Source organism: Glycine max, chromosome 11 (assembly GCF_000004515.6).
Source record: "Glycine max cultivar Williams 82 chromosome 11, Glycine_max_v4.0, whole genome shotgun sequence".
In the NCBI taxonomy this organism is placed as follows: Eukaryota; Viridiplantae; Streptophyta; class Magnoliopsida; order Fabales; family Fabaceae; genus Glycine; species Glycine max.
The window spans coordinates 19629146-19701234 of NC_038247.2; the positions used below are offsets into that span (position 1 = coordinate 19629146).

Sequence of the window (72089 nt, forward strand, 5' to 3'; positions counted from 1 at the left end):
ACTATCCTTAGGTTCAACAACCGTTCCAACCTTTAAAGTATTGCTTGGCAAACATCCTATGACATTGACAACAACGAAAAAGGGTTATACATATTGCATGTTCAAATAAAATGAATAACAAAGTAAGTTGAATATATATGTTACCAGTGCATGTCGAGGCTGGTCTACATTAGAATGTGCATCTACAGGTGTTTCCTCCATAACTGTTGCCGCCACTGGGTACTGAGGAATATCTGGTTCAACATATCTATCATCGTGCACGACAAATGGATGTCTGGGTGGATCCCCAGGCTGTGTCGATGTCATGAAGGGATGAGAAATCACGTAGAACTAGTCAATGTAGTCTGTTGTACACTGTCCAGACACAACACAAATCAGACCTACTAGTGCAAGGTACTCATAAAAATGCATCCATGTGTGGTCAATATCTTATAAGCAAAATCTTGACGCAAGAGAGTGTGAAGGAATGGCCTAAACATACCCATACTGCCGCACAACCTTCTCTGGTTAGTGTATGACAAGAATTGAACCCCAACGGATATGTTTGGAAAACAAAGAAATCAACTCGAAATCTCTAATTGCACAGTGGTTACCATAAGGCATCCAACAAACAACATCAAATGTTAATCTATCTAGATGCTTCCGATACATTGACACTAGTAATGCCTTCCCAGACTTCCAGCTACAGGCACATGGTTTCCTCTCATGATAATCTTTAATAGCAATAGCCTCAGCAACAAAAGGAAAATACTCATAAATCCAACACTACACATATTTTGAAAAAAAAAATAAAATCAACACAATAGTCAACATCAAAAGATTAACAAAAAAAATTATGGAAGCAATGCGTTCCAAGTTTATTTTGATGATGACAAAGACTCAAGTCAAGAATCAAGAGTCAAGCAAGTATCAAGAATCAAAGAGTTGTTCAATCAAGATTCAAGATTAAAGTGAAGATTCAAGAGAAGACTCCAAATATACAAGAACTTCAAGAAAAGCATCAAGATAAGTATAAAAAGATTTTTTCAAAAGAAAAGATTGAATAGCACAATTTGTCCAAAAGAATTTTTCAAAGAAAAATCTTTTACCAATAGTTTTACTCTCTGGTAATCGATTACCTGAAGGCAGTAATTGATTACCAGTAGCCAACATTCTTTTCAAACTGATTTACAAAGCAGTAATCGATTACCATGAGCATGTAATCGATTACCAATGTTTTTGAACGTTGAGATTTCAAATTTCAAGAGTCACAACTTGTGATAAAACATTTTCAAAACTTGTGTAATCGATTACATAATATATGTAATCGATTACCACTGTTTCTAAATGTTTGGATTTCAAATTTAAACATGAAGAGTCACATCTGTTGATGTGTAATCGATTACACTATAATGGTAATCGATTACCGGTGACTTATTTTGAAAATTAAATTACCAAAAGTCACAATTCTTAAAGTGACTAGTTTCTGAAGATTTTTTAAAGAGTCACAACTTTTAAAGTGACTAGTTTTCAAAAAGAGTCACAAATTTTAATTTGACTAGTTTTCAAAAGAGTCACAACTTATAAAGTGACTAGTTTTAAACAAATTGTCAAGAGTCACAAACTTTAACTTGAGTCATCAAATAACTATAAATATGTGACCATGGCACGAATTTTAGAAGTGAGAACTTTCAAATTCCTTTCATTCAAAAAGAGATTTCTTTCATTCATTCAAAGTATTCTTCTAAGAGTTTTTGTTAAATACTTTTTTTATTCAAGAAAAGTTCATTGGCAAAAAACTTGTGCCATTCTTCTTCTTCTTTTCTTCTCCCTCTTGCTAAAAGAATTCAAAGAACTAACCGTCTAAGAATTCTTTTGATTCCCCAAACAAAGAATTCAAAGAACTAACCATTTGAGAATTCTTTGCCCAAACACTAAATTCAAAGAACTAATCATCTGAGAATTCTGTGTAAGAAGCGAGTAACTTCTTGGTTGTAATAGTCAACACAAGGGAGGGTACATCCTTTGTGGTTTGCTTCAAGTAGATGATACATCTACTTGGTTGTTCAAAAAGAACAAGGGAGGGTACACCCTTTGTGACTTTTTTCTTGTAAAGGATTTTACAAGGTTATTGGAAATCTCAAGAACCATGGGTTGCTTAGGGACTGGACGTAGGCACGGTTTGTGGCCGAACCAGTATAAATCTTGTGTTTGCTTTCTTCTTCCCTATACTCTTTACTTTTCCGCTGTGCACTTTTTATTTCCGTTTTACTTTTGTCTAAGTTATTGTTTCTGTTCTTTACTTTCTCATAACTTAGTAGTAAAGCCTAATTGAATCTAGTAATATTAAGAAGGATAATTTTTAATTAGTCAAGACACATTAATAATTAATTCAACCCCCCCCTTCTTAATTATTCTGAGGCCATTTGATCCAACAAGTGGTATGAGAGCAAGTTTCTTGTAGAAAGCTTAACAACTTCAAGATAAATGGTCTCTTTAAATTCTCTATTTTCCAAAAGTAATTTCAGGTATAGATCAAATCTGAAATCATTTCAAGATTATGATGAAGACCAAGCCAACTTATGTCTCATGACAAAATCTCATGAGAAGAATGAGGAAGAATTTGTAAAGAAGAAGTGGTACATCGACAGTGGATGTTCTAAGCATATGACGGGAGATATATCCAAGTTTACAACCATTTCCCCCAAGAAAAGTGGACATGTTACATATGGTGACAACAACAAAGGCAAAATTATTGGAGTCGGTAAAATAGGTACGAGTTCTTCTACTCCCATTGAAAATGTGTTACTTGTAAAAGGTTTAAAGCATAGCCTATTAAGTGTTAGTCAATTATGTGATAGAGGATATAAAGTATCTTTTGATTCTGAAAAATGTGTTATCAAGCATGAGCATGACAAAGATATTGAGCATATAGGTTTCAGAGAAAATAATGTTTACATGATTGATTTGAAACAAAAATCTGAAAATGATAAATGCTTTCTAAGTAAAGATAGTGATCCTTGGTTATGACATAAGAGATTTGCTCACATTAACATGGATCATCTAAATAGATTAATCTCAAAAGACCTAGTTGTTGATTTACCAAAATTAAAGTTTGAAAAAGATAAATTATGTGATGCATGCCGAAAAGGTAAACAAACAAGAGCATCTTTTAAATCTAAAAATATTGTCTCTACCACTCAACCATTACAATTACTGCATATGGATTTGTTTGGACCCTCTAGGGTCATGAGTTTTGGTGGTAATTACAATGCATTAGTAATTGTTGATGATTATTCTAGGTATACTTGGACTTTATTTCTTACTCACAAAAATGATGCATTTCATGCATTTATGAGACTTGCCAAAGTCATCCAAAACAAGAAAAGTCTCAAAATCTTTTCCATTAGAAGTGATCATGGAGGTGAATTTGAAAACAAGGATTTTGAAATGTTTTGTAATGAACATGGCATAGAACACAATTTTTCTGCACCTAGGACACCCCAACAAAACGGTGTAGTAGAAAGGAAAAATAGATCTTTAGAAGAAATAGCTAGAACTCTCTTAAATGACACTCCACTCCCAAAATATTTTTGGGCTGAAGCTGTCAACACCGCATGTTATATTATGAATAGAGCCTTAATAAGACTCATTCTTAAGAAAACCCCATATGAACTGTTTAACAATAGAAAACCAAACATTGCTCATTTACATGTTTTTGGATGTAAATGTTTTATCCTAAACAATGGTAAAGAAAGCCTAGGTAAATTTGATGCTAAAGAGGATGAGGGCATCTTTCTTGGTTATTCCATACATAGCAAAGCCTTTAGGATATACAACAAAAGAACCATGACAATTGAGGAATCAATACATGTTTCTTTTGATGAAACTAATATTATCTCTCCGAGAAAGGAGTTTCTTGATGATATTGCAGATTCTTTGGAAGATATGCACAATCAAGAAAGGAATCTAAAAAGGAAGAGAAATGAAGAAAACAAGGATGTTCAAGATGATATAGCCCAAGAAAATGATGATCTTCCCAAAGAATGGAAAACCTCAAGAAATCATCCTCTTGACAATATCATTGGAGATATCTCAAAAGGGGTAACAACTAGACACTCTCTCAAAGATTTATGCAATAACATGGCATTTGTTTCTATGATAGAACCGAAAAACTTTAAAGAAGCCATAATAGATGATCAATGGATAGTTGCTATGCAAGAAGAGTTAAATCAATTTGAGAGAAATAGTGTTTGGGAACTAGTTGAGAAACCACATAACTACCCTATTATAGGAACAAAATGGGTATTTAGAAATAAACTAGATGAAAATGGTATAGTAGTTAGAAATAAAGCTAGACTAGTTGCAAAAGGATACAACCAAGAAGAAGGGATAGACTATGAAGAAACCTTTGCACCCATAGCTAGATTAGAAGCCATTAGGATGCTTTTAGCTTATGCATCTATTATGAACTTTAAACTATATCAAATGGATGTCAAGAGTGCCTTCTTAAATGGTCTAATCCAAGAGGAGGCATATGTAGAACAACCTCCCGGGTTTGAAGACTCACAAAAATTAGACCATGTCTATAGATTAAAGAAAGCACTTTATGGGTTCAAACAAGCACCTAGGGCTTGGTATGAAAGATTAAGTAAATTCCTATTAGTAAAAAATTTCACTCGAGGGAAGGTAGATACCACCTTATCCATAAAGAAGAAGGATAATGATATCTTATTGGTACAAATTTATGTTGATGATATAATCTTTGGATCTACTAATGAATCTATGTGCAAGGAGTTTTCTATTGACATGTAAAGTGAGTTTGAGATGTCCATAATGGGTGAGTTAAATTACTTTCTTGGACTACAAATCAAACAAACAAATGATGGGATCTTTGTCAACCAAGCAAAATATTGCAAGGAACTCATCAAGAGATTTGGAATGAAAAACTCAAAACACATGGCTACTCCTATGAGCACTAGTTGCTACCTTGACAAAGATGAGTCTGGTCAACCCGTTAATGAAAAACAATATAGAGGTATGATTGAATCTCTACTTTACTTATCTGCAAGTAGGCCAGATATTATGTTTAGTGTGTGCATGTGTGTAAGATTCCAATCAAATCCAAAGTTTTCACATCTAACTGAAGTAAAAAGAATCATAAGATATCTCTTAGGAATAGTTAACTTAGGATTATGGTACCCTAAAAATTCTTTATGCAATTTAATAGGACACTCAGATTCAGATTTTTCCGGATCTAAAATAGATAGGAAGAGCACTAGTGGCACATGTCAATTTATAGGGTCTGCTCTTGTCTCTTGGCACAACAAGAAACAAAATAATGTAGCATTATCCACAGCCGAAGCAGAGTACATCTTTGCTGGTAGTTGTTGTGCACAGATCTTGTGGATGAAACAACAACTATCTGATTAAGGGATTGTATTAGACCATATATCCATAAAATGTGACAACACAAGCACCATAAATCTATCTAAGAACCCAGTCCTCCACTCTAGAACCAAGCACATAGAAATTAGGCATCATTTTCTTAGAGATCATGTCCTAAAAGGTGACTGTGTTCTAGAATTTGTAGATACCAAAAACCAATTCGTAGACATCTTCACAAAACCACTACCCAAAGATTCTTTCTACACCATTAGAAGAGAATTAGGACTTGTAGATGCTAGTGACTTAGACAAATGATTTGTTTTATGTTATGATGTCTTATGACTTATTTGATACATATGCTTTTATTATGATTTTTGGATGATTTATTATCTTGTTTTATTTTTATAAGTTTCTCTTTTTTCTTGTATGAATACATTTCTTGTATGTTTATCCATTTGTGTATGATTTTATGTTACAATGCACTTTGGCCTTTTTGATGTTGCTTAAGCATGAATTCAAAAAGAAAGGGGGAGAAAGAGATGAGTGAACGATAGAACAAATCTTGCATGTATTCTCTTGATTTCAAGTTTATCATCAAAGGGGGGGGGGGATTGTGGAAGCAAAGCTTTCCAAGTTTATTTTGATGATGCCAAAGACTCAAGTCAAGAATCAAGAGTCAAACAAGTTTCAAGAATCAAAGAGTCATTCAATCAAGATTTAAGTGAAGATTCGAGAGAAGACTCAAGATATGCAAGAACTTCAAGAAAAACATCAAGATAAGTATAAAAAGATTTTTTTTTTCAAAAGAAAAGATTGAATAGCACAATTTGTCCACAAGAATTTTTCAAAGAAAAATCTTTTACCAGAGTTTTTACTATCTGGTAATCGATTACCAGAAGGTAGTAATCGATTACTAGAAGCCCAAACAGTTTTATAATTGTTTTGCAAAGTAGTAATCGATTACCATGGGCATGTAATCGATTACCAATGTTTTTAAACGTTGGATTTCAAATTTCAAGAGTCACAACTTGTGATAAAACATTTTCAAACTTATGTAATCGATTACACAACATTTGTAATTGATTACCAGTGTTTCTAAACATTTTGATTTTTAGATTTAAACATCAAGAGTCACATCTGTTATGTGTAATCGATTACACTATGATGGTAATCGATTACCAGTGACTGATTTTGAAAAATAAATTACCAAAAGTCACAATTTTTAAAGTGACTAGTTTCTGAAGGTTTTTTTTTCAAGAGTCACAACTTTTAAAGTGACTAGTTTTGAAGAAATTGTCAAGAGTCACAACTTTTAACTTGGTTTTTCAAGAGCCATCAAATGGCTATAAATATGTGACCATGGCACGAGTTAAAAAAACAGATTCCTTTCATTCAAAAAGAGATTTTTTTCTGATTCACTTCTCATCATCTTTCTAAGAGTTTTTGTTCAATACTTTCATTGTCAAGAAAAGTTCATTGATCAAAAACTTGTGTTATTCTTTTTTTTCATTCCTTCTCCCTCTTGCCAAAAGAATTCAAAGAACTAACCGTCTCAGAATTCTTTTGATTCATTCATTCTCCCTCTTGCCAAAAGAATTCAAAGAACTAACCTTCTGAGAATTCTTTTTATTCCCCAAACAAAGAATTCAAAGAACTAACTGTCTGAGAATTCTTTGCCCAAACACTGAATTCAAATAACTAACCGTCTGAGAATTCTGTGTAAGAAGCAAGTAGCTTCTTGGTTGTAATAGTGAACACAAGGGAGGGTACATCTACTTGGTTGTTCAAAGAGAACAAGGGAGGGTACATCCTTTGTGACTCTTTGCTTGTAAAGGATTTTACAAGATTATTGGAAATCTCAAGAACCGTGGGTTGCTTGGGGACTGGATGCAGGCACGGTTCATTGCCGAACCAGTATAAATCTTGTGTTTGCTTTTTTCTTCCCTACACTCTTTACTTTTCCGCTATGAACTTTTTATTTCCGCTTTACTTTTGTCTAAGTTATTGTTTCTATTCTTTACTTTCTCATAACTTAGTAGTAAAACCTAATTGAATCTAGTAACATTAAGAATGATGAATTTTTAATTAGTCAAGACACATTAATAATTAATTCAACCCCCCCCCCTTCTTAATTATTTCGAGGCCACTTGATCCAACAGAGCGGTCCGCAAGCTCCGACCAGGGACGGTGCTGGTCGAGGGCGTGGCGGAGGGAGGTGGAGAGGTTGATGAAGGCGCGAAATGACAGTTTTTTCGCTGGAGCCTCGATGGCGCCGCCGCCTACACCGGTGGTTCCTACGATGGTTTGGGGGTTGGAGATGGGGAGGACAGGAGGCGCGGTGGAGGAGATGATGGTTTTAGAGAGAGATATATAATATGAGAAGCTAGATTTTGAAGGGAAGCTAGAGATGGAGTACAGTATTTTTAAAATCAAAGTCAAAGACGGCCAAAATAAAAAAAAAAAAAAACGTCTTTGTATTACTTATACAACTACGACAGTCAACGTGAAACCCATTGTTGTATTCCTTAAAGTTATTATTGAAGGTGGGTTGTTAAACAAACGTCGTTGTCTACTTTTGTGAAAATTACTACAATGCCACCGCATAACTTTCTACAACGTTTTTTTCTTAACCGTCGTTAAAAGGTTTTATTGTAGTAGTGAAGGATTTTGAAAAGAATGAAAGGGGAAGGTGTAGGCAAAATGAAGAATCGCAAAGTTTTTGAAGCAGGTAAAAAAAGAATGTTCACTGTATGCGGATATATATCGTTGGCATAATGGACAACCTTTCCCTTCCATTGGCTGTCTTCAGGGTGCTATTAATATTGTTTCTATTGAAGAACACAATTTTCTTCCATCGACTATCTTTACTGTGCTATTAATATTGCTGGAGTTGAAGAATACAATTTTCTTCCATTGGTTTTCCTTGACGCACTATTAATATGGTCAGAGTATAACCCAAAACGTAGAGACTCATTTATGAACATTGAAGATGTAAAATTATTGTTGTGTTGTTGGAGAATTTTCTCCATTTGAGTGTAGTTTTAAGGACGAAGACTTAACTTGCTTTAATATTATTAAGATTAAGATTAGCGTGCTTCCTATAATTTTGTTTATACATAGTTTGCAATTTATATATAATTTCTTTTTCTTTCGTTATCCAATACACATCATATGTTTTTTGTTAAGTAGCTCCTTGTACTGATATTTTCACCTGAATTAGCAGTAGTATTGATGTCATTATATTTAATTTGCCTTCTTTCTTTGGATTAGAATTTTATTTGGGAAACTTTGAACTCTAAACTCATAAATATGCTTTTCAAAATGGGCTAATCAAACCCTGTTTATTTCTATTTTGGACCCAAATGACAAGCATGACTTATATGATATGGGCCTCTTTGGTCTCATTTATCTGTCCTATCTTATAAAAATAAGAATAAGAATTAAAAATATATTTAAGATAAAAGTTATAATTTGAACCTAGATATAAAAATATGAATATATATATTCTATTATGATGCAAAAAAAAAATATAATTGAATGCCATTCACTTTTTCTATTCAAAAGACATGAAATTGAATATTAAAATGAGATAAAGTTGAAAAAATTCATGGAATAAAGTCAATAAAACTATAACATTTTTGTCCTACAATAATGTCACAAAATTGTAGTCTAAAACAAAAAAATATATATATTTTTCTCCAGTTTTTAAAACAAAAAAATCTTACTAAAATATTAAAAATCAATTATAAATAAAAAAGTCAGCAAACAACCTTTTTGTTTTTTTTTGTTACAACATATACATGTTTTTTGTTAGAAGGTGACCTTTGATTTACCATTGCATCAAATGATACGCAGGAGCAATGACATTAAAGGAATGGATTTGTTCCATAAAGGGGTTAAATTCTCTGTAGTGACATTAGCATTGCATTTTTTATTAATAGAATTTAAAAATAATATCATTACATTTGACATTGTCAAGTTTTTTCATTCCCATTAGATAAAACAGTAATAGTAACATATTCCAAAGAGCTAAGAAGTCAACTATAACCGAAATTGGTATAAAAGGGCCGGGCACATTTATTCTGGTTTATATTAAAAATATAATATATCTAAATTTCATTTATTTTAGTTATTAAGAAGGCATTAAACGGAAACTAAAAATGTGGTGAAGTTACAAAAGTACGGTCAACGAAGACTATAACACACCAACAACTAATTTAAATATTCTTTTCATTTATGTTAAAGTAGAAAAGTAACTGATTTTTCTAAATATTTTTTCTAAACAAATTAACATTAAGGCAGTCAACTAGATAAAATAAACAATTCTTTCATTTATATTTACAATTAATGCATTAGTCAATATGGAGGTATATAAAAGTGAACGTATCAAGATAGTTTCATCATGCATTTGTTACATAATAAACATTCTTTGGCGATCATGTTGTATGATAGGATGGACTCTACAAGGAAGTCTTCTCTCACATTGGTATTCTTATTGGCTTTTTTCATCATTGCTTCAGGTTAAAAATCCTAATTTATTTACAATCTATATTTCACCTTTCAATTCAATGAGCCTTCAATACATCACATTGTGATTTTTCATTCAAATCAATTTACTTCCGTATACCTTTTATTTCACTCAAATCAATTTTTCACTTACATATGTCCCATGTATTGTTTGTGGATGTAGATATGGGTATGAAATCTGAAGCGCAAATATCTCCACTTGCACGCTGTTCCAAAGACTCAGATTGTAAACGTTATTGTCCAACTTGTTATCAATGTAATTGTGTGCGACGTGTTTGTTTGTGCGAAAACTCACCACCTTTAGCCAATAATATTCATAGTCAAGCTCCCCCATATTGAGTATGGTGATATTGTGATGTAATCACATATGAATGAGAATAATTATGGATTAATATGTAGCATCCAAAACCTTATGAATGATAAAGGAAAACTTCACTAATATTTCTTGATTGATACTTACTATTTATGCTATAAAAAAAATACGTACTATTTATTTTGGTTAAATTAAATAGTGACAAAAGTTGATTAGCACAGTATAAAACAAAAAGGAATGATTACTAGAAAAGTTACAATTACGTGTAGATTTTCATGTGGATTACGATTTACAAATAATATATTAATTTATACAAGGATGATTAGCTTCTTACAGATTTTGAAATTTGAAGCAAATTTTCTTTATTAACCACGATAATTTTTACTGCAATATAGTTAGTAGAAAATTGGTGTTTTACGAAAATATCTCATGGATTTAATTAGATTATGAAATATCAAAAAATTATAAATGAGTTATTATATATAATATAATATAATATGTATTATATATCTAAATAATGCTTAATTCTCTCTCTCTATATATAGGTCTAATGAATATACAACTGTAATTTCTTATTTTCATTAGTGGAGTGTGATTATAGACTTTTGGCAATTGAGTTTTTAAATATCTTTAATATAATTTCATACGTAAAATTTTCACTATTTTGAAGATATAGTGCTTCTACATGTGTTTATTAAATTGAAAGTGGTTGATAATATACCAATAAGAAAGAATTCTGAAGACTTGGTTTATGTAAATTGAATAGACTAAACTCGTCGACTCATTGCTACATTACACAATAATGCTAAAGTTGCTTACTTTTATTTCCAATATATTTCTGCATAATAAAAATTTCTTTTAAGGCATCTTTCATATTAAAAAAAACTTAATAAGTCTATTGTCTTATGTGTTTGGAAATACGATGTGTATATGAAAAACTATGTCCACCACATGCAACATGAAGCAATATCCACATATTTTAATCAATGGATGCGGAGAGAGAACAATGATATAAGTTTCAAATTTTGTTCCAAACATGTATTTAATTAATTAATTAAATAGGAATGATGTGATTTAATAAATGCTAAATAAGACTCGAGTTATTTTTTATAGACATATACACACGAAATAATTCATACGACAATGTATAATACACCATCTTTTTTTGTCTATCTCTCTCCATCATTATGACATGCAATAAATGGTATTCAAAAGAAAAATAACACAAAATATTTTACAAATTATTGTCTGAATTGTTGTACAAATAATATTTCTCATTCTTTTTTAGTGAGGCCATATATCTTGAAACTAATGGTAAGTATCATGAGAAAAGATGGCAAGTTGTTTAGTTATTCTATGATCATGTTTTCTATCTCTTTTATTTTCAATGCAATATTGCATGTTGTTTAGTTATTCTATGACTATGGTTAGCTAAATCCCTTAGAACTCGGATTGTGATATAGTTGTACTCATATATTCTACTTTCTCTTTTTAATAATGTTTTTTTGATGTTATTCATTTAATTGTATTTTGCTATAGCTTTCACTTCTATATTGGAATTGATCACTCTCATTATTAGTTAAGGGTGTTAGTGATCATCTTCTTGTAATTAAGTGACCCATAGAATGATAGGATTCATAAAGCTTGCACGATCAAATGAGTAGCATGAATCCCGTTTTTACAAACTTCTTCATTGTTCATCCTTAACCCTCAATTAAATCCCAAATGACCAATGCAAGATTAATTTAGGGGGAAGGATATCCTCAAACCTTGACCATAGGATGATAATTAAAATAAGAAGTATTAGAAAATTAATTGGTAACCGAGAGTTCTTAATTAAAATAGGAATTAGGGAAAAAACGGTACATGTGAAATTATAGTCCAAGTCACTTTTATTCATACATATCTCTTCTTTGAAAATGTTACAGGTCTTTAGTTTTATTTTCTAAACTCAAACACAAACGATCTCCAACTCAAGATAAAAACTCAAAATTATTTAGCTTATGTGATTTAGTTTATTTGGGAACATAACTAGTCTCTAGGGTATAATATCCAGACTTTCACGTCCATTGTTGCTACTGTGTAGGATACATTTATCCTTAGCGAGTACATATTTTACGCATCAAGTTTTTGGTGCCACCGAGGACTAGTTGCGGAGTTCCCGGATAATTTAATTTGGGTGAATTAAATATTTTTTTGTTCATATTAATTTTTTATTATTATTTTTATTTTTGTCATTGTACTTTACTTTTTTCTATTTTTATCAGTTAAAATTCGGAATTTTTGTTGCAGTTTTATTTTATTTTCCTTTTCTGCCACTTGTGTTTAAATCTTTCTTTGTTAGACAATTTATGCTAACTCGATCTCAGAAGGGTGAAATTGTTGAGTGTGACCTCGAGATAAAAAAAGCCTTTCGCAGGAACAATGTTGAAACAACGAGAAGAAAAAATGGCCGCTGGTGGAGAACAGGAGCGAACCTTGTAGAATCACCTCACCCCTTGTATGGAAATCACTATAGCCATACAACTCCCCAATTTGGAGACCAAAGCTGTGAGTTGAGGCATGGGCTGATCAACATGATTGAGAGGATACAATTCCATAGTCTACTGTTAGAAGATCCTATGGTCCATTTGAGGAAATTCCTAAGATTCACAAACACGATGAGGAGCCTTGCCAATGTTTCTGACAACATTAGATTGGCTACCTTCGCATTCTCATTAGGGGGAAAGGCTGGAGATTGGCTCGGTGATTTTCCAGGCATAAGCATTATCACTTCGGACCAGTGCTCATTAGCATTCTTGACAAGGTTCTTCCCAGTGGAAAAGTCTGAGTAGTTAATATGAGAGATTGGAAACTTTGCCCAGTTTGAGCAGGAATCACTCTTTGATGCATAAGAACATTTCAAGGAGTTGCATAGAAATTGCCCACGTCATGACTACTCACCACAGAGGTTGATTCACATTTTTTATGGGGGACTATCACAAGACAATAGATCATGCCTAGATGCTCAAGCAGGGGGGAACCTCATGCACAAAATGACAGATGTAGCAGTAGAGATCATTGAGGTTGTGACCTCTAATGCTAATAATGATGTAAGTGATAGAAGAATTCTCAAGAGATCATATGAAGTTCATCAGGTGGAAGCCAATTCATCTAGCTCATTTCTTGAACAAAAGATGGACGTGTTAGCCAAACAAATAAAGACTATAATGAATGATACCCACTCTTCCACCTTCTATTTTGTTGGACAAGTGGCCTGAGTTATCTTAAGAAGGAGGGTCGAATTAAGATACAACAATTATTTCCAATTAATATTTAACTCTCTTTTTGAATTAACAATGCACCCTTAATATGAGTTACTCAAAAGAAAATTCAAAATAAACTTCTTTAAAGAAAAATATAAATAGCAATAAATAAAATAAGTTTAAGGGAAGAGAGAATGCAAACTCAGATTTTATACTGGTTCGGTCATGCCCTGTGCCTACGTCCAGTCCCTAAGCAACCCGCTTGAGATTTCTGCTATCTTGTAAAAAGCTTTTTACAAAACTCTGAACCACACAGGGACACCTTTCCCTTGTGTTCAAATAACCTTATAACTTAACAGACCCTCGGTCTCTTAAATAGATCTCTTTGAATAAGAAGAAAAATAATTTTCTCTTTAAGAGAAGGATATTACAATGGAAGCTTGCTCAAGATTCCTTATTGAATTTGCAAGTTTTTTGACCAAGGAATATTTTGAAAGTTATAAGACAATTTGGTTTTGAGAGGATAAGACAATGTTGTTCAGAAAAACTCTAAGGAATTTCGTGTCCCAAGTCACCTATTTATAGGCCTTTGATGGTCATTCAAAAGCTTTCTGAACAGTTGTGACTCTTGGGAGTTATTTTTGAAAATTCCTTACTGGTAATCGATTACATAACTGTTGTAATCGATTACACAGTTAGTTTTTGAAGAGTTGTGACTCTTCAAACTTGAAATTTGAATTTTTATGTCTGGTAATCGATTACACAAATGGTGTAATCGATTACAGGCTTTTAAAATTTAAATTTAAATTTCTAAAAGTTGTTACAAATAGTTTAAACTTCTGGTAATCGATTACAGGCTTTTAAATTCAAATTTGAAATTCGCAAATTGTTTCAGAAATCAATTTAGCCACTGGTAATCGATTACATCCTCTGGTAATCAATTACCAGAGACAAAATATCATATTTTTGAAATCTTAGAAAGCTTTTGTAAAATATCCTTTAGCCAAACCTGTGCAACATCAATTAAGGAATTCTTTCTAAGATCTTAGGAACTAAGTACATCATTCTTCTTGAATTTCTGGATTCTTGACTTGAATTGTGCTAATCTTTGGCATCATCAAAACTTCATATCATATATGCTTCTACATATTTATGAAGAGTGTGGGGAGATAAGACATTTGTTTGGAGATTGACCATACTCTTAAGCCTTAGAGGAAGTCAATTATGTAGGGGGAAGAGTATTGTATGTGACCACTACTTTAATACCTACAACCAAGGGTGGAGAGATCATCCAAACTTCTATTAGAAAGAGCAGAGAGATCCGAGGCAAGGACAAGGTCAGAACCAAAATGTGTACAAGCCCCCTCACCTGTAAAATCAAAATCAGAACATTTACATAGGCCCTCAGTATCATGATCAGAGGCCTAAGCAGGAAGAGAATAGACCAACCTTCCAAGACTTAGTGATGGAGTATATAACTAAGAGTGGTGAAAGGTTCAAATCCTTAGAATCCACCATGTCAAACCTTGTCACTCTAATGTATCAAAGAACTCCTGGCACACTTCCTTCCCAAACTGAAGCTAATCCTAAGAATGAGGAGGTGAATGTTATGAGCACCAGGAGTGGAAAATCTAAGGCAGAACCAAAGAAGAAAGAGAAGACCACTCTAACACTAGGAAAATGGCTTTCATCGAGGAAAGTTATGAAACAAAAGAAAGGGTGAGAAAGAGGTACTGACACCTTCTTAGGTAAGTGTTCCTTTTCCTATAAAGCTAAAAGATGAGCAGAAGGATAGACAATTTTCTACGTTTGTTGAAATGTTTAAGAAATTGCATGTTAACATTCATTTTGCTAAGGCAATTGCAAAAATGCCAAAGTATGCCAAGTTTTTAAAGGAGATTATTTCAAATAAAAAGAAATTGGATGACTTTGCAATAGTTAGTCTCAATGAGGAATGTTTTGTTGTTGCTCTAAAGAAACTACCTCCTAAACTTAAAGACCCAGGGATTTTTCAATCCCTTGTGTCATTGGAAAGTTATCCTTTGATTAAGCATTGTGTGGCTTAAGCTAGCATTAATTTGATGGCTTTATCTATTTATAAGAAATTGGGATTGCAAGAACCTCAACCTACTTGCATTTCTATTCAGCTTGCAGATAGGACTCTTACATACCCACGAGGGATGGTGGAAGACTTACTAGTCAAGGTTGACAAATTCATTTTCCCTACAAACTTTATGATTCTAGATATAGAGGAAGATAAAGACATACCAATTATTTTGAGATGACCCTTCCTCAACACAAGAGGAGCATTGCTTGATGTCAAGAAAGGGAAATTGACTTGGCGACTAGGTGATGAGGAGGAAGTATTTAAGGTATTTGGTAATGCAAAGAGTTCTTTCTCTCTGCAATCCTATAATTTTATGCAAGTCACTAACAAGATAAAATTCGTTATCGCTATGTCTCACCCAAGTAAGGGGAATAAAGACCTTCCCAGGAAAAAATTCATTTCAAAAGCCCCTGGATACGATAAGAAAAAGGGAGATGACATCAACATTCATGTGTGTGTGTGTGTGTATGTATGTATTTGGGTAAAAATTGGGATTTTCTTCAGGAGAGAACATTAACGTGCATGATTGTGAATTATTCTTAAGAGTTGCCATCAGATATGTGAGTTTTGAGCCTTATTTATCTTGATGTGTGTGTGATTTAATCCTTTCTGTAAAATTATTCTATTCTATGTTCTGACATACATATCCTTGGATGAATTCTGAATTTTTCTGAAAAGATGAGACATCAATAGGCTTTCTTGAGACCAGTGATTTTCTTTTGATTTATTTTCCCTTAGTTGACCATTTTTGAGCCTAAATGATTAATTCCTTTGGTCCCTTGCACTGTGGTTATGTGAAATATTAATGTGAGGAAAAAGATGGGGAATGAATGTATTTTGTAGGTTGTGCTAGTAAGTAAATCCCAACTCCTTCTCTCAAGTTAAATAAAATATAAAAAGGGGATTGAAAAATAAAAATAAAGAAGAATTGAATTTTTTTGAGAAAATGTTCACAAATAGAAAAGGAAAAGAGAGCAATCCCCAAAGAAAATATGAGAGAGAAGGAAAAAAGGATAAAAAAATTTAAAATAAAAGGAAGGTGGCAAAATAGGTGAAAGTTCCCCCTATTATTGAGTATTTTTATATGAATGAATGGAAACCTTTAATTAGCCTTTTTATTTTAGTATCTACCTTACATTACATGTTTGGCCTCATTACAACCCATTATGTCTCACTTGTTTTGAATTTTTGGGATTTATTTGAGTTGAATTGATTGATTTACAGAGTTGGAATCTGCTATTGAATTGTGGTTATGAGTGTAATTATTCATTTTTCTAAACAGTGAGAGATAGTGAACATCATGAACTTGAATCTCATTAAGACCATTTGCATGTTAATTATAAGCATGAGTAATTTCTTATACCCTTATGTGTGAGTTTAACTTTTGAATAAATGGAGATTTATGATGCATGAGTTTTGACTTGAAAGAATTTGTTTAATTGAGAATTCGAATAATTGCTTGAAGACAAGCAATGCTCAAGTATATTGAGGTTGATAAACCATAATTTGAGTGATATTTTATGAGTTTTCATGCTATTTCATGTACTTTATTTGCATAACTCTCATTTGGACATTAGTTTTTACTTTGCAGAAGTACTATAATGCCCTAAAATTCCGATAACTAAAAACAAATGTTTGATGTGTTTCTTGTATTATTTAATTACTTGATTAATTTGGATTAGTTGAAGTGTTGTGTGAATTATCCTTGTGCAACTTTTTCGCATGGATGTTAGGTTATGTGGATTTTAATTGATTTGCGTTGGAACTGTGTGATTTTTTCAGTAAAACCACGATCTCAGATTCATTAACCGTTGGATCACCTTCAAATTTGGATTGTAGGTTCAAAACCCTGTTTGGAAGTTTTGTCCATTGGGATTTACAAAATAACATCTGGAGTGTGAGGTATGACCTTTGCACAAAAATAGTGAAATATGCTAGAGTAGGGATTTTCACAGAAATTGCCCAGTCGAGTTATAGTTGGGCCAACTCTCCCAAGCGAGCAAAATTTCACCCAAATGAGTCTTGTAGGCTACAAATACATCCTGAGGCAACAAGCGTTTTTCTTGCCTCTTCTCCCCCAACACCCTAAAACTCCTCCTCCACCATCGATGACCATCGGTGACCACCATGAACCCATGTTGCTTGCTGTTTGACCACCTCACACAGAGGAACACTTTAATCGTAGCAAACTCTTCTAAAAACAACTTGAGGATTCAGAGCTCTTGACCTTCCCTTTGATGTTTCTTCAAGCTAACCGTGATTTTTAAGCCTTCTCCTAGTTAGACTGAGCCTATCTTTGCATCTCTTGTGACTTGGGTACCATTATTGGATGTTTTTACACTCCCTTTGAAAAACTCTTGAAAATGAGACGTAAAAATTTTCTTTTCATAAAATAGACTTCATTTTTGTAACCTTCGATGAACCCCAATCACATTGGTGTGATTGAAATTTCAAAATGAGGTCTCTTTGACGTGGACCTCAAAACATCCCTTTAGTCCCTTTTTAAATTGAATGGGTAGTCGACCGCGAATGTTAATGTTAATCTTGTCTTCAAAATCTACACTAAATTTTCTTCAATTTGGTATATAGAGCTCTGTGTTTGGATGAACGGGTATGAACCTAAGAGATCTCAAAACAACATTGTGAGGAACTAATAATAGAATATAGATAGGTGGGGGAGTTTATTATTTGTTTATAGCTTTTGATACCGTAGTTGGAGTCAGAAAACCCAATTATGGGGATGTATGTCTATCCCAATGCATGTTGGTTTTCAAGAAAAAATTGTATTTTTAACTAAAGGGATGTCATATATTTGTTATTGATGAATGAAATTATGAATGATGTTGTCGTTGTAATGATTGGAATTTTTGAGGAAAAGTAATAATTGTAAAGGAGACTTTGTCCAAAATTTTATATATGTTATTTTATTTACCTCTTTATTAAATTTTAAATGGGCATAAGAGTTTGTTTTGTATACCATAGTTCTCCTTTTTAATTTAGATTTTTCCTTAAAATATCAGTCTCGTGGTATTATGGATTGCTATTGTATGAGATTTGTGTTGTTTGAAGACCCATGAAATGTGAATCCCAAGCATGAATTTATGTGTGTGTATGTGTGGAATGTGATTGATTATGATGTTGATGATATTGAGATGAAATTATTGTTGACGTTGATGATGACATTGATGTTGTTGATGACATTGTGATGAATGTATGTCGTGTATGTACATGGGGAGTGCAATGACCGGTTGGATATCCCAGGAGAAAGAAGGTGATTGGTTTAAAAATTTCAAGTGTCCTTGGAGAGGGAAAAGGATTGCTTGGAATTTTTAACTATCCACGGTCAGTGCATTGATGATACCCATGTTTCATACTTCATAATTGCATGGAAATAATATAAACTTTGTCAGTAAGTACTTGTGGTTTTTCATGAGGAAAAATGCTGGTACTTGAGGGCATATCACTCGGTTTGGAACTCCCTTGAGACTCATGCTGATCACTATGGATGGAGTTGTCTGTGCACGACAAGGTGACCTCGACCACTTGTTGCCTAGTTTTCCTTAAGTGAGAGTGTCATGTGGACACACTTAGGCTATTTCTTGATAAATGGTCCCACATTGCATTTTAGAGTTAAGTCAGGTGCATGCATCATTTTTAGCATAATTGATTTGAATTTGAAAAAATGGATGACTAGTTTGTTAAGTGTATGATGAACTAAAGGATTATTGGGAGTAATTGTGATTATTGTTATTGTTTTCTTGCTAATCATTGTCAAGTGGTGTTTGTTAATCTTTTATAATAAACCCACACTTGCAATTTTTGTATGGTGTGGTTAGTGTCTGTGATGATCTCGAACTTTCGTTCGTGGGAGCAGATGAGCAGTGATAGGTGTCTTGGAAAGAAGTCTTTTGTTGGACCCACCAAGCCGACATGATAACGTTGGAATTTATTTTGAGAGAGAGTTGTGTTTTGTTATCAACTCTTTCTTAGTTGGTTCCTTGACTCTTTTTGATTGGGCATGTAAATCCTAGGTTTAGATACATGTTAAAATTGAATTATGTTCTGACATGTGAATGATGTATAGTGGTTTAATATGTGTGTGTGTGTATTTATTCATGTATTTGTGTGTTGTTTGATAATGTATATCGCGAAAAATTTACCCTCATTTTGATAATCAAATTAATGGAGCTTTCACTTAAAATTGAAATGCCATATTTTAGAGTTAGTAATATCGTAGCGACGAGGTGGGTGGTTACAAGTACAATCGCTCAATCAACTGGAAAAGTTGGAAAATACACAATTTCATGAAAATCTGATGCAAATTTCACTTGATAACGGTCGTGGTGCATTGATCACGATCGTGGTCAACCAAGAAGATCGTGGTCAATCATGAGGGCCTTCGTCATTTCACAACATCTCAAGCTTTAGCGCTAGGATTTTGATAATTGTCATAATGGATACTGCCATGATCATAGTAAGCTTAATTGAGGAAACTATCTTTAGGCGTCTAATAAAAATAATTATCTTTAGGGATCGAATCAAAATATTTATCTATAGTGCACCTAATTAAAGTAATTACCTTTAGAAATTATATTAGAATTTCTATCCATAGTGTGCCTAATTAAGGTGATTACCTTTAGAGATCGTATTAAAATATTTATCTATAGTGTGCCTAATTAAAGTGATTATCTTTAGGAGTTTATAGATAAGAAGTTAGAGTCTGTAATTTGTAAGATTGGAAATTCAGGAGGCATTTTACAAACGATAAGAGATTTTGAAAGAAGAACTACACCAGGAACAATTAGGATTCGAATCTATAAGGGTTTTCAATCTCTTTTATTTTTAATGTAATATTGTATGTTGTTTAGTTATTCTATGAACATGGTTGGCTAAACCCCTTAGAATTTAGATTGTGATGTAGTTGTACTCATGTACTCTAGTTTCTCTTTTTAATAAAGTTCTTTGATGTTATTCAGTTAATTGTATCTTTTTATTGCTTTCACTTCTATATTGTAATTAATCATTTTGATTATTAGTTGAGTGCATGTTAAAGACCATTTTCTCATAATTAACTGGCCTATAAAATGATAAGGTTAATAAAGCTTGCATGACCAAACTGGCGGCATGAATCCCATTTTTCCAAACTTCTTTATTGTTCATCCTTAACCCTAAATTAAATCCTTAATGACCAATGTAGGATTGATTTAGGAGGAAGAGTATTCTTAGACATTACCTTAGGCTGATAATTAAAATAAGATGTATTAGACAATTAATTGGTAACTGAAAGTTCTTAATTAAAATAGGAATTAGGAGAAAAATGGTACACATGAAATCATAATCTGAGTCACTTTTATTCATAAATATCTCTTCTTTAAAATTGTTGCATGTCTTTAGTTTAATTTTTGAACGCAAACACAAACAATCTCCAACTCAAGATAAAAACTCAAAATTATTTAGTTTATGTGATTTAGATTATTTAGAAACACAACTAGTCTAGGGTACGATATCTGAACTTTCATGTCCACTGTTGCTACTGCGTAGGGTATACTTACCCTTAGCGAGTACATTTTTTACGCATCAAGTGATTATTTGGTAATAAGAACTGGAGTTACTCTCAGTAGGAAGGATTGTCCTAAAACTCATGAAGAGAGAGAATACATAACTAGAGTACCATGATTTTTGCATATTTTAATATTATTTATGAACTAGGTGTAACTAGTTGATATCAAGAAAGTCTTGGTGGGGAGCACTAAAATTGGATAAGACCATTCTTAAGCACTTAAGAAAAACTAAATATTGTACCTCATTTAAGGAGACTCTAAATTGAAACCAAAGTAGTTGAGCATAAAATGAAATTAGTAATGGAATACATGAGTGTTTGACTTTAATGCAAGTGGGAGACTGTTGGGATAAATTTGTATGTCCAAGATCCAATCCATCATGTTATCAATTTTAGTAAAAAATTGTTCTTTATTTTATTATTGTGTTATTATTAAATTTTTAATTAAATAGTTAACTTGACAAATCCTTGATTAAAATTAGAGACTTGTTATCATGATAGAGATTATGATAATGAGAAACAAGTCTTTTACAATTTTAATCTAGATTGTTCTTGATCATATGATTATTGTGAATAGGACATTAGTAATCAGGATAGATCAATATATATGTAATGGTCTTTATTGGATAAAGATTAATAGATTTCATTGATTAAATTGCATATATAGATGATGCACATGTGAATGTCATCATTAAACTGACTTAATTGAAACTTTCGAATGATTAATATTACCTTAATCTGTCAATATAATGTTTTCAAGAAGAAATATAATAGTTTCATTTGAATTAAAATTATCATATTAATTAACAATTTATTTATCATATTTTAAGTCTGGATACCTAATTCCTTAGGACATTAGTTCAATGGATATTGGATATATATAATTAAATACTTGTAGAATTAATGATTAATCAAGAAGGAATCCATCAACTCTTGGTTGAGTTTGAGCTCTATGATGATATAATTAAGACCTTGACTAGGACAATTGAATGAAAGAAAAAAATAATTTCTTAAGTCATTCATTAATTAAATATAACGTGTTAACTTATTAGAGCTTTACTATAATACTATACTCTAGAGTTAATCTTGAGTTGTAAATGATGAAAAAATTACATTATTCTTCTATTTGTTCTTGAAGTAAATAATGCTATTTTATGTTATCCGGACGTCAAGGAATGTTGATATACATCTACCTTGATTAGTAAATTAATTATGATTAATTTATCACCGATTTAATATTAAACCTACGAGATCACACACAAACGAGTATTTCAATCTTTGCATAAGAAAATAGTTTGTTTGATAATTAAATTAGAAAATTTAATTTAATCAAATTAATATTATAGTGAAATATTATTATATTCTTTGCTAGCACGAAAAATATAATTAATATAAATAAAGATTATCTTTTTTATATATGTGAAAGTTGTCCACAAAATAAGAAAAAAATTCTATTGATACATATCAAGACCAAATCATGTGATCAATCATTATAATTAATCATGTGATTATTTGTGAATTATCTTTACCTTAAATCAGGGAGTTATTTTAAATTAAATCTCTCCTTTTTTGAAAAGGATCAAATGTATATATTCTTTCAACATTATAAATAGAAGCATATGCCTTAGAGCAAACAATATTAGACATAAACTAGAAAAGTTCAAGTCTAATTTCTAGACTATAAAAGTAGAAACAGAGTTTGTTCTTTTGAGTTTCACTCATCAAAAAGTTAATAGCAAAGATTGATCTCATCGTGGATACATACAAAGTCTTCACACTATTGAATTTTTTTATTGTTTCAAGGATGCATATCGGTACACAATTCTTATTTTCTGTATTTATTATTGTTGGAGTATACTTTAGACATCAAACAGATCCTCTTATTCCAATGCAAGTGTTTTGAATACTCCCTTATTTCATTATGGATTTTATGAACACCCACTATTTAAATATGAAAGACCTACACATGTCTAAGAAAAAAGTTAATTTACAAAGAAACAATTAAATCAGAGTATCAATAATCAATAAGAATAAAGAATAGATGAAATATAAGTTTAAAAGAATTCAATCTAACTATCTAATACATATCAAAATTGTCAATTGCCTAAATGCTTGAGACAAAAGTCTTGGTAACGACGCTAGTTTCTTGTTGTGCTTCAGAAATAATAGACAAGTGAACCTAGTCTAATTGTAGAAAGAAAAAGTAAGTATTGAGTTATCATATCCACATAGACTGTGTGCAACATAAAGGAAATCAATAAATAATTTTTAGGCACATTCGCGACAACAAGTTGTCAATTTGTTGTGGCGAATGCGGTAAGTTTCAATTTTTGGAAAAAAAGGTTTCAGTGAAGTGAGGTGTCAATTGCTTAGTGAAGTGAGGTGTCAATTTTTGAAAGAAATATTTTTAGCGAAACTAAATTCAAACAAAGAAAAGTGTTACTAAGATGAAATTCATAAAATTCTTCATATGTTATTCATTTCTAATTAATCTCCTAGTTCAATCCAGCTAAGATCCAAACTATAATGACTAGTCCTGATTCCTTAGTGATTAATCTTTGAGTTCCAACCTAAATCCCTAATTCCTTAGGTGATTTACACCTAGAAATTGAGAGCTTGATCATTGAATCTTTACAAATACAAGTGTTTGATTCATTCTTGACATCAAATCTTTGCACAATCTCAATTAGGATGCACGATTTGAAGTTTTTTCCACATAATCCAGATAAAAAAGTTTGGTTGGTCACTCCTAACATGCATCTAAGCATAAAATTGAAATAGGATCACATTATCTAAGGGAAGTGATAAGAAAATAGAGGATTACACCCTTGAATTCTACTTCTTTCACTCAACAACTATGAAATTTAGCTCATTTGGATCATGAAGGATTCAAATACAACCTCAAGATAGAGTAACAATGGAGGAAAAGAGAGAGACAACTGAACATTTTATTTCTAAAATTCACAAATGAACCAAAAGTTTGTACAAAAGATGTTAAAAACTTTTTATATATATAGAACTAAGATTACATTTTTTTTATGCCTAAGAATTTTCGCTGCAGAGAAATTATACTTATACACTAAGGACTTTTGCACTTGATCTTCATGCTTCTAAACCTTGTTCATCGTGTCAAAAGGTTGACTCATCAGAACGAATTTTTGTTAACTCTAAGGTCTTCAACTTTGTAGACTCGTTGTGACGAACTGCAGCTGTACTGTAATGAATCTTCATGATTTCTAACTTATCAAGAGCCATGTTTTGCCGTGGTAAAAACACATTATGTTGTGGCAAGATCATGTTTGCAGCTCCGCATTCTTTGATGATCAAAATATGCTATTGTAACATCCAAATTTATACAATAACATGAAAAACTATATATTTTTAGTTTCTAAAATATTTTATACAATTTATTAACAAAATAACAATTATGAACAAAAATTCTAAAGAAAAACTAAGATAATTGCTCATAAATTATCAATATGCAAGATATATATATATATATATATATATATATATATATATATATATATATATATATATATATATATATATATATATATATATATATCTTGAAACTAGAGGTAGGTATCAATGAGGAATGATTAAGGAAAATTTTAAGCCTTAAGTGTTATTAAAATTCATGAGATGCTATTGGGATACACTAAAAAGGGATGCAACCCTAGCCTTCTATATTTATATTTTATTGTTCCCATCCATGTACCAGATAATAACAAGATACCTTTACTCAATTTGGAGATGCTTGAAACACCAATATGTTGTCATTTGCAACCGTAAGTTGGACTAAAGTATTGGCACTGTGAGTCATTAGTATTGTGCCAACGCACAACGGGTCCTCTAGCTTCCCATTTCATGCGCATATCAGCATCAACAAACAATGCATGAGTATAAGAGCAACATTAACTATACGTAACACCAAATATATTTGAAGGTAAATTGGCTTGAGAGACGAGTAATGATAGATTAAAAACATGATTTAATTTCTCACCTGATGCAATAATGATGAAAGCCAATTATATGAATGCCAATTTGACAACAAAATTCCTTAAACCATCCATGTTATTTGTGGAATATGGTAGCCAAGTGTATCCTTATATAAGCAAATATGGTGGGTTTTTTTTTTTTTTTTTTCAAAACTTAGAAAAGTAAATAAATTTTGAAATTGCGCAACCCGCATAATATTGAACTAAGTTTCATATCCTTTTCACCATTGACAATAATTAATACACATAGTGAATAAATAAATTAAATTAATATTTTTTTTCTTTTGTTGTAGTTACGTACTTATATTCATTTCTTATAGATAAAAAAAATTAAGTTAATATATTTACTTAAATTAATTTAATTTAATTTTCTTAATTATAATTACGATTATATTTTATTAAATTAAGCTTAGTTTGTGCATTAAATTAAAAAATTCATTAAAATAAATAATTAATTAAATTATTTAAACATTTAAAATTAATATTTTTTTAGAGATTTTGAAATTACAAAAATCGCAAATGATTAGACTATGTTGAGCATGTTTTTTTTTTTTATTATTCATATTTGAATATACTCAAGAGTCAAAATATTAATTGAATTAACTATTGTTTTGAATATTGATGAACCAAACATTAATACAATATTGTAGTAACTCATGCATTAAATGTTAATATTAAATATATATATATATATATATATATATATATATATAATATGTATATTTAACATAAAGTAATCAATCATTAATTGTATCAACTATTTTTTGTTATATAACTGTTGTTTTGAATATTAATGAACCGAACATTAATGTAATATTTTAGTAACTCATGCATTCCACCCCTCGCATGAGGAAATTATATAATTATTCTTATATTAATTGTTATTTTATATTTTTAATAATAAAATATTAAAGGTTGAAAATATTATAAAAAAATATTTGTATTTTGAATTATTTGTATTGTTATTAAATATTACGTTTATATTATTTTAAATTAAATTTATTATCCATATTTGTTTATTTTAGTTTAACCGTATATGAATTATTTGAGTTTGAGTATTATGTTGTCGAGACTTTCGTTTTTTTGTTTACTTGTATTCAAATTTAAAATTAATGTTTTTTTTTAAATTTTGGGCCTCTGCTACAGAGATTGTGTTGCGGATGAGGATGAGGACAAGGGAAAAAAATCCCTCACATATGGAATCGGAGACAAGGACAGAGGGTTAGTTGGGGGACGGGAGTAGAAGAATACTCTCCACTTGAGTCCTGTCTCCTTGACATCCCTAATCCTAAAGGAGTTTGTAGGATATATGAGTTTAGAGTTTGGGTGTGTGTGTTTTGTATGGATAATAAATTAATCAATCTTTTAATAGAATGAAATAGAGAAAAAAAATTAAATTTAAGTAATGTGGTGCAGACGTGAGACTCACATTATTTTTTTTTTAAATTCCTTCAAATTCTAGCTACAATAATTTCACCAAACAAGAAGTTAAAGATTAATTAATTGAAGCAATAGACTGATTGTGGCGTAGAATTACTTAATAATTTTCCTCCTTAGCTTATTTGAGTATAAAGTACATGAAGTTCGTTGTTCGGTGAGTTAATAAAAGCATAAAACTGATGCTGAAATAAGGGAATCAAAGTTACGGAAAAGTCAAAAAGGAGGGAGTGATAGCCGGAAAAAGAGCCCTCGATAAAAAATAAAAATAAAAAGCTGGAAAGGAAAACCGAACGAATACACAGGAATGCAATGAATTAAAATAGCTAGGATTATTTTTTTGAGTCAAATAAAATAGCTACAATAATCATGTTAAATTTTTACCTTAAACATAGTTTGTGAGAGAACGTTTGCTTCACATAATATTAGATTATTGGATTTTTAGAAATATGAACATGTAAATATATATTCTGATATTTGTTAAAAAGTAATAAAAAGTTTCCTGAGAAATTAATATTTCACATGTTTCTTCATCTTCTTATTCCCATGTAAAGGGATAGAATCTTATATTCTCCAAGGAATGTTTAAAATATTTTTTTTTATTTTTCTTTTATTCAACCTCATTTATTTAATATTTTATTTTAAATTAAATTCAATTTTAAAAAAATTTTAAGAATTAGAAGCGTGTATCAAATATCTTTGATGAGAACAACATTCCTAATAATAGCATTCCCATAAATATTATTCTTGGAAATATAATCAAATCCATGAAACAAATAGTCCCTTAACTAATTAAAAAAATAATTAACAACTTATATTTATTAATAAAAAAATATAAAACTATGTAAATTAGCCGACTAGCCTTGTGATATCATAATTAGGTGTGGTAAGGTCCAATTAAGAATGAGAAATTATATTTGTATAACAATCTTTTAAATAATAGTAAATAGTAAGAGATATAGAGCAATAAAAAAAATATTTAATGAAATAGATATTTTATGTCAAAGAGATCGGAGATTAAAAGTGACGTATGTGCATAGATCATATATATATATATATATATATATATATATATATATATATATATATATATATATATAAGTATTACATTAATGCATTAATAAATAAAGTATTACATTTACATTTAATGCTTGAGTTATGACAATAACAAATTCAATTAAAAAAAAAAAAGATTATATTTCTTTTTTGGGTCAAGCTAGTCTCACCGTTTGATTATATATACATCAATACATGTGCCTAAAGAACATGTTTTACGAACAATATGGACTCATCAAGACATTCCGTTGTCATAGTAGCATTCTTATTAGCTTTTTCCATCATGGCTTCAGGTTAGTAATGATGTTTATTTTCCCCCTCCCTCATTTCTCAACTCAAATGAGTCATGCATTTTTCTATACACTATATTTTTTTGTTTACCAAATCTTTGAATCATTACATAACAAGTAGCGTTGTTCATACCATTGTATTATTTGGGAATGCAGATATCTGCATTAAGTCAGAAGCAAGGGGACCCATATATAAATCACATTGTGACAAGGACTTCGAGTGTCGAGTTGGATGTCATAATATAATGTGTGGTTGTAGAGCCGTATGTATTGATCATGTGTGTCAATGTCCGCATCCAAGTTCCACCAATAATAATATTCTTGGTGTAGCACCTCCAAACTGAGTGCCAGAAAATAGGATCTTGGGATGCAACTATAAGGTTCTTAATGTATATTTAGTTCTAGTTCCTAATAATGGATTATTGCATCTCTTTGTGTATCCAAACATTACATCATGAATGTCTTAATAAAACTTAAGCTTTACTTTGTTCTTATTTTTTCTTGATTGCGTCATCGGTTGACATGCATAAATTTGAAACAAAAATCAAAATTGAATAATTGATGAATATATCTCTCGATCTCAACACAAACGAAAAGGAAATGAACAACCAAAACATAAATAATGGATTAATTATGTCCTCTGATCATATTCATGAAGATTTTGTAAATATTCCATTCAAAAAGAGAATTTTTTTTTTTAAGAATTGGAATGGTTTTGGAGATCGGATGTAATTGCTAAATCATGATGTAACATATTTACATAATAAAAAACTTCATTATGGATTCCCTATTGGTCCGATGGAAAGAAGAACCTAAGATTTGCTTTTTGGAAAGTTTCCAAACGAATATTCTCAATGAAATATTTCAATTTCTTAATTATTTTACTATGTTTAACTCTGTATTTCTCTATTCCCCCAGTATACTAAATGTACAAAAGTGACCATAATTGTTATGAATAATTTTTTTTGGTTATTCATAATTTTCATAATCTTTTTTATTTAATTTTATTTTTTATAACTTCCTCAATTATCTTTTATTTTTATAAATAAATTACTCTTATTAAAAATAAAATACAAAATAATTATTCTCACTATACACTCTTTTCTTTTCTTCTTCTCTACTACTCTCTCTAGTTTTATGTTCTGATTTATATTTTATTTAACAATAACTTAATATTTTATCTCTTTCTTTTATGGAGAAATATTATAGTAAATGAATCTATTTAATAAATAAGAAAGATATTTATTATTTTGCTTGAAAGTAAGACTATTGATCTAAGTAAAGAAAATATAAATTTTATTTTGAAATAATCACTAGTAATATATTAATCTAATATAATAAGTGAATAACTTTTTTTTGCCTGATATTCATGTGTCGATCAAACAACTCTCGTGATTCTATACATGTGGACTAGAGACAAATTCTTACGACGCGTGTGGTAATGTAATGTTCTTTAAAAACTTGGTTCAACTAGAATATATATATATATATATATATATGAGAATTAACTTTTGAGTTTTCCAGCGAATCAACAAATTATCAAGTAAAAAAAACATAATATAAGTCATTTTGAGTTATTGTGTGTTTGTTTAATATTTAACATATTTTTATTTAGTGTGTAGTTCTTGAATAAAAAAAATGTCACATTTAATAACATTAAATTCTTATTTTTTAATAATATCAAATTTTTGATGAAAATGACTTACCTCTATTACTAGAATGACTCTAAATATGATTTAGTGTAAGAGATTATTCCCAAAAAAACTAATTTATGCATCAGGGAGATCCATTTGCAATTTCCTCCAAATGCAAAGACTCCATTCCCTTTAAAACTAGTCCTAATTAGCAAGGTGTGTTTTTTGTATTAGATTTGATAACATTCTTATAACAAAAAACCCACTAATTTTTTATATATCTCCTATTTTATTTATTATTATTTACTATGTTTTTTATATCTAATATCAATATAATTTATTATTTTAAGGTTGAATAGTTAGAAAAAATATATACAAAAAATCATGATTGGGGATGTTATAGTAGCAAGAATCATTGGATTTTTTTTATACGTACAAACATTTTCTGCGTATTAATGCATACGGCTTTTTCATTCCTGCAATTCATTAAATTTCTACTTTTTTTTTCTTTTGTCATGCAGGGAAATAAAATTGGTGTTGTGGTTCGAAAATAACTTATCTACAGTAAGAACACAATTTGCACGCGTATGAGTGTGAATACATTAATTTTTTAAAAAATACAAATATAAAAATGAGTACTATAATACCTACGTAGATCTTACTCATTATTTGAATTTAGGTTTTAATATAACAATATAGTTAACAACACTATTTCATGAAAATATTATTTTTTAAAACTAGAAACTCTTACATATATATAATTTTTATTTCTATCTTACTTAACAATACCTAACTTTTATTTTTATAATTCATTGTATTTTAGAAAGACACGCATAATTTTAGAGTATACAATTAATTGGTTTTTTTTTTAATTTTTTGCTTCATAGGTATTTGAATATTTCATTCACTTTAATCATTGTTTTGATTTCTCATTTTTTATGATTTTCTTTCTCTCTCTCTTTTTTGTGTCTACTCCTGTTATTAGTTATTAATTAGATCATTTGAAGTTTGCAAGAGCATGCAGCCATGGAGAAGAAAGGAACATGATTGCGAATGTCACTCATGAATAAGATGATATCTCTTTTTACTATGAATGACATGCTTTTCTATTAGTTGTAGTAATTTTTTCCTCTATTATCTAAAATAAAACGCAATGTACGTACCGGCAGAAAAGAATTCAAATCACTATACTATAATTTGATCTTTTTATGTAAATGATATAAAATTACATTAATGTTCTTAAAACAAGTAAAAAAAATTCTTCCCAAATTACCCATGCATCGCACCTAATAAAATAAAATAGATATTTTGTAACAACATTTTTCAGGGTCAAAAGTAACGTATACTACTAGGAAAAAAAATTCGACGTGGTTTCCCAAGTATATTTCACGAAAGATGTTTACTTTTTAAAATGGTTTTTCAATCTTCTTGGTATGTCACTTTCTAAAATGATTTTTCATCAGAAATTGATGTCATATTTCTAAAACGGATTTCTCTTAAAGCCATCTTAGAAACCTGATATTTTAAGACGGTTTTATTCAAAATCGTCTTAAAATATTCTTTTTAAAAAAAATAAAAATTAAGAATTTTAAGATGATTTTTCAAAATATTGTCTTAGAAGGTAAAAATAATAAGATTGTTTTTCAAAAAACATCTTAAAATGTTTTTTAAATAAATAAATAAAAAATTGAGGATTTTAAGATGATTATTTCAATTGTTTTTAAAACAAAAATAATTTAAAATTGAGGTTTTTAAGATAATTTTTCTAAAAATTTTAGAATGTAATCATTCTAAGATGATTTTTCAAAAAATTATCTTAGAATATATATTTTTTTAAATTAATTAGAACTACCCAAACATATTTGCACGTACATTTATGTTTATTTCTTTATTTAAATAATACAATTATAATGAAGATGAGTAATAATAAATGATATATATCACTTCAATTTATCCCACCAAGATTGCATTCTATACCTTTTTATTCATTCATACCTTTTTAATGGTACCACTGGCATATACTCAAAGGCAAAATGAATATTACCTTTGCAAGACCTGAACAGATGCATGAGATTAAATACTCACCAAGGTCTTTGTAAGAATCCCAATTATATGACGAGCCAAGAAAGTATCGGTTCTCAATATAGATAAAATTTTGGGCTGCTCTCAATTGCCTTGACATACGCTGAATGCATGCTCATGTCTATCAGTAACATTATTTCCACAAACCAAGTTATGTTCAATGAAGTAAACGAAATTAGCATTTTCCTCCACAATAAAAAAAATTAAATTTCAGAAGAAAGTCATCACTTCACCCTTCTTATAGCATAATAAGAGATTTGAACAATTTTCTTAAATGGAGTAAGAATTCTTTGTTAGAAATAGGAGCTTGAATTAATTCATCTATTTTCCAACGTACACAACTATAATATACCTGGACATGCCAAGTCTCCCGCTTATCTTCATTCTGGCAAGGAACTTCATCAATGCCAACAATGTCAGGGATTCTATCAGTTTTCAATAATTAATCATCAAGAGAACTTCTTATCTTTTGAAATCTATGCATTTTTAATGCCCTTAACCAATATACTAGTAAGGTTACACGAAGTAAATCTACATATACAGTCGAGCATTTGAGTATCCCCACTTTTAGAAAATACACTTTCAACATCGGTTATTTAGAACATTCTACATCGGTTCTAAAATCGATGTTGAAAGTGCCGATGTTGAATGTATCAATGTTAACATCGGTTTTGGAGAACCGATGTTAACATGTATATGACAACATCGGTTCTCTAAATACCCGATGTTAAACACATTGAACAACAGCAAAAAAACTGTACGCATGATGAACGTTGACATCGGTTTTCCAGTAAAACCGATGTTAATATGTTATATTAACATCGGTTTTTTTAGCAAAATCGATGTTAATGTAATACATTAACATCGGTTTCCTACGAAAACCGATGTTAATATATTTCATTAACATCGGTTTTGCTAGAAAACCGATGTCAACGTTGATGATGCATACACTTATTTGGTGTAGTTCTTTGTGTATAACATCAGTTATGTGTACATAACCGATGTTAATATTCAAATGTTCACATCGGTTATTCATAACTAACCGATGTTAATGTACAAGAGTTGACATCGATTATCTACAGATAACCGATGTTAAAATACAAACGCTGACATCGGTTATACACAAATAACCGATGTTAATATACATACGTTAACATCGGTTTTCTATTACAACCGATGTTAAGGTTCATATCGACATCGGTTTGTGTAAATAACCAATGTTGTTTATGATATTAACATCGGTTTTTGTTAATAACCGATGTTGTTTTCAAGTATTTTTTTTATATATACTTTCTGTTTTTACAGTAAACCTAAAATTGTACCTGTCAAATGCAATTTCAGGCCCAATTCACAGGAAATAAACATTTTATTCTGCTTTCAAGCAGTTTTAATGATAATAAACATCAAATAATTGATTTATCATAAAGAACAATCACCAAATGAATTCAATGTTCATGTTACATAGAAAATGTAAAAAATTTTAAACCAAAGTAAACTAAAGCTAAAGATAATGTCCATAAATCCTAGGCCTAATCTCTAACTCGGAGATAAAACTGTGCCCATTGGATCCGCAATGCTTTTAATCTCTCTGGCTCCAATGGTATAGGATCGTTAAAATACTGCATGATGAAATAAATCATAATAAGTTAATAATGTAATACAAATTATAAATAAATCGATTTTGTTTGAAATAAACTTACCGCTTCTCAATTATTCCTACAAGTTCCTAAAATGATGGTGGACATCCAGTGCATCACATAGTAGCTGCACTCAGTACTTCCTTTTTGTCTATTACACTAAATACATAATGAAATTTGGATATTAATTAAACAACTAGTGTACAGACACATAAAGAAATATATATAAGTGGAAGTTTTATGTAAATGACGTACCTTGATGACAATCCACCTAGCAGAAGCCTTTGATTTAGGCTGTGGAGCATCATCAAGACCCTTGATAGCACTGTTCCATATGAGTAACAATTAAAAACTGGTGTTGTACGTTAAGGTATTACAATGCAAATGTATTGAAAAGAACACTAACCTATTAATAATCCCCTTAAGGTAGTTGTCTGACCTGTTATGCAATGAACAAAACCAGACAACTAGGTGTTCCTTGGGCAGGATGACCACCATCTGCAGTGGAACCTAAAATAGGTTAGTACATTAGTAAACATTAATTAAATTTAGTTATTTTGTGACTTACCCATTTAGGTAAGCTCCAAGATAGACATCGCGTTGTGAACTCTGCATCCAACTCTTTATGTAACTTTCAAACTCAAACTGCGATTGCCCAGACCTCTGAATGGATTGTGGCTCGAGGAATCCATAGATATCAGAATTCCCCACTCGCATACATGTTTCAGTGAGATACCTATTTATGTTAAGTCAAAGTTAAATATTTATGAATTGAAAGCCATAACTTAGGTAATTAAAAGCCTTTTATATAAAGACTTACAGAATCCACAACTGTAACACTGATATGCTGAGACATTGACCACCGTGTGCGATTTCGGTGGCATCCCATCTAACCTGATAAGGCCTCAAGAAAAGCTCTGGGATGGTCAATGTCATCAGATAAAGCGGATCATCGACCTCAGGATCGGGCTTCGGAGGTGGTTTTGCCGGAGACACAACTACCTGTTCATGAAACAAAGTTAAATAGCCTAATTTGAGGCATGCTTAATGAATTAATTTAAAAAGAAGAAACATATAGTAAGGACAATAAGTACCTGCTGTGATAAAGACTTGACCAGATGTGTCGGCCAAGCAAGGAAGGTGTGAAGTGCCTGCCCCACTAAGGAAACCTCATCAGTGGGTACAGGAACAGGAGCATCTGCATCTGTAACCTCCTCCACACTCACCTTTACTTGGCCAGGAAACAAAGGAGTGTTATGAACAATAGTGGATCCCTCATAAACTCTCCCCATGGCAACCAGGAGGGCAGGATATGCTTCTATGTACAAGCCGCACCTGTCAGAGTCACCCGTCTCAGGATCATTTCCTGAGGGATCAACACAACTCCCCTTTGTGCTCACTCAAGGACCTGAGGGACCAACCAGAAGCTTAGGAGGCATTGCAAGTCCCTGAGATTGCATCTGCGACTGAAGCTGGATGAAGGATGCCATGACCTGCCTTGTCACTTTCTCTGTGATGGACTCCTCTAGCTGGTCCCTGATCTGCTGGGTCAGCTGCTGTAATTCATCAGGAGGCAAGGAGGAAGCGCTGCGGGACGTCCGTGGAGCTGATCCAAAGTATTGCTTGATGGTGACACCGGCTCTAGTAGCACGGATACGTCCAGGGTGCCTTTTACTGTGTGGGGAAGCCTTTTACTTGGGTTAGGCCTAATGGCTCTTGCAAGAGCAAGCTAGATAGAGTGTTAGTCTCTGATGACTGGCTATCTAAGTGGCCTGATAGCTCCCAATTCAATCTTGAAAGGAACTATTCAGATCACTGCCCCATCCTAATGAATTCTAAATGCACTGATTGGGGCCCTAAGCCTTTTAGGGTCTTTGCCGCTTGGCTGTCTAACAAGGACTACACTAAGGTGGTTAGGGACTGCTAGTCTGTAAATTAGCCTATTGGTTGGGGGGTATGCACTAAAATGCAAACTTCAGAACCTCAAACATAGGCTAAAAACCTGGAGCAGAGATAACTGTGGAGACCTAGGCATCAAGGTGAAACAAACTCAGAAAAAGCTGAATGATCTGGAGGATTCTCTCACAGCTCACCCCTCTGAACAACAAATCCAACAGCTTAAAAAAACACAGTCTGACCTTTAGGAGCAGTCTTTTCTTCATGAATCAATAGTGAGACAGAAATCTAGAAGTAAGTGGATCAAAGAGGGTGATGGAAACACCTCTTATTTTCACAGAATTATAAATTTTAGCAGAAGAAGGAATGCCCTGAGGGGGCTGCATATTGATGGCAATTGGGTAGATAAACCTGCTGTGGTCAAGGCTGCAATTCTCCAACACTTCCAAGGCAGATTTGCTGAACCTTCCTTGAACAGACCCAACCTAGATGGGGTTTCCTTTAATGTTCTGTCCAGTAATCAGAGAGAAACGATGGCAGAACCTTTTAAAGAGGAGGAGATTTCTAGTGCTGTGTGGGCTTGTGGGAGTGACAAAAGCCCAGATGGCCTCAATTTCAGGTTCTTAAATCACTTCTGGAATGAGTTGAAGCATGAATTCCTAAGATTTTTCTCGGAATTTTATGTGAATGCAGTATTTCCTAAGGGTCTCAACTCATCATTCATTACCATTATCCCCAAGATTAAGGACCCCCAACTTATTAGTGATTTCAGACCTATATCCCTTATTGGTTGTGTTTACAAAATCATTGCTAAAGTCCTATCAAATAGGCTAAGCAAGGTCATGAATCACTTAATAGATGAAAGGCAACTAGCCTTTGTTAAGGGCAGACAGCTGCTTCATGGGGTCTTGATTGCAAATGAGGTTGTAGAGGAGGCCAGGAGATCTAAGAAGCCTTGTCTGGTATTCAAAATGGATTTTGAAAAAGCATATGACTCGGTGTCTTGGCAATTCCTCTTCTATATGATGAGAAGAATGGGGTTTCATGAGAGGTGGATTGGATGGATAAAGGGCTGCCTTTCATCAGCATCCATATCTGTTCTAGTAAATGGAAGCCCAACTGAAGAATTAAAACCTCAAAGAGGCTTAAGACAAGGAGACCCATTGGCCCCTTTTTTGTTTGACTTGGTTGCTGAAGGATTGACAGGTATGATGAGGGAAGCTGTGCCAAAAAATTACTACAACAGCTTTATGGTAGGCAAGAAAAGGGTTCCAGTCAACATCCTTCAATTTGCTAATGACACTATCTTCTTTGGGGAACCAACTATGGATAATGTCATAGCTATTAAAGCTATTCTTAGAAGTTTTGAGATGGTATCTGGCCTTAGAATTAATTTTGCTAAGAGCCAATTCGGTGCGATTGGCAAACCTGAGGAATGGTGCAGTCTTGCTGCTGACTACTTGCATTGTGGCCCCTTGCAGCTCCCATTCATGTACCTAGGGATGCCTATAGGTGTTAACCCTAGAAGGAAGGTGGTGTGGGAGCCTATAATAAGAAAATTTGAAGCCAAATTGAACAAATGGAACCACAGAAGCATCTCTATGGCTAGCAGAACTACCTTAATCAATGTTGTCTTGACAGCTTTGCCCTTGTTTTATATGTCTTTTTTCAGGGCCCCTTCAGCAGTCATCAAGAGGCTCACTACTATCCAAAGACAATTTCTTTGGGGTGGAAACTTAGAAGGAAAAAAGATAGCTTTGATCTCATGGCAGCAAGTGTGTGCTCCTACAGAAAAGGGAGGGCTGGGAATTAAAGATATCAAGGCTTTTAATAGAGCTCTTCTCATCAATTGGAAATGGTTGATGTTCCAGCAACCAGATCATCTATGGAGCAGAATCCTCACTTCAAAGTACAGGGGTTGGAGAGGCTTGGAAAAGGGTCCTCCAAAGCAGAATTTTCCTCTTGGTGCTCTGATTTAAGATCAATTATTCAACACAGTAGTATGGCTGTTGTCAATAAGCAATTTCTCTGGAAACTGGGCAGTGGTGATCAAATTTTATTTTGGGAAGATTCATAGGTGGGAGATGGAACTATTCTTAGAGACAAATACCCAGAATTATATCAAATATCATCTCAAAAACTACAGACAATGGCAAGCATGGGGATTTTTGGAGAAACTGGCTGGGAGTGGAAATTCTCCTGGAGAAGAAATCTTTTTGATAATGAATTAGGGGGGAGCTTCAGCTTTTATTGACCAGACTGCAACAATAAGTACTAATGCAGCCTTGATGGATTCTTGGGTGTGGGGAGCTGAACCAATGGGGATCTTCTCTACAAATTCTGCTTATAATTGTATCAGATCTGATCAGCTATTATATCAGCCAAATAGTGGCTTCAGACAGCTATGGGAAGTCAAAATCCCCCTACAGCTTTATCCTTTGCTTGGAGATTACTCTGGGATAGGCTTCCTTCTAAGGAAAACCTAATCAGGAGGCAGATTCTCCTTCAAAATGACCTTTGCCCCTTCTGCCAAAGCCAAGTCGAATCTGCTTCCCATCTATTTTTCACTTGTCATAAAGTTATGCCTTTGTGGTGGGAATTCAACTCATGGGTGAAGGAAGATAGAGTTCTGCACAGTAAGCCTATGGACAACTTTCTTCAACACTACTCATTGGCTGGATCAAGGAATTCTAACGGAAGGAGGAAGATATGGTGGATAGCAACTACAAGATCCATATGGAATCTCAGAAATGACATGATTTTTAATAATCAGCCTTTTGACATCTCTAAATTGGTGGACAAAGCAATCTTTCTCACTTGGTCTTTGTTGAGGGGATGGGAAAAGGATTTCACTGTTCCTTTTCACCAATGGTCCTCAAATATGTCTTTGTCTTTTATCTAGTGTGTGATTTGTAGGGCTGGGCAATGTTGTTCTTTGGTGGCTTGTTGGTTACATTCTTATCTGTTTAGGGGATGTTATCCCCTGTACCTTACTGTAGTACCTCTGGTACTATGTTTATCATATATATAATATTATCTTTGGCCGTTAAAAAGAAACGATATTTTTCAGAGAAGCATCTATGGCAAATGTCAAAATTGTGAAGGTTATTCTCAGGAGTTTTGAGCTGGTTTCTGGATTGAGAATTAATTTTGCTAAGAGCAAATTTGGAGCTGTTGGTCAATCTGAGGAGTGGTGTCTTCATGCTGCAAACTATCTTAACTGTGCTTTGCTTCAATTTCCTTTCTGTTATTTAGGAATTCCAATTGCTGTCAATCCCAAAAGAAGGGTGGTGTGGGATCCTGTAATTAGGAAATTTGAAGATAGGATGAATAGGTGGAATAAGAGAAACATATCCATGGCTGGCAGACTCACTTTTATTAAGGCTGTCTTAACAGCACTACCTTTGTTTAACTTATCTTTTTTCAGGGCCCCTAAAACAATCATTAATAGGTTATCTTCCATTCAAAGACAATTTTTGTGGGGAGGTAAACTAGAAGAGAAGAAGATTGCATGGGTATCTTGGACACAATGCTTTGCTTCTAGAGATGTACGAGGCTTGGGGGTCAAAGATTTGATAATTTTAAATAATTCTTTACTAATCAAGTGGAAATGGTTCATGTTTCACCAACCACACCAGCTGTGGAATAGGATTTTGATCTCTAAATATAAGGGGTGGAGAGGATTGGATCAGGGGTCTCACAAACAACATTTCTCAACCTGGTGGGCTGACCTAAAGGCACTTAATCAAGACAATAGTATAACTGCTGTCTCTAAACAATTCTGCTGGAAGATGGGCAGGGGTGAGAAATGCTCCTACTAAACTCCATCAACATGCTAACACTTGCGGCTTCAACCATGGCTGGTGTTGCAGGTAGTTATGATGGTGCACCAATTTTGGCTCTTAAACTATCATTAGCACTTTTGTTTTCTGCAGCCACGGGGATGCTACTTGCTACCAACAAAATCCAACCCTCACAACTTGCTGAGGAACAAAGGAACGCTGCAAGACTGTTTAAGCAGCTTCAGACACAGATCCAAACAGAAATCGCCATTGGAAATCCAAGTGAAGGAGATGTGAGGGATGCAATAGAGAAGGTTTTGGCTCTAGACAAGGCTTATCCACTCCCCTTGTTGGGTGGTGCAATGCTCGAAAAGTTTCCAGCAAAGTTTGAAGCAGCTAGATGGTGGCCAGAAAGTAGATTATCGAGCAACGACAAAGACAAGATAATGGAGATTAAGAACAACAATAATAATGGATGGAATGTGGAGTTGGAAGAGGAAATGAGGGAGGTTATTGAAGTGTTCAAGAGAAAAGACATGGAAGACTATGAGAGGTTAGGGAATATTGCACTGAAGATAAACAAGGGTTTTGCTGTTTCAGCACCTTTGCTCACAGGAATTGCTGCACTAGGGTTTGTGTTTTCAGGAGATGGATTAGTTCCTGCCCTTGCTGGGGCGTTGGCCACGGTGGTTAATGCTTTTGAGCATGGAGGGCAAGTTGGCATGGTGTTTGAAATGTACAGAACCTGTGGTGGATTTTTTCGGGTATTGGAGGAGACAATTGAAGCCGCAATTGAAGAGAAAGACTTGGACAAAAGAGAAAATGAAGAGCTAATTGAAATGAATATGGCTTTGCAATTCGGAAGAAGTGTGTCACAATTGAGAGAACTTGCCACAAAATCTGCTTCATGTCGTATTGAAGGGAGAGAGATACATGAATTCGCCAGCAAACTCTTCTAAGATCAATATTTGTTTTTGTTGTTTAATTCCTTACATACCATTCTTTTAATTTTTACTCTATGCCAGAAATCTACCAAAACATGCACACAAAATTTCGTTGAAAAAAAAATCCAGGCCTCCAAACAACAATAACTGGATACAAACTTAAACCAACAAAAACTAGATACAGAAAGAACACTGTACTTACCTAGGATCAGCTCCAGACAAGGATAAATAAACCCACCCAGTTGCCTTCACGAGTTCCACGGTCTTAATCTCCTAAAAATGTTCCCAAATTCAACACCAAATAATTAAGCATAATCATCCCAATCAAACCCAAACCAATAAAATAAAAATTTACCTTCAAGTTGTGAAAACCATCATCGGCACGGATGGAAACTTTGCTCGGCGTGTAACTCTCGTCAAGCTTGAAAACCAGAAAAAGCACAATCAACTACCACAACAAAATGAAACCCCACATTACCATTCTTATTGATACTTTTATATGGTTAGCCAAGTGGACAAAATGACCCAATAATTTGATAAGAACCTTCGGACAATGCCACCGCACTGATTAAGAACTTACTAAGAAGAGCAACAAACTAAGGTAGAGCTCATACCTTGTTAACTGGCAGCGTAGAAAGCTTTGAGCTTTGAGCACCCACGACTGTTCCAAGAGCAGTGTAGGGTTTTTTCGACCCACACAGTTCCAACAGCAGTGTAGGGTTTTCTTCGACTTTTCTTCGATAGGAGGTTCTGTGGGTTCCAGCCAGCGGTTTTCGACAGTATCAAAATGAATGTGGGGCAATGTGGGTGTCGACCGAGCAGTTTCTGGCAGATTTCAGGTGGGAGGAGAAAGAGAATCAAGAATGCAGAAGGGTTTTCGAAAGCGCGAGTTGTGAAATTTCAACACGTTTTAACTTATTAACATAACAACATCAACATCGGTTTTTTAAGGATAACTGATGTTAGGATGAATCTGTTAACATCGGTTTTGTAAAAACCGATGTTAACTTCAACAAGGTAACATCGGTTTCTCAAAAAACCGATGTTCAGTTCAACTCCTTAACATCGGTTTTGTCAAAACCGATGTTAACACTATGAAGTTAACAATGGTTTTTACAAAACCGATGTTAACATATTCATCTTAACCTCATGTTAACATCGGTTATTTAAATAACTGATGTTAACATTAAGTAGTTAACATCGGTTTTTATAAAACCGATGTTAAGTAACTCCATTTATTTACAAAAATACCACCGCGCTTTCGTTAACATCGGTTTTTGCAATAATCGATATTAATTGATCGATGTAGAAAGGCTTTTTTTTAGTAGTGCCCATCTGTTTTTTTTTTTTTTACAAAAAGTGTACATAAAAAGAATAAAACTTGAAGATAAAGATTATTTAACTTTATTCTTTTAACTATAGTATTTCTAATACCTGCGTTTTGACCCAACTATGTCCTTTTCCACCAGCTCATGGGCAAAGAAGCACTCGTACTTAAGAGTTCTTGAAAAACTGGCGAGTGTCCTCATCATGAGTGTTCATGAGTCCAACCTACATTCATATATAGTAAGCAGATGATAGAAGTAAGCAACTATTTACCAATTGGAAAAGTACTGGAGTTTTCTTACATGATGGAAAAAAAGTTGTACGAGGACCAGTACCTCCAAAGACAAGAAGGGAAAACTCAAGGAAATTTTCATTCATATTTGATTTATTACACTACTGTTATATTTATACTGATAATTGAAATAACAGAATTTGCAATTCTGTTCTAACATATCCTAATAGAATTACAAGCAAATGGCAGACAAGGCTATAGTGGGGCGGTAGTGGTGGGCCCTACAATATGCTTCTGGTGGAGCTTGCGTAGTGCTACTCCCTCCATAACATGTTTGAATGTCAACAATGTCATCAGCTTCATTACTTGAGACAAAGGGAAATGCTCTATTCTTAAAATACAAAATATTGTCTTTATTCTTGAAACAAGGAGAGAAAAAAATAGTGCATTTTATTTGTAGTGATCAAGGAAAACAATGAGGAGAATAATTTATGACATACATCATGGTACTGTGAACGTGGTCCTAAACAAGGGTGAAAGAGAAAAGAATCCACCTCGTCAATAACCACAACTTGTAATGAAAAAGCATAAATTAGCAAGAAGCAAAGTCATTAGTGCCTAAAACAAATTACGAGGTAAATAAGAGCCTTAATGTCAAGAATGTAGTATGTATGTAATGTAATTGCCAAATACAAAGGAACCCCAAATTAGACATAGTCATATCTCCTAAAAAGAAGGAAAATGAAATCATAACAGACATCTCAACAGAAAGAAAGAAAGAAATCATAGCAGACACGATAGCTTTTCAACTTGTAATGTTCCTTCAAGTATATATCAATCTATCAATTCATAGATAAACTTCAAATATTGGTTCAAAAATCAATTATAGATACTTGTAGAACTAAAAGTAAAAAGGTTAATAAATGTTCATACCTTCATGTTTGGGTGGTTGTTATGAAAGGAAAAGAGCAACAACAATAGGCACAACAAGCAATTAACATTGAAACAGAGATGCAATAAGCAGACACAAAGGACACAAGCAAAAAACAGAAGCCCAAAAGGAGAATCATCAAACCTCAGCATTTGAAAGATTTCGTATAGTCAATTTTGACCAGGAGTGTTGAGCTGACAAAACTTAATTGGCCAAAGGAACATATGTTGTCTGCCATATATGTTTCTTTCTATTATTTGCTAAATTATGGTAGTGCTGTTAGTACAATTTGTTAGAATTTAGTTAACAACTTTCCATATTTTGGTGCTTATATATGAATGAATCATGTAATGGAAATCAAGCAGAAAAATAATACAAGTTTTTCCTTCTTTCACCTTTTTCTTAGGAGGTTCCTAGGCCTTGAACTCTAGGATAATCACCTTGAGCTGACCCCAGCTCATAACAATTTGGTGCTTTCATTGAGAGCATCAATGGCTGCCTTCGCTTCTTCCATGTCGACTATGGACCGCATCGAAACTTCCATTACGGAACTCACCTTTGACCAACTCCACTTCATCGTTACTCAAAACTCCATGTCTACCAAACTAGATGAATTCTTCAGAGGCTGACCCTTCTTGAAATCTAATATCAGTTTTCCAATGTGCTAAAACCTTCTTCGACCTCCTCATCCGAGAAAACCGCCATCGGCATGGTTCCTCAGCCAAACATCAAATATGGAGGTGTCGCCAACGAGAAAGTCCCTCATCATGCTGTAGAGGAACTTGTCTTTTTTGTGTGATGGAGCTGCTTGCAGGTACCCCATCCAAGCCTCAAGTTGTCCCTAACCCACCCAACACTCTCCTTGATACCAAGTGGCTGATTGGTAGGCGCTTTGATGATGCTCAAACACAAAAGGAGATGAAAATAGTTCCATTCAACATTGATAAGGCTCCAAATGGTGATGTGTGGGTGGTGGCCAATGGGCAACAATATTTCCCTAGCCACATTAATGCCTTTGTTGTCACCAAGATGAAGGAAATTGCAGAAGCATATCTAGGGAAGGCTGCGGAACCAGGTGAGCTTAGCTAGAACAGTCCTTGGGATCCTAGAGGACATGGGTAGAAATAGGGTTCGATTGGATTCTGTAGTCCTCTGGTACATGAATGACCGTGGTGTAGTCATTCCACAGTGGCGTCACTTGCAGCTGATGGAGTCGAAATCGATGTCGGCACACACAACCACTGCATGTCTTCTTCCACCACCCTAGCTATCATTGTCGTTTCCCTTCGCAATGTGCTTGATCATAGTGTTACCACACACGACCACCATGAAGTTGAAACAAGGGTTTCGAACCCCCTATCTCTTGTGCATGACCTTTGTGTTACTGCAAAACTCACGTTTCTTTTTTTCTACACCTACATCTTTCCCACAGCAAGCCCAAATCACCAAGGCCCAAATTGCACTCATGTGTTATTTTTTTTTTCTAAACCCACCTTGTGCTTTAGCAATTTTTTTGTTTTTGAACTGTGTCACCAAGTTGTTTTGAGGTTTGGATTTGAGGTCACAACACCTTGAGGACAAGGTATTTTTGATAGGCCAAGGGATGTTATGAAAGGAAGAAAGCAACAACACTAGGCACAACAAGCAATTAACACTGAAACAGAGATGCAGCAAGCAGACACAAGGGACACAAGCACAAATCAGAGACCCAAAAGGAGAATCATCAAACCTCATTATTTGAAAGATTTCATATAACCAATTCTGACCAGGAGTGCTGAGCTGACAGAACTTAATTGGCCAAAAGAGCATATGTTGTCTATTGTATATGTTTCTTTCTGTTATTTGCTAAACTCTGTTAGTACAATTTGTTAGAATTTAGTTAACAACTTTTCATATTTTGGTGCTTATATATGAATGAATCATGTAATGAAAATCAAGCAGAAAAATAATGCAAGTCTTTCCTTCCTTCACCTTTTTCTTAAGAGGTTCCTAGGCCTTAAACTCTAGGATAATCACCTTGAGCTGACCCAAATTCATAACAGTGGTTAAACAAAAGGTTGGACAAGTGAAAGTCAACATTAGATGTTGCCTTATTATTTGGATCCCCAACCTGATGTAATACCAAAGCCATCACCCACCAACAAAGCAAGAGAGAGAGAGAGAAAAGCCACAGTAAAATAGAACAATCTTAGTAATAGCTTGTAGTAGTTCTAGTGTGCTCACTCACCACCTATTCAACTAGACCAAATGAAGATAAAAAACAATAAATTCAAACATGTTATAGTAGTTCTAGTGTGCTCACTCACCACCTATTGCAAAATGGAAACAATATTAAAACCAATGTTGGAAAAGACATGTGCATAATATGCAAAGGGAAATTATGATTGACCATAACACACATAGCCACCCACTATGTTAATACATCAAAACTGAATGAGATGTAATTCAGAAGGCACCCAAACCAATAAAAAGAAAAACATAATTCTAACAATACCAAATATCAATCAAGTTCCACTAGTGCACATTCCTCTTAACATAAATATTTTGTTGACTCCCCATTGCAGTTACTTTTTGCTCTATTATGTTTCAAGATAATTTCAATGGGGGTTTACCAGAAAGCGCACCGGATCGTCAAGTATTTAAAAATTAAAACGGATGAATCCAAGTATCAAACATAGGGAACTAATGTTAGCCTGAGTTAAGTTCAGAAATGAAGCATTGTTGAAAGAACATGTATGATTGATAATTTTAAATAGAATTTAAACAAAACCTTTATGCCAAAAACTATAGAATGCAAGGTAAGTAAAAGTTACAGCAGTAGGTAGAAATGTTGGGTCTTTCTAACAAACAAGCTGATGCATATAAATATATTTCTCTAATCAATCATGCTCTTGTGTTCTATGTTGTAGCCTAAATTACTAAACCTTGATCCCTCGTTAGAACGAATCAATCCAAGCTTCGTCCTCAGATCCCTTTTGTTGGACTAGGCCCAATTTAGACGACCCTCTTAGGTTTAGACTAACTTAAACTGAGTTTCGTCTGTAGATCCCTCTTGTAAGACTAGACTCAGCTCAAGCAACTTACGAAAGTTTAGCCTAATTTAGCCTAATCTTCATCCGTAGATACCTCTTGTAAGACTAGACCTAGACTAAACAACATTATTGTAACAACATAATTCAAACCAAAACTTAATCCGCAAATCCCTCTTGTAAGACTAAGTTTCGATCCTGCTTCAATCAAGTTCTAAGGCAAATAGTACATTTTCCAATGCTAAAGTCACCTAACTATGCACACAAATGGATGATCAGATCAAAAGCAGACAAACATTAAGCATTGAAGGAAGCATTGAACACAGAAAACATAATCAATTAGATATTAAGTATTTACATCAGTTATTCATTAGAAATCCCCAACTAGGGTGTTTAGCCAGCCATTACAAAGAAACCCTAACAATAAATGAGATTAAAAACAGAGAATGATAGTTCCTTACACAAGAAGGGGGATTCCTCCTCCTCTTCTCAGCATCTCACACTCACTCTCCAACTCACTAATTTCTCTCAATTTACAAAACCTAGGCTTCAATGCATAAGCTGCTTTTAGGGCTCTTTTCCCGAAATAGGCACTCTGGAATAGTGTGCACAAGTCTGAGCAAAAAGAATGTCCAAAGTGTATACCTTAATTCTGCACAGAACAAGCTTTAAATAGGCTTTGAAATTGCGATGTTGTGCGTAGCGCCACCCTCGCGCTTAGCGCGAGTAAGTGGGTTTGAGCTTAGCGCCAGTCTTGCGCTGAGCTTGGCTGAAGACACCTGCTGCGCTTAGTGTGCGGCCTTGATGCTGATGCTTTGCCAGATTCTCCTTCGTGCTAAGCGCGTTGAAGCTGCGCTTAGCGGTGGATGCGCGCTTAGCCCAACTGCCACTTTTTGCACTTCAAAACTTAGCCTCTTTTTCACCTGAAAATGCATAGATTTCATCATTAAATCCAATGGAAATGTTCTGGGGACGAACTTAACCATAAAACAAGATTATTCCAAAATAACCATAAATTGGGGAACTATACAAGTTTTGGAAAATGATTTCTATACAAAAAATTAGTTGTATAAGGCGACTAACAGATAACAACCAAACAATTAAAAATTTTGAATCTTAGTGTCAAGAGCATCTAAGATACTCAAAATGATTCTGAGATACAACATGACATTATGAAATATTTACTAGATCTTCCACCAGGCCCCCAAGCTAAGCTTACTAAGCTTTTACCTTATTACAAAAAAATATTCTACAAAATAGAAAATAACATAATTATGAAGTGGTTCCCATAAATTGTAGCTTAAAAGGAAACTTCATCATTAATGGGAAAAGTTGTTGTTGCATGCTAGTATGATTCATTAGTGGGAATGGCAAAGATGACTAACACACCATAACCACAACTAGAAGACCAAACAAAGCCCAATGCACAAAAAACTAGAGATAACCACAATAGAAATCTCAAAAAATAGCCTAAGCCGACAGAAAATAACTCAAATCTCATGATGGTACTACAAAGAACATGCCAAATCACATCAAACAATGCAAAAGCAGAACATAGGCAAAGGGAGGCAGACAACCACATCAAGGTGGCAAACAAGGGTGATGGGGCTTAGCCTGACTAGAGATGGTGTGGTAGGACAAATAGTGTCGAGATCCTTAAAGTTTTCGATGTGGCTGATTCTGTAGTGCTTTACCCAAAAATTATTCATTCCTATAATAGTTTCTCGAATAATTCCGCCCAGAAGAGGTTTGAGTTTCCTTCGAAGGTGGAAACGATGTAGTCTAGGTCAATTTCAGGTAGGACCCATACCTTCTTGTTCCACACGTTGGACCCGTACATCCATGTCATCTTCCCCATGTGTAAGTCGAAACTCCCTAAGACCTCCATGTCGTGCTGCACATTAAGAAGCCAGTCGGAATGACTTCGGTACACAATTTCGTCTAGCTAGTAGGATTCCGGCGAGTCAAAGCCGACGTTCAAGGGGATGTACTTCACCGTGAAGTTGTTCATCGATGATTCTAGATTTGAAGGTTGAGAAAGCACACATAAATCTCTATGGTGCTGAAACTAAAGTGAGAACAATGACACACACACAATCACGATCCCGTCATTGTTGGAGGCGGTGGATTTATCGACAACAAAGAAGGCCTCATCCTCAATCTGGGGGGCGACGATGGAGGCCTTGTTGGGGGACATTGTGACGTAGCGCTTGGAGAAGACAGAGGGAAGGATATGGTGGAGACAAAGGGAGAGAGAGAACACAAGTATTATTTATTGGTGTGTTGGTATAAATCCTAATTATTAAGAAAATGGTATCTGGTTGTTCTCATTGATATGAGACAGTGAATAAATACATAATCCTCTCTACCATCTCTCCATGATTATTGAGGACAAAATATCAAAACAGAATCACAAATAAAAAAGGAGAAAATATATAGGGATTTGGATCAATGACAATTTAAATTCAAATCATAGCTAATCCCTACAATTAATGGATTCTAACACCCCCTCTTTCTAGTTGGTGTATGAATGTCACACATTTCAAACTTTTCAAGAGAACTACTAAGGGTCTTGAATGCTACTGCCTTGGTCAACATATCAACAAGTTGTTGTTCTGATTTTACAAAAGGAAAGGCAATAACACCATCTTTAATATTCTCTTTGATGAAATGACTGTCAATTTCCACATGTTTTGTATGATCATGTTGGATGGGGTAGTTAGCAATCTCTATGGCTGATTTATTATCACACTAAAAATTTATTGTGTCCTTTTGTTCATAACCAATATCCTTGAAGACACTTCTAATCCATCACAGTTCATGTATTCCAACTAGCATCCCTCTAAACTCCGCTTTAGCACTTGATCTAGAAACTACTTGTTGCTTTTTACTTCTCCAAGTTACAAGATTTCCTCCCACAAAAGTGAAGTAGCCAGCAGTAGACCTTCTGTCATCTACTGATCTAGCCCAATCAGCATCAGTATAACCCTTAACTTTGAGGTGACCATGATTTGAGAATAACAAACCTTTTTCTGGTGCAGATTTTAAGTACCTTAATATTTGTTTAACAACATCCATATGCGGTTTTTTTAGGTCATGCATAAATTGGCTCACGACATTGACTACATATGCTATATCTGATCTAGTATGAGACAAGTGAATTAGCTTTCCCACTAGTCTTTGATATGTTCCTCTACTTGCACTGGTTGCATCAGCACAATTCTTGTGGTTTTGTTCTATGGGAGTATCAATTGATTTACACCCAAGCATTCTTGTTTCAACTAACAAGTCTAAAACATACTTTCTTTGAGAAAGGAAGATACCATGCTTGGACTCCTCAACTTCGATCCCTAAAAAATATTTGAGATCTCCAAGCTATTTCATGTCAAATTCAGAAGCCCAATGTCTCTGTAAGCTTAAAATTTCATCAGGATCATTTCTGGTCACAATCATATCATCAACATATATTATCAATGCAGTGATTTTACTTTGATTATGCTTGAGAAACAAGGTGTGATCCGAATTACTTTGTGTGTAACTGAAAAACTTCATAGACTTTGTAAATCTTCCAAACCAAGCTCTTGGTGATTGTTTCAATCCATATAAGGCATTTTTAAGCTTACACACCAAAAGAATATTTGAGGACTTTGGTATACCAGAAGAAGGATCCATATAAATTTCTTCCATTAAATCTCCATGTAAAAAGGCATTTTTTACATCGAATTGAAGAAGTGGCCAATCTTGATTTGTTGCTAGTGATAATAACACCCTCATTGTATTGAGCTTTGCAACCGGTGCAAAGGTTTCTTGGTAATCAACCCTAAAGGATTGAGTGTAACCCTTTGCAACTAGCCATGCTTTATATCTCTCTACACTTCCATCAGCTTTATGTTTAACAGTAAACACCCATCTACAACCAACTGTACTTTTTCCATCAGGTAAGGCTACAAGTTCCCAAGTAGCATTTTTCTCCAATGCTTCCATTTCTGTTTTCATTGCCTGGATCCACCTAGAATCTGCTAGAGCTTCCTGCAAACTACTAGGAGTAAAGCCAGTAGATAATTGAGATACAAAATTGACATATGATTTGGACAAATTTTCATATGACACGTAATTGTTTATGGAGTATTTGACCTTACAATTAAGAATGGGTTCATATTTAACTGGGGGTTGTCTTCTATTAGTACGAGGTGGAAGAGTGTAAGGGCTCACTATAGGGTCAAAATTTGGGGTAGAAGATACATTGCATTGTATATCAGTGGAAATATAGTTTTGTGTATTAGCAACAAAATGAAAAGGAGTAAGAGTTTCAGGTGATACCTCTACAAAATTATTTTCGGGTTGGATCAACAATGAATTTGAGGTTGAAGAAGAGATTATACTATCATATTTGACCATATTCTCATTTGCATTATTTTGAATTTGATCTTCCATGTTCTCATCTCCATTATATTGAATTCCATCCTCTGTTGTTGTTGGCATAACATCAAATAACCTGATATCTTTGGTCAAGTCTATCATGATTCTGCACCTCCAAATCACACCCCCTTTGAGGTGAAGAATGAAATGTTTTCAAGGGAAAAAACATTTTATGCTCATGAAATATAACATCCATTGATGCAAAAAATCTTTTTGTAGATGGATGATAGGCCTTATATCCTTTTTGAGTGGTGTTGTATCCCACAAAAACACATTTCATTGGTCTAGATTCTAATTTTGTTCGTTGGTGAGGATGCAAATGCATATATATGATACAACCAAAAATATGGGGTGGTAAGTGATTGACAAAAGTTAAGGATGAAATGATGAGAAAGGGCATCAAGAGGTCTCTTAAAATTTAACACACTCGAGGGAACTCTATTAATAAGATAAACTGCAGAGCCTAAAGTTTCACCCCATAAGTAAGAAGGAATATTACCTCCAATCAATAGTGATCTAGTAACCTCCAAAAGATGTCTATTTTTCCTCCTAGCTACTTCATTTTGCTGAGGGGAATCAAGACATGATGTTTGATGAAGAATACCAATAGATTTCATAAATTTTTTTAACTCATTTTTGTAGTATTCCCCACCATTATCAGGCCTGTCTATCTTTATTGGAGTATTAAATTGTGTGCTTATCATTTTGTGAAAAACTTGAAAAACATTACACACATCATTTTTGTGTTTAAGAAGGTATAACCAAGTCATTCTTGTACAGTCATCCACAAATGTCACAAACCATCACATTCCATTATGTGTGGGAAGAGGGGCAGGTCTCCAAACATCAGAGTGAATAATAGAGAAATGAGCATTAGCTCTATTCTTATTTATAGGAAAAGTAGTGTGATGACCTTTTTCCATTACACAAGTTTCACATTTAAAATCAGATGTGTTACAATATTTAAACAATGAAGGAATTAATCTCTTAAGGTAGCTAAAAGAGGGATGTCCTAATCGCTTATGCCATTTCCAAATATCTCGTTTATTCTTAGTTTGTGTTTCATCACTTATAGAGTGAGTTAGTGCTTTTGCTTTGGTATATTGAGAATTACCTTCAAGATAGTATAATCCTTCACTTCTTTTACCATTGCCAATCTTCTCCTTTGTATGTATATTCTGTAGAGTACAATATGTGGGAAAGAACAAGAAAACACAATTATGAGACTTGGTTGATTGACTAACAGAGAGAAGATTGCAATTGAGATAAGGAACAAAATGCACATTAGAAATGGATAACAAGATAGAAATGAATATTGTACCACTACCCATAATTGGGGAAGAAACACCATTAGCGTTTATAATGACTAAAATATAACTATTAGAGCAAAATTGTGTAAACATATTTCTATCACAAGTCATATGGTTTGTTGCACATGTATCAATTATCCAATCACTACCCTTAGTAACAACAGAAAAACCACAAATTGGTTGAAAAGTACTTGACTTAGCAACAAATCCAGTAGCAATGGTGGAGTTTTCCTTGGGAGACTCCACCTTTTTTCCTTTTGGGTGCCATTTTGGATAACTTGTACCATCAAGATGCTCAGGTGTAAAGATTAAAGACATATCTTACATATGTAGAGCAAAATCTGATTTATTTGACTTATTCTCCCTTTTCGTACTCAGAAGCTAATCTCCAATTCCTAAAGAAGATAGGCAATTGGAGTTGGCTCTCATACCATATTAAGAAAATGGTATTTGATAGCTTTCATTGATATGAGACAATGAATAAATACATGATTCTCTCTATCATCTCTCCATTATTATTGAGAACAAAATATCAAAACAGAATCACAAATAAAAAAGGAGAAAATATACAAGGATTTGGATCAATTACAATTTAAATTCAAATCGTAGTGGAAAAACACAATTAAAACGTGTCACCTTAGAGAGTGGAAAAACACATTTTTTCGAAGATGATTTTTAAAATCTTATTTTTAACGTCGATTCTTTAAAAATCGATGTCGTAAAGTATTTTTAAAGACAATTTTTAAGAAAACCGTCTTTAAAAGAAATAATTATTTATACAAATATCATTGTTTTACTTACGACATCAATTTTTATATGATAGTTGTAAAAAAAATTAGCAGTGGTATGTACCATGTTTTATATACACAATATATATTATATTTAAACCTAATTAATACATGTAAAGAAATAAAATATTGCATTTACATTTATTGTATCAATTAAGAAAATAACTAATGTAACGAAAATATATCTAGTCTTCTTGCATTTTGGGTCAAATTTACAGGTCACACCATTTGATTATGGATGCATGTTCCCCAAGAACATTTTTTACAACAAAATGGATACCTCAAGGTATTCATTCCCTGGAAAACTGAAATTGTTACTATGCTAAGATATGTTTTTTATTTTTATAAAATTTAAAATATTTGAATTTTGTTTTTGATTTTTTATTTTTGTAAAATTGAAATGTGTGAAATTTTGACTTAAAATAAGATTTGGATTTCTACCTGAGAATTTCTAGATCGAGTTTAAAAACCAAAACAAATTGAAAAAAAGGGAAATGCACATGTACTATTTCATTCAAATTTCATTTGCCTCTATTACATTTGAATAACTAACATTTGAATTAAAAAAAAAGACCACATAGAGAAGACTAGAAAATCTCCAAGGAATATCCCCCGAAAGGTTGCTTTCACAAAGGTCAAAAAGCACATGGCGCTATCTCTACTTTATATAAATCCTCGTCATTTATAGCTTGACATGTCGAACAATTTCTATATGTGAGAAAACAGCCCTTTGAAAAAGCACATGGCGCTTTCACAAAGGTCAAAAAGAACATGGCGTTGTCTCCATTTATTTTGTTGAGTATTCTTATTACATTTTCTAACATCACTTTACACCAAGTGCCTATTTGAAAAACAATTTTAAGAACCTCTTATTTGTCACTGGACGACTACTTTGTTCTTCACCACATAGTTTGTTGACTCTCAGCGGACAACCAATGCTTATCTCTATATTATACATACTATTCTTGTTATTGCAAAAAGTTTTTATCTTTGATACACACTATTCAACCTCTCCCCTTATAATGTGTTTCTTGCAGTTTTAGTTGGTATCAGAGCTTGGCCTTAAGGGTTGAGTATATGACAATACTAAGGAAAAGTTCCTATATATATCAAAGATATGGAAGAAAGATTTGTTGCCAACAAACCACCTCTATTCAAATGGATAATACGACTACTTGAAGGAGCATATGATAGGCTATTTTGAATCCATTCATATAGATGTATGGGATATGGTGGAAAAAGAAGATTACATACCATGCAATGACCAGTTGAACAAGATCCCCAAAAGTCAGTGGATAGAGTAGCAAAAGCTCAAATTTTTGCTAAATTCCAAGGCCAGGAACATGATGTTGTGTGCTATTTCAGAAGAAGAGTACACAAAGGTACACGACTTTAGGAGTGCCAAACAAATGTGGGACACCTTAGCTATAACATATGAGGGCACCTGAAAGGTAAAGGGGAACAAACTTAGTCTCCTTACCCGTGACTATGAACTTCTCTCTTTTGAAGAAAACAAAGACATACAATGTATATTAAGATGTTTACAAACCATTCTTAACGAACTAAGATCCTTAGGTAGAACTTATGATAATTATGACCACACTAACAAAATTCTAAGAAGTCTACCTAGGAAATGGAGAGCACAAGTAACAACGCTAAGAGCATTAAAGAATCTTGAGTCAATGTCTCATGAGGAACTTATTGGTACCCCTAAGGTTCATGAACAGGAGCTCCAACAAGATGAGGGTCTTGAAAGAGAAAAATCTCTTACTCTCGGTAGTCAGAAGAACAAGAAAGAACCATAATCCAGAGAACAAGTACGGAGAAGCTCCTCCAAAGCGCTTAAGGTCAACGACTCATTTAACGATGGATCTGAAGAAGACTCAAATGAGGATAATCTCACCTTCATCTATCGCAAAATTCACAAGATACAGAGAAACATAAGTGGGTTTAAATGGAGAAGCTCTTCAAGAAGAATGACCTAGGACAAGGAGGACAAAGACAAAAGTTCCATAGTTTGCTATGAGTGCAAAAATCTTGGACACTTCAAGTCAGAATGTCCAGATCTGGAGAAAAGTCAAGATAAAAAAAATTCTTTAATACTAAAGAAAAGAAGGGGCATATGAGAATGTGGGGAGATCTAGACGACACCTCATCTGATGAAGATGATAAAGAAGGAAACATATGCCTAATGGCAGACTTAGCTTCTGAAGGATCCAAATCAGACTAGGACGACCAGGTAAATTTTGATGACCCCATGTCTTTTAAAAGCCTATCATGAACTTTTATCTAACTCACCCATTCTCTCAAAAACTTATAAAACCTATGAAGATATTTCAAAAGTCTATCCAAAGACCACTTAAAGCTTGAGAAAGCCCTTTAGGATAAAGTAGATGGTTCATTGGACGAGTTTGCTCAAGAATGTAAAGCTTGTGAAACTCTTAAATAAAAAGAGTCCAAGTTATGCATTGAGATAGAGACAAATGCAAGCGAAAAAGCTACCCTTCTTAAGAATTTCAGGAGTTGGAAAACAAACTAAAATATCTTCAAAAGGATTTGAAGGAGCTTAATGCACTTCACAATCATAAAAAAGAAGAAAGATATTATCTTTGGATAGAGTGTGCACCAGCGCACAAAGATTATGATGAACTCAAAGTGAGTAAACACAATCTTTGGGTGGAATGTGAATAATACAAGAAATCTACAAGTTTTATGAAAGATGGGTTTTTGAAGCATCAAGAACTTAAAGGTCAACCTCAAGATGCTGTAAAACTTCATGAGGAAATAATAACCTTAAAGACTACATTATCCAAGTTTGTCAATGGAATAAACAATCTTAACAAGTTGTTAGGATATTGTAGAAGTTCTATTGACAAATTTGGAAATGAATATAAGAGGAAGGCATATGTTCATGATGAAGATAAAATTGTATGCTATCTCTGTAGAAAAATTGGACATATGACGTCTAGATGCGAGGATTGTCCTAAGATGGGTTCACTCAACCCCTTCATGACTTACACGAAAGGACCCAAAGAGATTTGGATACCTAAGAAAAGAATTTTTCATGTTACAAATATCCTTGATAGCAGGATTTGGCTGCTCACGACACGTGAGGAGAGAAAAGTCTATGTTCCAATGTCTGACTCCCTATCGTGGTGGAATAATCACTTTTGGAGGAAATAAAAAGGCAGAATAACTGGCATGGGTAAGATTAGTATTAATCTCTATCATTATATTGATAAGATTTTTTTTGTCGAAGGTCTTAATCATAACCTACTGAGCATAAGTCAATTATGTGACATCGGATATAGTGTATCCTTCAACAAGGTGAGTGTGTCGTCTAGTGTGTCAAAAGGTAAAACAAATTAAAGACTTTTTTACCAGTAAAAACATAGTTTCCACCTCTAGACCTCTCCAGCTATTACATCTTGATTTGTTTGGTCCTACCAGAACTTCATCCACCAGTGGTAAGAGGTATGGATTTGTCATAGTGGATGACTACTCTGGATGGACATGGGTTATATTCCTAAACAATAAGGCTGAGTCTTTTGATGTCTTCTTTAAATTCTGTAAATGAGTTCAAAACGAACAAAAGGTATATATGCATTACTTGAATTAGAAGTGACCATGAGGGTGAGTTTGAAAATGAAAGGTTCCAACTGTTCTGTTAGGAAAATGGAATTCTTTACAATTTCTCAACACTAAGAATTCCACAACAAAATGGAGTGGCTAAAAGAAAGAATATATCTCTCCAAGAGATAGCTAGAACCACGCTAAATGATAACTCAACCCCTAAACACTTATGGGCTAAAGCAGTGAATATTGCATGCTATATTCAGAACATAATTTATATAAGACCCATATTGAAAAAGACTCTTTATGAATTATGGAATGGATGAAAACCCAATATATCATATTTTCATCCTTTTAGGTGCAAGTGTTTCATACTTAACACAACGGATAGTTTGGGGAAATTTGACTCAAAAAGTTACTGTGGGATATTTCTTAGATATTCTGAAACTTCAAAGGCACTCAGAATGTACAACTCTAGAACCTTATTTGTTGAAGAAGTTATCCATATAAGATTTAATGAAGATAAGCCTGATAAAGATATATCATAGCTAAATAAGTCCATTGCAGATTTACAGTTGGATGATAGCACAACAATTACTATCTCATCCAGAAAGAAAATAGAAATACTCGCGTCCACTCAACAAGAAGCTCAAAACCATCCACAGAGTCAAATCATAAGTTATCCAATAGATCATGTTCAAGCTAGATTGTCATTAGAAACACAAGGATACACTGCACTGATCTCTAAGATGGAGCCTAAACACATTGACGAGGCAATGCAAGATGACAACTGGGTGAAAGCGATGCAAGAAGAGCTTGACCAGTTTCAAAAGAATGATGTCTGGAATCTCATCTAAATACCACAAGGAAAGAAGGAAAATGGAGCAAAATGGGTATTTCACAACAAGCTGGACGAAGATGGTAAGGTTGTGAGAAACAAGGCAAGCTTAGTTGATAAAGGTTACTCACAATAGGAAGGTATAGACTACACAGAAACCTTTGCACCTGTTGCACGTTTAGAAGCAATACACATCTTACTTTTATTTGTGGCCTATAGTAATATGAAATTGCATCAAATGGATGTAAAAAGTGTATTTGTAAATGGCTTAATCCAATAGGAAGTTTATGTTGAACAACCTTTTGGATTTGAAAGTGAAACTCTTCCTCAACATGTTTTAAACTCAACAAGGCATTATATGGACTTAAACAAACTCCTAGAGCTTGGTATGAAAAACTAAGTTCATTTCTTTTAGAAAATGTTTTGAATGAGGAAAGGTTGACACAAATCTATTTCATATATATTAATACAAGTATATATGGATGACATCATCTTTGGTGCCACTAATAAAATGCTCTATGAATATTTTTCTAAGTTAATATAGACTGAGTTCGAAATGAGCATGATGAGTGAGTTGAAGTTCTTTCTAGGATTGCAAATAAACCAAACACAACAAGGCATATATATCCATCATACCAAGTATATAAAAGAAGTTCAACATGAGTGATGCGAAAGAAATGAAAACTCCTATGCATCCTACTACACATCTTGGACTAGACGAGGAATCAACGAAGGTGGATGGGAACCATTATAAAGCAATGATTGGCTTACTGCTCTACCTTACTACGTCCAGGCTTGATATAATGTTTAGTTTTTGTTTATGTTCTAGATTCCAAAAGGAACTAAGGGAATTTCTTTTAACCTCAGTTAAACGTGTATTCAAAGATTTAATTGGGACTTCTAACCATGGTCTTCTGTTCAAAAGAAGAGAAAGTTTCAGGCTCACAAGCTATTGCAATGCGGACTATGCTGGTGATAAAGTTGAAAGGAAAAGTACAAGTGGAAGTTGTCACTTGATAGGAGGCAACTTAGTCATAATGATATGCAAGAAGCAAGGATCAAATGCATTATCCATGGTTGAAGCAAAATACATGTCAGCAGCAAGTTATTGCACCCAACTTCTATGGCTAAAGAATCAACTTGAAGACTAGTGTTTATGAGAGTAAAATCCCTATCGTTTATGATAATAGAGCTACTATAAGTATTTCCAAAAAGCCAACATTTCATTCCAGATCAAAGCATATAAAAATTAAAAATCATTTTATAAGAGATCATGTTCTAAATGGTACAATGGGTTTACAGTCTGTACCCAATGATGAACAACTTGCTAATATTTTTACAAAACTATTAACTAAAGAAAGGTTGATTCTGTTAAGGATTAAACTTGGAATGACCTTTGTTAATGATTAATTTAATATCCATATGTAATCCACTAGTGCATCCAAGGACATGTCATCCACTGGCCATTACCACATACTCACAGTGTTCAATAATGGACAATATGTCATGCATTTTATAAAATGCAACGTTTTCCTTAGTGAAACGTTGTAACGCTTCATACAGAGTCAGTTTCAAAAAGTATGCTTAATGATTGTTTTTGAAAAAGCCAAAAAGCCCACTATAAAAACCCCTTATGTTGAAACTCTTGAGATTACACTCTCCTTGCAAACACTTGAACTTCCCTCTAAGTTTTATGAACCCTAGCATTCTTCCCTCTTAAATGGCCTCTGCAAACACCCCTATCATGGAAGCTATCCCAACCCTGGAAATCACTGCCATACATATTGACAATGAACCTTTCATTCACGTAGAACACCTTTCGATATCCAAGAACTCAAAAAAGTGGGGGTCTAAAGATGAATGAAGCCCTGTTGTTTTTTGGTGCCAAACATTTCTTTAACTAACCTCAAATCATCTATCAAGAACTGATAAAGACCTTTGGCGACATGTTGAGTTCATCAACAAGAAGACCATAGCCTCCAAGGTTTTGGGACTAAAGGTCGTTCTATACAGCAACACCGTTACTAAAGCAACAGGGTAACTAGGCGAGGGAAACACTTACAAAGAGGGTTGGGAGAACAGCTATGACTACCACGTCACTAGAGCTCTTTACAAAGACAATGCTAACAAGGTTGGTGATCAGAAGACCATCATCTACAACTTAATGTGTGAGAAGGAGAAAATTTGGGTCAACATTCTGAACAATAGTGTATTTTTTAAGGCCGACTCCAAGAAAACCCTCTTTGACCTCCACAAGTTTGTGCTATTTCACAAATGATATATATGAACATTCTGAGGAACCACAAGGGCCTAAGTGGTCTGGATGACATCTACTATGCAACCCTCATCAACATGCTTCTTTGGGATCAATGATTTTATCATGTGTTCAACAAGATGGACGAGGACTCCAAGCATACCTTAATAGTTAAGGATTTAGTAGTCACTAAACAACAAAAGTTTAGTAAAACTAACCTGAAGGCTATGAAGGTGGCCTTGGAAAAAGCCCAAAAAGAGGCTCCAGAAGTGGATGCAGCAACCATCAATAAATGAAAACAAAAGAGATTAGCCAACTCCATTGCTGATGAAGACCTTGATCTGGACAACTTTGGCATTGCAAAGAAAATCAAGAAGATCATGGCTGAACAACAAAAGAAAAAGAAAATCAGGAAATAGTCTTAAAGGGATGAAGAAGAGAAAGAGCTTTTGGCCAAGGAACACAAGACCAAGAGAAGGCATGAGTCTGTTGCGTCCGTTTCTGAGTGTCCACTCACAGTAAACCCACTCGCCCAAAGGTTGAAAGACTTAAGTGAAATTGATGATGATGATAATAAAGGACTAGTACGAGTGGCCCTTCAAAAGCAGAAAATTGTTGTTCTTGATGCACCTGCTCCCAAGAAAGCCAAGAAGGCTCAACTTGTAGCTAAACCATGTGTGACTGTTCTTCCTTTGTACATTCCTTGATGGGTCATGATAAGGGCTACCTAAGATAATCCAAAGATTGGTGAAAAAGAATGGACAGTTTCCTTCACTAAAAACAAGGAAGATGTAGCCTCCTTCTTATTAGATGGTGAATTCACTAACAGTACTCCAATCATGCTCCTCCACAAGTCCACACCAATCACTCAACCCCATCCACCTTCCTCTCCTTTAGACTTGGAAAGGTTCAGAAGGGAAGCTCTAAGGGATCCATTATCTAATGCTCAAAGATTCCCCCTGGCCTTCGTTCATAGTAATCCTACACCTATCACCCCCTTCTCTGAAGCCATTTTCTTTGAACCCATGGTAAGGGAAACCATGTATGCTAAAGTACCCACCTAGACTCGCTATGACTATCATCACACTCCATTTGAGGCCTTGACAACTCTAACATCAGAAGCAAAGTTCATTGGCTACCTCCAATGTGGACTCGTCTAGTGCAACCATCTTTCATCAAGATGCCTCCTCATTGGCTAGCACATGGCATTCAACAGCGAGTCAGACCTTCCACTGAGGTGATACCCTTTCAAGCTTAGCATAGTATAAAGAAGAACAAATATCAAAAGATCTCCCAAAGTAGTATCTCTCAAGAACTATTTAGCAAACAAAGCAGGGACTCTTCGCAAGGAGTGAATCCTCCCAAGGTTTAGTTCAAAAAAAAGGTTCACCTATGGAAGCCTATTACAAGACTGTTGCCAGTGCATCCTACAGAATCCAACTTTTTAATGTTGATCGCTCATCCCTTGGAAAGTTACATGAACGAATCTAGTTGCATGATCAAGCCACGACGTATCCTCCTGGTCTACATACTAGGGCAACTAACATCAAGATGGTTGTTGATGGGGTTTACCCTTGCTTACCAGTATGGGATGCTGCCACGAAGAAGGGATTTGAGCTATATTGCAAGGAACAATTGCCTTCAAGGCAAATGAAGGTAGAGATTGTGAACCATCCCCGAAATTAGATCTCACTATTTCAAGGGAAGCAACTGATACAAACTTCAGATGTTCATGATGTGAGGACCTTTTAGAGTCAGATAATGTGGATGAATTCCCAAAAAGCCTCCGCCTCTAGCAATGATGGAAGTGATATTACTGTGTCATGCAATGTTGTTCAAGTGTTACAACTTTCCAGGAAGTATCATGTTGATGACACTTGCGTCTACTTCAAAAGAAATGATGACATCTAATCCTTCATCCAACATTTTCTTCAGCTTCCCTCCATTCCAACGAGACCGGTGAAGCGTCCAATGCGGCTATGGCTGATGGAGTTGAACCACTAATTTTGGATCTAGTGTCTAAAAAGTCAATAACTTCAAATGAAGCCACTTCTCGAGATAAGGATGACCATGATGTCCTAATTGTCTACTCAACTAGTTCTGGCACTACCATTCTTAATTATGCTCAATCTACCACCATCATTTGTGATCAGGTTCAAGATATGATAGGATAAGTCATGGAGTCCTTTGCTGAATGTCAACGTCAATATAATGACTAGTTCTGCCTGTCTATGCAGAATGTCATTACAATGCAATTTTCCAACCTTGGTGTCATCCTTTCACTGAACATCCAACAAGCTCAACTGAAAATGCTTGGAGTTGTTGTTGCACCTGCACCTGCTTCTGCTCCTACACCAGTATCTCAACCCGATTCTATCGAACCTCCACCATAACCCTCAAGTCTGATACCACCCCCACCTCCATCCTCTCCACTACCACTGCCCTCTCAAGACTAACAATGTTGTTCTTCAATTTTTCTATCTTTGAACCCTTTTTTTCTTATGACAAAAGAGGGAGAAATAGGAATTTTTATTGTAATAAAAAGCATTTTTTAAAAAAATAGTTTTGAAGTATTCCCAAACACATACACACACACATGCACACATACACAGTCACACACATAAATAAACACACACACACACACACACACACACACACACACACATATATATATGTATATATATATATATATATATATATATATATATATATATATATATATATATATATATTCTTTTTTACATGTTACATTCTGCTACTTTTTTATGTACACATGTCATTTTCTTGCCATGCTTGAACTCAGGGGGAGTTTAATTGCATTACATTCTCTCTTGTAACTCTATTCTTTAATCAAAATTTATATTGTTTGTCATCATAAAAAAGGGCGAGATTGTTAGGTCTAGACGCCTATGTGTCTCATCCATCTTAGATTTTGGTGTATAACATAAGTATAAATTATTGATATTCTAATGAGTTTTTGACAAGTAGACAAAATTATTACGTTAAAGGTGTTAAAGGAATATCGTCCACAATTATAAAGAGTATGCTCCATTTCAACCTAGCGCTCAACATGCTATATTCAGTGAGCATCCACTCTTTTGCATAACACGCTGTCATAAGGTAAATTCATGCATCTAGTCTCAAGGACTGAGTATCACCTAAAACAGAAGTGCACATGTACCGTTTTATTCAAATTCTATTTGTCTGATGGAACCCTGATTTGTGGATCCAATTTTTAGCTTCAGCAAACTGGGGAACCAATTTGGGGCTCTATGAAATTGGGGAAGATAAAAGGAAAATGCGGAATTAGAGAAGGAGATGGAAATAACAACACCATAATCTTGGGAGATTGATAAGTTGAGGATGATTCCCCATAAAGAATAGAATTCTTTGATAAGAACATAAGGTTTCACACAAGAACCAAGAAAGGTACTCTCTTAATTGCGTCTAATATGAAATTTCATAAAAACTACAACAAAGTATTTTGGGAGACTATTTATAACTCTTACAAATAATCCTAAATTAGACCCAAGGCCCAATAACTAATCTAATAATTAAAAGACTTAAAAATAACAATAAAAAAGTAACAACCCATTACAAGTCTAAAATTAGACCCAAAAATGTAATTAAAGATGAAAATAAATTTTATTCTAAAAGTTGGCTAAAATAAATGAGCATCACTTCTTCTTCTCTTTCCTCTATGAGAGAATTTAGTCCCCCATTAAGTTCTTCTTGAAATCTCTTACTCCTTGCTCTAGTGATTGGTCCATCCATGTTGAGCCCACCCAAGTCAAACTCTTCCTCCTTGGATAGTCCTCTATCATACCCTCTTTCTTGGGAAGAATTCTCCCTTGAATTGATGTCAAAGGTACCTACATCACAAAGATCCAAGTTAGTAACATTAAAAGTGTTGCTCACACCATATAGTCAAGTGGTAAATCAATTTTATATGTGTTATCATTTATGCACTCCAATACTTTAAAAGGACCATCTCCCTTTTTCTGAAGTGTAGATTTCCTTTTGGAAGGAAATCTATGCTTCCTCAAGTGAATCCAAACCAGACCACCCGATTTGAAAACCATTTTTTTTTGCCCTTATTGGCATATCTAGCATATTGTTTAACCTTTTTCTCAATTTGTGCTTTCACCTTCTCATGCAAACTCTTAACAAAGTTAGCTTTAGAAAGCTCATCCTTATTAATCATAGCAAAAGTGTTAGGCAAAAGTAACAAATCAAGAGGAGACAATGGATTGAAACTATAATCTACCTTAAAAGGCAAATAAGAAGTAGTAGAGTTTACTATCCTATTATAAGCAAATTCAGCATGGGGTAGGCATTCCTCCCATGTTTTCAAAATTCTTACCTACCAAGCACCTTAGAAGTTGAGATAAAGTTCAATTTACCACCTTGGTGTGTCCATCCATTTGAGGATGACAAGTGGTAGAGAAAAGGAGTTTCATGCCCAATTTGCTCCACAAGGTCCTCCAAAAGTGACTTAGGAACTTAGAATCCCTATCTAATACAATGCTTCTGGGCAAGCCATGTAGATGCACCACTTCCCTAAAAAATAAATCTGCCACCACACAAGCATCATCTGTTTTATGGTAGGGTATGAAGTGAGCCATTTTTGAGAACTTATCAACCATAAAAAAAAAATAGAATCCCTGTCCTTTCTTGGATCTTGAGAGACCAAGCACAAAATCCATAGAAATGTTGATCCAAGGAGAGTTAGGAATAGGTAATAGAGTATATAATCCATGATGCATGACCTTTGATTTAGCCTTTTTACACACTAAAAACCTATCACAAAATTTATGCACATCATGTTTCATATGTGGTTATTGAGTTTTCCATTTGGCATGTCGCTTATTGAGTTTCCCTTGGCCCTTTAGATGCTTAAGGGATTCATGATCACTGTGTATTTCAAATTCCTTAGGTAAAAGATAATGTTGTCAATTTTGCAATGCTCTAATAAGTGCATATATTTCTATGCCATTTGTAGAGTAGTTCAAATTGGCACCCTTTAATTTTTCATTGAAATAAGCAATGAGATGCCCCTCTTGTAACAAAATAGACCTTATTCTGGCATTAGATGCATCACATTCAATCTCAAATGATTTGGCAAAATTGGGTAAAGCAAGAATAGGTGCATTTGTTAATTTTTCTTTCAATTAAAAGCTTCCTCTTGTTCACTTTTCCACTTGAACCCCACATGTTTCTTTATAATTTCATTTAAGGGAGAAGCCAGTGTGCTAAAATCTTTAACAAATCGCCTATAGAAACTAGCTAGCCCATGAAAACTTCTAACCTCACATTTTTAGGTGTAAGCCAGTCTCTAATAGCTTTTACTTTTTCCTCATCAACTTGCACACCTTTACACAACAAACCCTAGGAGCACTACTTGATTAGTTCATAATGTGCATTTGTCCCTATTGGCATACAAACTTTCTTTCCTAACTTCTAAAACACTTCAAAGATGTTCTAGATGGTCATCGAGTGTCTTGTTATATATCAAAATATCATCAAAGTAGACAACCACAAATTTTCCAATGAAGTGTCGTAAAACATGATTCATAAGTCTCATGAAAGTGCTAGGTGCATTGGTTAGCCCAAACGGCATCACCATCCATTCATATAACCCAAACTTAGTTTTAAAAGTATTTTTCCACTCATCATTTTCTCTCATTCAAATTTGGTGGTAACCACTTTTCAAATAAATTTTGGAGAAATAACTAGAACCATGCAACTCATCTAACATGTCATCAAGTCTAGGGATAGGATGTCTATACCTTATAGTGATGTTGTTGATGGCTCTACAATCTATGCATGTTCTATATGTTTCATCCTTATTTGGAACCAAGATGATGGGCATAACACATGGGCTCATGATCTCTCTCACCCATCCTTTTTTCCATCAAGTTCTCCATTTGCCTTTGGATCTCTTTTGTCCTTTCTGGATTGCTTCTATATGTTGTCTTACTTGGTAAGGACGCTCCTGGAATGAGATCAATTTGGTACTCTATCCCTCTCAAAGGAGGTAACCCATGAGGGGTGTCTTTGGGAAAGACATCCCCAAACTCCTTTAATAATTCTTCCACACCTATAGGCAAAGAACTAGCAATATAAGACAAACAATAATCATGAGGCATTAGTAAATACATAGATTGCCTAGCTAGTATCACTCTCTTCACCTCTTTTTCTCTCATGAACAAGCTCTGTATTTTCTTTCTTGATTTTCATTTTTTTTTCTGTTTCACTCTTTTTTATCTCCACTTTTTTCTTTCTTTTCTCTCCTTTCATGCTTCTCTCTCTTTTCATCAATTTTGTTTTTCTCCTTTTCTCTCTTGTTCTCTTTTCACTCCAATTTTTATTTGATCCTAACAAACCTCACTTGGAGACAAAGGTTTAAGGGTAACCTTTTGCCCTTTATGTACAAATAGAAATTTGTTTGTGACACCATTGTGGACAACATCCCTATCATACTACCAAGGCCTTCCAAGTAAGAGATGACAAGCCTCTATAGGGACTACAACATATTTTCCAATGGAGAAGCATATCAAAATCTATTTATCTACAACTAGCTCCCCATTCTCACTCAACGATTTTAGTTTCTAAGGCCTAGGGTGAAGGGAAGTTTTCAAAACAAGCTTTTTCAATCAATCTTTGGCTAGCTACATTAGTGCAACTACCCCCCATCAATGATCAAAAAGCATATTTTCCCCATGACCATGCACCTAGTATGAAAAATGTTCTCTCTTTGAGTTTCATCTTTATCCTTACACAGACTCCCCATTAACCTCCTAACCATTAAAAGATCACCTTCCAGGGGCTTACATCATATTCATTATGACTCTCACTAGAAGAACTAGAAGAAGATGCACTAGTGATATCCCTATTCCCCAACACAACCATAGTCCTTTTGTTAGGACATTGGGAGGCAATGTGACCCTTTCTCAAACACTTAAAGTATTTAATAGAACTCGCCTTTGAAGAAGTGGGAGTAGGGTTAGAATTATTTTTACCAAGGGCAACACCTTTTTCATGAGATTTGAATGAAAATCCTCCCTCCTTCTTAAATGTCTCCTTATCTTTCCAAGTTAAAGAGCCATAGGGGGACTTCTTGTATGTTTGCTTCCTCTTTAATTGTTGCTCCACCTTGATAGCTTGATGAATGAGATCCTCCAAAGAGGCATAGTGGTGCAACTCTACAATGTCTTAGATCTCCCTATTGAGACCATGCAAAAACCTTGCCATGGTAGCCTCTTGAGACTCCTCAATTTGAGCCCTAATCAAGGAAATCTCCATCTCTTTATAATACTCATCCACACTCCTATTTCCTTGAATTAGTTTTTGGAGCTTGTTGTCAAGGTCTCTCCCATAATAGGACGACAAAAATCTCTCACTCTCTCTCTTAAAACTCTCTTCATGTCTTGTCAATTATTAATCAAAGGCCTTCTCATCCTCTCAACATCACTCTTCACTTGATTTCACCACACTAAGGCATATCCCTCAAACTTCAAGGAGGCCAATTTGATCTTTTTTTCTTCATTGTAGTTGTAGTAAGCAAAGAATTTCTCAACCTTTATCCCCCACTCATGATACACTTTTGGATCACAAGTCCCTTTAAAAGTAACGATCTTCACCTTCACTCCCTCAATCCCTTCCTCTCTTTGTCTACCTCCATATCTTCTATGATTTCTTCTCTCCCTATAACTTTCATTCCTCCATCCTCCTTCATCCTCTCAATACCTCTTATCTTCTCCATGAGAAGAATTAGATGATCTTACCTCTTTTATTCACTCCATATTTTCAATCCTCACACTTAAAGCTTCACTACTCTTGTGTATTCTTCCTAAATTCTCATAATTCTCCTTTCTCATTCTCTCCTTCCTTTCTTCATTGTCATAACTCATTCTTCTCATTTGATCACCAAGTTTAATCATCTCCATCATGAGCCTTGAGGTTTTTGGAGATGGTGGAGTAGCATCTCCACTTGTAGAAGCCACACCTACAAGAAAAGTTAGTGCACAAGTAAAAATTAAATAGGACCTTACCACTCAAATTAGTGTTTCACTCAAGTTCACTCGTGTATCACTCTTTCATGGCTTTTTCTTTTATAATATGCACTCTTTCCTTTTACCACTCTTGCTTCTTTTTAGTTCTTATGCAGAACCTTCAAGCTCAAAATCAATAAGTATTTAATGGGAAATATGTCACAAATCAAAACTTAACTCAAGAAGCCAAGAAAAGAAATACTTTAAGGCAAAACAAAGGAATTTTAAAGACAAGCAAAAATAAGGAAAGGAATACTCAAAATAAATGTCAAGGAAGACAAACTAAAAGACTCTAGAATGAAGAAAAGGACTGTCCAAAAATTGAACTACACTAGATGTAAATAACCAACAAGACACAATTTTGTTTTTTTTTCTTTCGAAATAGAAGTATGTAAAAACAAGAAAGACTCTGAAGGAAAAAAAATTGCTTCCTTTTTTTGTCTCTACACTTTTTTTTGGCACAATTCAAATTTGAATGCAAATATTTGATTGGGAAAATCCAAATTTAGATTGTAACAGAATTTGCCTCCAAATCTAGAAACTAGATTTCTTTCTTTTTTTACTTCTTTCTTTCCTTTTTTTTTGCACGAATTTTAATACTATATTTATAAAAAAAGATAAAAAGATATTGATACTAGATATAGTTCATAAAAGAAAGATAGACTCACAGAAATAAAATAAAGGAAGATAAAATAATAATATAAAATTAAACAAAAAAATGATAGAACAAACAAAGGAGAAAACACACATGAAACAAAAAAAACACAAAGGATAGATATTATCTGATTTTAAGGACCAAAGCTTTGATACCAATTGATGGAACCCTGATTTACTAATCTAATTTTTAGCTTCAACAAACTGGGGAACCAATTTGGGGCTCTATGAAATTGGGGAAATAAAAGGAAAATGCGGAATTAGAGGAGAAGATGGAAAGAACAACGCCATAATCTTGGGAGATTGATAAGTTGAAGATGATTCACCACAAAGAATAGATTTATTTGATAAGAACCTAAGGTTTCACACAAGAACCAAGAGAGGCACTCTCTTAATTGTGCCTAATATGAAAATTCATAAAAACTACCGACAAATTGTTTAAGGTGTCTATTTATAACTCTTACAAATAATCCTAAATTAGGCTCAAGGCCCAATAAATAATCTAATAATTAAAAGACTTAAAAATAACAATAAAAAGGTAGCATCTCATTACAAGTCCAAAGATAGGCCCAAAAATATAATTGAAAATGAAAATAAATCTTATTCTAAAAGTTAACTAACATAAATGAGCTTCGCTTCTTCTTCTCTTTCCTCCACGAGAGAATTTTGTCTCCCATCAAGCTCTTCTTGAAATCTCTTACTCCTTGCTCTAGTGATTGGTCCATCCATGTTGAGCCCACCCAAGTCAAACTCTTCCTCCTTGGATAGTCCTCTATCCCTGAGTATCAATGAAAAGAGAAGTGCACATGTACTATTTTATTTAGATTCCATTTGTTTCTATTACTTTTGAATTCAAGAAAAGGATAACATAGAAAAGACTATATAAACTCTAAGGAATATCCCCTGAAAGGTTGCTTTAAAAAGGTTATAAAGCACATGGTGCTGCCTATACTTCATATAAATCCTTGCCATTTATAGCTTGACACGTCAACCAATTCCTCTATGTGAGACAATGGTCCTTTCAAGATAATGACACAAACTCCACAATATATATCTCACTAAAGTCTATAAAAGAATGTCTCCCTCAATGAAGCAACTGGTGAAAAAATGAGAGAGAGAGAGAGAGAGAAAGAAAGAAACAAAAGGGCGCAAGAAAATTACTCGAGGCAAAACTTTGTTATAAACACTACACGTACTACATTGATATTATTCTTTGCAAAGAAATGTAGTTTGTATTTTTACTTAATTGTATATTCACTCTTTAAGTGTTAAAAATACTTGTATTCAATCAAACATTTGTTTGCAAAATCCAGGAGTTGCTTGGTGTTAAAAAAATACTTGGGTTCTTAGATTTAGGGGCTAAACCAAGTGTTTATCTTCATAAAGTCAGGAGTGACGGGTTAGAATACTTGTTTGTAATCAGTAATTGATTAGTGGAACCCTTTACTTTTGAGTAAAGGAGAACTGGACGAGGCTCAGGTTGAGTGAACTAGTATAAACCAAGTATTTCTACTTCTCTCCATTTGTTTTATCGAGTATTCTTGTTACATTTTCTAACATCACTTTACACCAAGTGCCTATTTGAAAAACTATTTTAAGAACCTCTTATTTGTCATTGGACGACCAATCTATTCTTCATTACATAGTTTGTTTACTCTTGGACAAGTGGCCTTAGTATCTTAAGAAGGGCGATTGAATTAAGATTCAAAACTTTCCCTAATTAAAATTTTAACTCTCTTTTGGATTAACAATGCACCCTTAATATGAATTACTCAAAGAATAATTCAAAATAAACTTCTTCAAAGCAAAAGATAAACTACAATAAATAAAAGAAGTTTAAGGGAAGAGAGAATGCAAACTCAGTTTTTATATTGGTTCGGCCACGCCCTATGCCTATGTCCAATCCCCAAGCAACCCGCTTGAGATTTCCACTATCCTGTAAAAAGCTTTTTACAAACTCTGAATCCCACAGGGACACCATTCCCTTGTATTCAGATAACCTTACAACTTAAGAGACCCTCGGTCTCATAAACAAATCTCTTTGAATAATAAGAAGAAGAATGTTCTCTCTTTAAGAGAAGGATATTACAATATGAAGATCACTCAAGATTCCTTATTGAATTTTCAAGTGTTTGGCCAAGGAATATGTTGGATCGAGTGGCCTCAGAATAATTAAGAAGGGGGGCTTGAATTACTTATTCCTAAACCTTTACTAATTAAAAATTTAATCTTCTAAGGCTTTTACTTATGTTGTTAAGAGAATAAGGAGTAGAAGAGAAACTTAACCAAAAGTAAAAGTGGAAATTAAAATGCACAACGGAAAGTAATAGAGTAGGGAAGGAGGAGACAAACACACAAGAGTTTTTATACTGGTTCGGCAACAACCCGTGCCTACATCCAGTCCCCAAGCGACCTGCGGTGCTTGAGATTTCTTTCAACCTTGTAAAAATCCTTTTACATGCAAAGATCCACAAGGGATGTACCCTCCCTTGTTCTCTTTGAACCTAGTGGATGTACCCTCCACTAGAAATGATCCACAAGAGATGTACCCTCTCTTGTTCTCAGTCAACAACCCAAGTAGATGTACCCTCTACTTGTACCACAAAGGATGTACCCTCCAATGTGTTGAGACAAAGATCTCAGGCGGTTAAACCTTTGATACTTTGTGAATGGGGATACAAAAGAATTCTCAGGCGGTTAGTCCTTTGAAAACTTTTGTATAAGGAAAAGGGAAGAATCAAAAGAATTCTCAGACTATGTCATTTTGAATTCTTTGACAAGGGAGAAGGGAGACACAAAAGAATTCAGGCAGTTAGTCCTTTGTTCTTTTGGAAAAGGGAGAAGAGAGACACAAAAAGAATTCAGGCGGTTAGTCCTTGGCGAATTCTTTTTGGCAAAGGGAGAAGGGAATGAAAAAGATGAATAGCACAAGTTTTCAAGGTTTGGAAAAACCAGAAAACTTTAGAAAGCTTTTGGAAAAAGGAAGAAGAAGAAGAAGTTGAAAGAGATTCAGAGGTTGAAAAGGATTGTATTGTAAAGGTTGTTCAAGACTATTGAAATGCAAAACAAAGCCTTGCTTTTATAGACTCTTCATGTCTGGTCAAGAGAACCATTAGAAGAGTTATGACTTTTAGAAAAACTTAAAACCAATTTTAAAAAGTCAAAAACCATTTGAAGAGTTACATCTTTTGATTTGTTCAGAAACTATCACTGGTAATCGATTACCAAATCAGTGTAATCGATTACACAAAGCTTTTTTGTGAAAGGATGTGACTCTTCACATTTGAATTTGAATTTCAACGTTCAAACACACTGATAATCGATTACCAAAACATTGTAATCGATTACAACATTTTGAAATCAATTGGAACGTTGTAAATTCAGTTGAAAGCTTTTTGAAAACCATTTTGCTACTGGTAATCGATTACAATAAACTGGTAATCGATTACCAGAGAGTAAAAACTCTTTGGTAAAAGATTTTTTGAAAACTTCATGTGCTACTCAATGTTTTGAAAAACTTTTTAATACTTATCTTGATTGAGTCTTCTCTTTATTCTTGAATCTTGAGTCTTCAATCTTGAATCTTGATTTTGATTCTTCTTCATTCTTGATTCTTGAAACTTGATTCTTGAATCTTTGCTTGAAACTTTGCTTAACTCTTGATTCTTTAGCATCATCAAAATAACCTTCGAAGGCATTGCTTCCACAAAATATTTTGAAAGTGATAAGACAATTTTGTTTTGAGAGGATAAGACAATTTTGTTTAGAAAAACTCTGAGGAATTTCGTATCCCAAGTCACCTATTTATAGGCCTTTGATGGTCATTCGAAAACTTTTTGAATAGTTGTGACTCCTGGGAGTTATTTTGAAAAATTCCTCATTGGCAATCGATTACATAAATGTGGTAATTGATTACACAATTTGTTTCTGAAGAGTTGTGACTTTTCAGACTTGAAATTTCAAATTTTTTTGTTGTCTGGTAATCGATTACACAAATGTTGTAATCGATTACAGGCTTTTAAAATTTAAAATTCAAATTTCTAAAAGCTATTACAAACAGTTTGAACTTCTGGTAATCGATTACATGCATTGTGTAATTGATTATAGGCTTTTGAATTCAAATTCAAAATTTGTAAAGCTGTTTCAGAAATCAATTTAACTACTGGTAATCGATTACATCCTCTGGTAATCAATTACCATAGAGAAAATATCGTACTTTTGAAAACTTAATTTTTCTTAAAAAGCTTTTGTAAAATATTTTCCTTAACCAAACCTGTGCAACATCAATTAAGGAATTCTCTCTAAGATCCTATCAACTAAGTACATCGTTCTTCTTGAATTTTAGGATTCTTGACTTGAATCGCACTCATCTTTGGCATCATCAAAACTTCATATCATATATGCTTCTACAATCTCCCCCTTTTTGATGATGACAATAATCTAAAATCAAGATAAATGATAGACAATTGATAATGCATGCTCACAACCCTTACTCCCCCTTAAGATTGAAATTTATGCCTAAGTTGACGATAAATTCTACCCTTAAGTTCTCTCCCCCTTTGGAAACATCAAAAAGCCAAAAAATGTCTGGAGAAAGGAACTAAGGCAACATCAAAATCATAGCACAATTTATCCATAAACTGATTCAATCCATAAAATAAACCAAGCAAGTCTTAATCATCCAAATCAAAGTCTAAAATAACCAAACAAAAACCAAAACATAATGGTAAACATCCAAGGCAACCATAACAAAAGTACTAAGCAATAAAAGCCAGAATACAAAGCTAAAGAAATAACCATAAA

At 33.8% G+C, this 72089-nt stretch overlaps 2 protein-coding genes and 2 long non-coding RNA genes across 4 annotated transcripts; all 4 read left to right on the top strand.

Moving 5' to 3' along the window:
- The first annotated feature begins 9772 nt into the window (after positions 1-9772).
- LOC100781871 (uncharacterized) lies at positions 9773-10333 on the top strand. Its single transcript, XR_416858.4, has 2 exons — positions 9773-9887; positions 10058-10333. It is a non-coding gene; the product is annotated as an uncharacterized lncRNA (long non-coding RNA).
- Positions 10334-27802: 17469 nt separating this feature from the next.
- On the top strand, positions 27803-28397 carry LOC100782410 (uncharacterized). Its single transcript, XR_416859.4, has 2 exons — positions 27803-27906; positions 28060-28397. It is a non-coding gene; the product is annotated as an uncharacterized lncRNA (long non-coding RNA).
- A 9159-nt stretch (positions 28398-37556) lies between these two features.
- LOC102668911 (uncharacterized) lies at positions 37557-38054 on the top strand. Its single transcript, XM_006591610.1, has one exon. The coding sequence runs from the start codon at positions 37557-37559 to the stop codon at positions 38052-38054; it is 498 nt and encodes a 165-aa protein (XP_006591673.1).
- A 906-nt stretch (positions 38055-38960) lies between these two features.
- LOC100777585 (probable F-box protein At4g22030) lies at positions 38961-39893 on the top strand. Its single transcript, XM_003539258.1, has one exon. The coding sequence runs from the start codon at positions 38961-38963 to the stop codon at positions 39891-39893; it is 933 nt and encodes a 310-aa protein (XP_003539306.1).
- Positions 39894-72089: the final 32196 nt, after the last annotated feature.

Coding starts and splice junctions, on each gene's coding strand:
- LOC102668911 (XM_006591610.1), top strand. CDS start 37,557: ATGGGAAGTCAAAATCCCCCTACAGCTTTATCCTTTGCTTGGAGATTA.
- LOC100777585 (XM_003539258.1), top strand. CDS start 38,961: ATGCTCCTACTAAACTCCATCAACATGCTAACACTTGCGGCTTCAACC.